At 39.2% G+C, this 72,089-nt stretch overlaps 2 protein-coding genes across 2 annotated transcripts; one reads left to right on the forward strand and one right to left on the reverse strand.

Annotated features, from left to right (window-relative positions):
* Positions 1 to 20,402: 20,402 nt before the first annotated feature.
* LOC142162641 (uncharacterized) lies at positions 20,403 to 20,834 on the forward strand. The gene has a single exon (XM_075219001.1). The coding sequence runs from the start codon at positions 20,403 to 20,405 to the stop codon at positions 20,832 to 20,834; it is 432 nt and encodes a 143-aa protein (XP_075075102.1).
* A 26,682-nt stretch (positions 20,835 to 47,516) lies between these two features.
* On the reverse strand, positions 47,517 to 47,819 carry LOC142162643 (uncharacterized). The gene has a single exon (XM_075219016.1). It carries the CDS (start codon positions 47,817 to 47,819, stop codon positions 47,517 to 47,519), a length of 303 nt encoding a protein of 100 aa, XP_075075117.1.
* Between the last annotated feature and the right edge of the window lie 24,270 nt (positions 47,820 to 72,089).

Consider the following 72,089-nt stretch of genomic DNA (forward strand, 5'->3'; position numbering starts at 1 on the left):
ATCCCGATATCAAAAAGTCAACTCCCCAGTCAAACTTTTCAAAAATCTTCTATTTTCCAACTTTCGCCAAAATGTGTTAAATTGACCTACGGACTTCCAAATCCAAATCCAAGCATACGCCGAAGTCCGAAATTACCATATGAAGCTATTGGAGTTATCAAAATTCTATTCCGGAGTCGTTTGCTCAAAAGTCAAAGTTCGGCCAACTCTTTTCATTTAATCTTCAAAAATGAGAGTTATTCTTGCATTTAAATTCCGAATCTTCAAAAAAAATCAAACGCGACCACACATGCGGGTCATAATGCATATTACGAAGCTTCTCGAGGTCTTAAGCCGTTGAACGAGATGCTAATTCTTAAAACGACAGGTTGGGTTGTTACAAAAATAAAGTATGGACTTTAGTTGAACCTTCAAAGGATATAAAACCTATAGGTTGTAAATGGGTTTTTAGAAAAAGATTGGAGCAGACGAAAAGGTAAAGACCAACAAAGCCCGTCTTGTTGCCAAGGGATATCATCAGAAAGAAGGAGTCGACTACGACGAGACGTTCTCTCCCGTGGCAATGCTCAAATCTATTCGGATTTTGCTTGCTATAGCATCATACTATGATTATGAAATATGGCAAATGGATGTGAAAACAGCTTTCCTTAATGGTGATCTAGAAGAGGATGTGTACATGACACAACCTGAAGGTTTCACATCTTCGTCTGATCATAATAAAATTTGCAAGCTATAAAGATCCATTTATGGACTAAAGCAAGTTTTCGAAGTTGGAATATTCGCTTTAACAAGACAATTGAAAAGTTCAATTTTGTTAGATGCGAAGAAGAACCTTGTGTGTACAAAAAGGTTAGTGGGAGCACAATTATATTCTTAGTGTTGTATGTTGATGATATATTGCTCATAGGGAATGACATACCGGTATTGCAAAGTACCAAGATTTGGCTATCTGAACAGTTCTCCATGAAAGACTTGGGAGAAGCAACTTATATATTAGGAATAAAGATCTATAGAGATAGATCTAGGAAGCTGCTTGGACTTTCCCAGTCTTTGTACATTGATACCATCTTAAAGAGGTATAATATGGATAATTCCAAAAGAGGTTATCTACCGATAGGCACTGGAATTACTCTCAGCAGGGAGGATTATCCTAAAACACCTGAAGAGAGAGAACGCATGAGTAGGATCCCATACGCTAGTGTAGTAGGAGCTATCATGTATACCATGACATGTACACGTCCTGATGTGGCTTATGCACTTGGAGTGACTAGTCGATATCAGGAAAATCCTGATGAGGAATATTGGAAGGTGGTGAAGACCGTTCTTAAGTACTTAAGAAGGACTAAAGACCAATTCTTCATCTATAGAGATTTTGAGTTGAAACTTGAAGGTTATACTGATGCAAGTTTCTCTTTAAATAGAGATGATAGCAAATCTATTTCTGGTTATGTATTCACCTTAAATGGTGGTGCTGTGAGTTGGAAAAGTTCCAAACAAGCTACAATAGCTAATTTAGTAACAAAAGTAGAATATATAGCAGCTAGTGAAGCTGCTAAGGAAGCTATATGGATGAAAAAGTTCTTAACTGAACTTGGTGTGGTTCCTTCAAAAGAAGGTGCGGTTCCACTGTTGTGTGACAATACTGGAGTCATTACTCAATCAAAAGAATCAAAATCACACCAAAAATCCAATCACGTTCTGCGAAGGTATCACTTGATAAGAGAGATCATTGAATGTGGAGACGTTGAGATTTAAAAGGTTGATGGAAAAGAAAATGTTGCAGACCCATTCACTAAAGCTCTTGGTGCAAAGGAGTTGACAAGCACAAATGGAAATTGGGAATGAAGTACAAGAGCGATTGGCTCTAGTGCAAGTGGGAGATTTTAGATATGTCCTAGATCCAATATCATATTTGATGATTTGAACATATTTTTGTGAACGTTATTTGATATAAAATATATATGGCATTTGATATTCTTTTATCATATTTATTATTAATTGTTTGATTAATTTGATAAGGTCCTTGATTAAATTTTGAGACTTGTCATCGTGATGGAGATCATGATAATGAGAGCAAAGTCTCTTACAATTTAATTTAAATTTTTTCTCGATCCTAGGATTATTAATTTGGACATTAGTAATCTGGTTAGAACAATATTTATGTGATCGTCTTTATGGGATAAAGATTAGTTGATCTCATTAACTAGATCACATAGATAGATGATGCATATAGAGATATGATCATTGAACCGATTCATTGGATAATTCCATAAACTGTCAATAGAATATTCTCTTGAAGAATGTGATGTAAGAATTTCCTTTGACCTGAGATTGTCATAGTAATTGACAAGTTATTTGTTGTGCTTTAATACTAGACACCTATGGCCCTAGGGAGATAGTTGAAAGGATATTGGGTACGATTGAATACTTGTAGAATTAGTGATTGATCAAGATGGAATCTATCAACTCTTGGTAATGAGTTTAAGCTTCATGCTGTCATAAATTATAAACGACCAAATTAAAACCTTGGTCAGGGCAATTGAATGAAAGAAGAAAAGAGTTTCTTAGATCATTCAATGGTCGATTATATTTGACATGAACACATAATTGGTCGCCTATCAGGATTTGATAGTTGAACCATATCCTAGGGTGATCCAGAGCTATAAGGACTGAAGGAATTACTACATTATTCTTCTACGGGTTCTTGAGAGTAAATTGTATACTTCATGTTATCCTGTCGTTAAGGAGTGTTGCTAGACGCCACCCTTGATTAGTATATTGATATGATCAATTTACTACCGGTTTAGTATTGAACCTATGGGGTCGCACACTAACGAGTGTTTTGATCTTTGCTAAAGGATTAATTAACTTATTATTTGATAATTGAATTAAAGAATTTAATTAGTCAAATAAATTTAGTTATTAGTCCAAATGAAATATTATTATATTCTTTGCTAGTACAGAGGATATAATTAATATTGTGAACAAATTGAAGTTTTCTATTTGGAATAGAAAATTAAATTATATCTCTTGGTTGAAATATATGCATATATATAATTAACATGGATTAAATATTAAGCTGCATATATAATATTAATTAGTTAGTTCTATAATCTAATTTAGAATTGGATTAGAAAGTGACGTGTGACTTTCATGAAACCCATTTGAAATGGGATTAAGTTTTCCTACAGGAAAATACTAATCCAATTATGAATTGGATTAGCAATTGAAAGTCCATAAGGACTAACCACGCCTGCCGTCAACCCTTTTGATTGGAATTGAAATTTTCCTACTGAAATTTAAGGTAAAGTTTATTATTGGAATAAACTTTTACTCAATAAATCATTACCCCAATCAAATAGGAATAAAGTTTATAGGTGATGCTATATAAAGGTTGACGGAGAAAAAAAATTGCTATTATTAATTTCTTGAGAAGAAAAACACTTTGTGAAAGTGAGAGTGCAATACAAAGCCAAGAGAGAAAATACAATTACAAGAAAAGTGTTTCGTGTTCTTTTATCTTTGAGTTGAGATTTTGAGAAAAATTTCAACACAATATTCTTCGTTCAATTTGTTCGCGGGTTTCATTGATCAAAGACTTGATAGCAAGGATCGGTCTCGGTGTGGATACGCATAGAGTCTTCGCACTATCGAAGAAAATTCTGAAACGAGGCTCTCTTCACCAGTTACGTCTTAGACCCGATCTTTGACATGTAAATAAATTTTAAACACGAAAAGATCTTCCTAGGATTGTTATTGTCTTCTGCTGCGTGTTATCAACACCTATACGTAATCCTTAAGGGAAAAGGTTTCCTCTTAATCACGATATTTCGAACCATTCTCTAGTAATATAAATAAAAATTGTGATTCATTAGTATCTCTTTTGTAGATCTTAGATGTATAAGGCTTTTAAAAAAAATTAATTAAGAATTAATATCTAAATTCATACTTAAGTATATGCTTTATTTCGTATTCTAACCCCCAAAAAATGGAGGAGAATACTATTTTCGGGGAGGAAATTAACAATATTGAACACCAAAGAATGTGGTGCAGTGGACTAGGTTGCTCCTCCCTTAATCAGAGGTCTCGAATTCGAGCCCTGGGTATAAAAAAATTCTTGATAGAAAATGTTACAATATTGACCATCAAATGATGTGATGCAGTGGATACATGTACCGGACATTGGATATGAAACAAAAAAAAGATAATATTAATTTTGGTGGATAATAGAGCCTGCAACTTTCTTTGGGGTGGGCAATCTAATACTATTTCCGATTAAGAAAAGCAAGTTGTGTCCCGGTAAGAGCAACAAAAACCTTAAATACAGTCATTGAATAGGCACGTGATGTGGAACAATTGTTGTTGGGTGAATTTTCATGCAAAAACGCTTTGCATGTGATATTGGGACCCACACAATTCTCTTACGTCATACAAACATTTGTTTCTCTATTTTCTTATTTCAGCTATAATATCTACCTTGGCATTGCTAGCCAACGACCGATTCTATTTTGTGTCTTATCTAATTGACACTAGTTGTGTGAGATTTTTTTTATTTTATGTATTTGTGAACCCATATCTTATACATTTGGATCCACAAAATTTTGGGACTCACACAGTTATGAGACAAAAAAAAAAATCTCACACGTGTGAGACACAGAAATAAAAATTTTCCTAGCCAACCTACCACGTTGCATTGTCCACGACTTCATTTTCTATTAAAAGGCAACTTTGGTGCATAAAAGTATTTTGTATTTCTACAGAATCGAGAAAAGAATTATACCTCTAAATATGTAATGTAGACGGTCTATTCTAATAACTATTGTCACCGTGACTTATGGGTAAGATGAATGTTCCATACGACTTCTTCTATTCCTATCGAAAAAACTTGACACGTTGGAGAGGGCTCCCATATGACTTGGCTTCCCATCTATCCAAGGTAAGTGATATATAATTTCTTTCGACGAAAATTTAGGATTAGTAGATTTTAAACGAGTATATTTTATACATGTATATGCAAGCATGAAAATTTTTCGGAATATATTTGCAAATTGAGATAAAAGTAATACTTTCAGTTGAACCATCTACTCTTACCCTGGAATTCTCCCTTAAGATTTGATTGCTTTCCATTTAGGCTAAGGTTTCAAACAAGATTATCACATAAAAATAAAATAAAATATTTAACGAAACAACAAATTAGCAAATAACTTGATCTTAGATAGATCATAAAATCTACTGTATTACCGATGAAATGGTTCTGAGTCACTTACGTAGAGAAAAAATCGAGAAATGAATATTGCTTCTATAGCTAAAAAATTTATAAGCAGCAACTCCTATATCTTTTTTTTGATAAAAATGTAAATAATACCATTAACTCACAAAACCATACACCTAAAGAGCACCCAACTTCCACATCCAAGAAGAGTAGGCCTACGACAAATCAAAACATCTAATTACAACGTATTCTGTGTATTATACTAAGGCGGCTTTTTGGCTTTCCTAGAGTTCTGTAATCTTTCTAGTCTATCTATGATCTCTCTTTTAATTTGCACCAACACTATCTCAGTATTTACAATTATTCCCTTAAAGATTTTCCAATTCCTTGCTCTCCATACATGGTATATCACTGCTTCTCAGATTGCTGTTATTAGTTCCTTTTGGAACTGTTTCCATTGCCTCCTCTTAATACCTTCAAGAACAACATGAATTTCTCCTTTACTTATAGTGATCCCTGTCCATTGTTGGATACCTTCTCGCACATTCCCTATCCAGTCACAATCCGCATATAAGTGCAGGGGAGTCTTCATAGTTTGTCTGTCATAGGGCAGTGTCTCAGCCTCGCTTCAGTGAGCGATCTGCCCTGTACAGCCAACCAAACCACAAACCTATGTTTTGGTAGAGCTAGTGATAACCTGATTAACTCAACCGTCTGCAATCTTTTGTATTGCCCCACCAGTGCATTGTAGGAGCTAGTAATCGAATATTGCCCATTTTGTGTCAAACTGTATCTGCCTTGTATGTACCAATCTTGCATGGCTTCCTTTAGTGCATTTATCTTCTTCCAATACCAGCAGTCTTAGGAGGTTTATGCGTCCAAGTGTTGGCGTTGGTGTCACGACCCAAACCTATGGGCCACGACGGGCACCTGGTACCTTACTCAACCGAGTACCAACGTAACGTATCTTTCTTATTACATCATCGTATACACGTGACATACGGGCCTAATAGGCCAACATGATCATTTATAAATTCAAAACATAGGCCGACAAGGTTGTACAAGCTTTCACGTACACGACATATGTCTACAAGCCTCTAAGAGTACATAAATGTCATAAAGGTCGGGACAGAGTCCCACCATACAGAACAATACACGTCTAAATCATACTAACCAAACACGCAACTCCGAAGCAAATGGAGCTCACCAACATCTTCCGCTGAGCTAATAGCTTACTTGGAGGGCTCTCGACCTATCTGTGTGGACCTGCGGGCATGAAACACAGCGTCCCCAGGCAAAAGGGACGTCAGTACGAAATAATGTACCGAGTATATAAGGCAATATACTAAAAGCTAAAAATGAACTGATAATATAATAACTGCAAGTAGCTGGAAGTCAAAGATAATCTGAAGATGTGCTTACATGCTGATACTGACTCAACTCTCTCAATATAGTAAGTAAAATAGATGTCCGGCCCTATAAGGCTCGGTATATATATATAACTGCTCTGCCATAGTAGGCTCACTCATAGGCGCTCGACCATACTAGGTTCTGTATCTCGACCAACTGGGCTCGCTCATAAGCGCTCAGCCATAGTAGGCTCGGTATATATATAATTCTCTGCCGTAGTAGGCACGCTCATAGGCGCTCGGCCATACTAGGCTCTGTATCTCGATCAACTGGGCTCGCTCATAAGCGCTCGGCCACAGTAGGCTCGGTATATAACTTACCATCTGATCAGAGGTTGCCCAATAGGGGCCTGCCCATCGATTATAGCTCGATGGTAATGAAAATACTTTTAATACTGTATATACGTAAACTCTCCGCTCTCTTAACTGGGAGAAGGAAATACTCAATTGAATATGAATTCCCCATTAGGAGAATATGGTAATTTACAAAACTAGAAAAATATACGTAACTTGCGAGACTAGCAAAATATACGCAAATTCCAGGATATGAATTTTCTTTATGCCTCGTTATCAACTTGTATAATGACGAGATCATGCCAAAATGAAGAAAGAGCTTAGCCTTAACATACCTGAACCGATTCTCTTGACAATCCCTCCAACACACATTGATTGTGACAAATATGTAAAGGCGAGATCGAAATAGAGGACAATCCGTATGATATTCTTGAGAAGGATTGCACAGGATTGCATTGTACTCCCTTAGAAGGGCAAAATCCCGTTGCTATTACGCAGTATAATTTCATATGAAATTGTGCTTAAGATCCATTACTTGCTAAATATAACCATCCTTAATTTATCATAGATACCTCACGTTACTATTAAAAACTTGAGCTAATCACGTTCTTGAGAATGAAGGTATGATTCTCCATTCTCATATTCTCATATTTATAATATTGACAAACCTTAACTAATAGCAATGCACACCAGGGGAGTCTGCATGTGATGACCCGGCCAGTTATCCCATGAGTTACCGCTCCGTTTCTCTTATTTCTGCTTTATTATGCTTCGTTATCCGTATTTTATATGATCGAGTTGAGTAGGTTGCGTTCGGAGTGGATTTGGTAAGAAATGAGACACTTAGTCTCTTTTGAGAAGGTTCAAGTTGAAAAAGTCAACCGGATATTGACTTGTATGTTAGATAGCTCGGATGAGAGTTCCGATAGTTCGGTTAGCTTCGGGAGGTGATTTATGACTTATGAGTGTGATTGGAATTGGTTTTGGAAGTCTGGTATAGAATTAGGCTTGAATTGGCGAAGTTAGTATTTTGGCGATTTCCGGTTGTTAGGCGAGATTTTGATCTGAGGATTGGAATGGAAATCCGAGAGTTGTTATAGCTTTTTTATGTCATTTGTGATGTGTGTGAAAAATTTCAGGTCATTCAGACATGGTTTGGTTGGATTTTTTATCGAAAGCGTATTTCGGAACTTTTTAGAAAACTTAACGTGAATCCGATGAATTTTGGGTAATTTGATGTTGTTTGAGGTGTTTTGATGATTGGAGCAAGTTTGAATAAGTTCTTAGGATATGTTGGTATTTTTGGTTGAGGTCCCGGGGGCTCGGGTGAGTTTCGGATGGTCAATCGGACCATTTTTAGCTTTGAGAGTTGCAGAATTGGCTGATTAGATGTTGCAGGTATTAAGCCTTCTCGATCGCGTAGGGTCCATCGCGATAGCGTAGAAGGATTTTGGGTTGGCCTGAGTTTAGCCTTCGCGTTCGCGTTTGAGGTCTTGCGTTTGCATAGGGCTTTGATCTTGTGTTTCGCATTCGCATGTAGTGTTTCGCATTCGCGTATAAGTATTTGGGGGTCTAGTGGTTTTGTTCTTCGCGTTCGCATGGGTCGCGTTCGCACAGGTCTAGGAAATCAAGCATCGCGTTCGTATAGTGTATTTTTGGAGTTGTGGAATTTTGCATTTCGCGATCGCAAGGCTTGGGCCGCGATTGCGATGAAGGAATACCAGAACTGGGCAGTAAGTTTATAAAATATTTCATTCGCGATTTTGAGCCATTTTTCCACCATAGTTGATCATTTTGAGGGAGATTGAAGAGGGATTCAAAAAGAAGTGATTGGAGGTAAGATTTATGAACCTAAAACGTAATTCTATTGTGAAATTAACCTAGAAATTCATGGAACCTAAGCTAAAAATGGAAGAACTAGGGCTTAGGATTTTGAACTTTCAAATTGGTATTTGAAAGACCATTTGAGGTCGGATTTGAGAACTTTTGATATGTATGAACTCGTGGGAGGATAAGGAACCCGTTGATGTAAAAATTTCTGAGTTTCGAGAAGTGGGCCCGGACTCGGGTTTTGCTAATTTCGGGATTTTTGATATTTTTTTATTGTTTTCGCTTGGGCTTTGTTCCCTTAGCATATTGTGACGTATTCATTCTGATTTTGGATAAATTCAACGCGCGTGGAGTCCGATTCGAGGGGCAAAGGCGTCGCGAACTAGAGTTATAGCCGGTTTGAGGTGAGTAATGATTGTAAATGATGTCCTGAGGGTTTGAAACCCCGGATTACACATCGTAGTGCTATATTGAGGTGAGACACGCGCTGGATGATGAGTAGGGCTTAGGATTTTGAACTTTCAAATTGGTATTTGAAAGACCATTTGAGGTCAGATTTGAGAACTTTTGATATGTATGAACTCGTGGGAGGATAAGGAACCCGTTGATGTAAAAATTTCTGAGTTTCGAGAAGTGGGCCCGGGCTCGGGTTTTGCTAATTTCGGGATTTTTGATATTTTTTTATTGTTTTCGCTTGGGCTTTGTTCCCTTAGCATATTGTGACGTATTCGTTCTGATTTTGGATAAATTCGACGCGCGTGGAGGCCGATTCGAGGGGCAAAGGCATCGCGAGCTAGAGTTATAGCCGGTTTGAGGTGAGTAATAATTGTAAATGATGTCCTGAGGGTTTGAAACCCCGGATTACACATTGTAGTGCTATATTGAGGTGATACACGCGCTGGATGATGAGCGTGGGGTCTTTTACTACTGGGGATTGAGACTTGGTCCGTCCCGACTGATGATTTTATCGCGTATTTGACTTAAACTTATTTGTTATCATCATGATTTGGGCTAATTGCCATACTTGGGCTTCGTGCCAACTATTTGAACCCTTCGGGAATTTTGACTGATTTTCCTCACTATACTTGTTAAAAATCATATCCTCGGTCATGTTTCTATCTGTTTTAAATGATTCGAGCCGGTTTTATCATACTATTCCTAAATGAGAGGAATTTGTGGGCTGAGATCCCTATCTTCTATTATTGTGCCCGAGAGGATGTGAGGTTAATGACTGAGAGGGGTTGAGAACCCAATAGTGAGGATATTATATATGTTATGGATCAGGCTGCACGCCGCAGCAATACTTATATGGATCGGGCTGCACGCTGCAGCAATATAGCGCTTGGGCTGTAGGAGCCCCTCCGGAGTCTGCACACCCCCAGTGAGCACAGTCGACTATCTATATGGATCGGGTTGCATGCCGCAGCGATGTACGGATCGGGCTGCATGCCTCAACGCTTATTCTAGAGCTAAGAATGAGCACAAAGTGATGAGAGTGAGCCTGAGGAGCTGATACTGTTCTGAGTGATTGACACTGTGCCCGAGGGGCGGATTTTTACTTGTTATTTACCTGCTAAATTACCTATTTTACCTGATTTAAAGAGATTTCACTTGACTTTTTCACTGATTTACTGCTTTACGTTATTTTTACTGCTTTGATATAGAATTACTTTGTGCCTTTACGTGTTTTCATGCTTTCAGCCATTATTTATAATTATTACTCACTGGGTTGGAGTACTCACATTACTCTCTGCACCGTGTGTGTAAATTCAGGCATCGCAGAGTCCGCTCCTGAGTGCTGATCTTTCCGTCCATGCAGTGTTTCAGAGATCACGAGGTAGTTGTTGGCGTCCGCAGCCCCCGTGTCTTCCTTATCTTATCATTTTCATATTCTTAAAACTATTGTATCGGGTTTAGTGATTAGTAGACTGTATCAGGATTTCTCTTAGTTGCTCATGGCTTATGACACCCCGGTTTGGGCTGTGTCAGGATGGCTTTTACTGTTGTTATCGTTAATTCCGCAAATTATGGATATTATATCATGCTTTAGAACTGTTTATGATATTTAACTGTTTAAAAAAGGTATTCTATTTTGGTCTGACTGGTCTTGTCTTCACGAGAAGCGTCATCACGACCGAGTTCGGAAATTTGGTCGTGACACCGCACCAACTACTGCTGAGATAAATGAGCCCCTACACAATTCAAGCTTCTTTTTAACCTCTGCCAATAAACAATTAGCTTGTCGGCAACAGAGAGTAATCAAGTGCACCCTAAATATCTAAGACATATAATAATCCATTAGTATATATTTTCAAATTTTGAAGCTTAAAAGCCCCTTTAATTTGTGCTTCTCTTAAAAGCTCTTTCAGTTGTTGACGAACTGTAGATTACCAATATAGACTACAAGCATTCTTAAGACTAACTAAAGTTTATATACGGTTGTCACCTATTTAAAATGTTCCTAAAACATTCCTAAGACACCCACTTGTCTTTAAGACTTGCCACTTATTTACAAAATGACTCTTAGTCATGTCATACGGTTGGTATAGTGGTTTGATGCCACGTGGAATTTTGGTCTTATCCAACAATTAATTAATTTGATGACGAAAACTCACTTTTTTCGATTCGCTTATCCTCTCACCTTCACGAATTTACTTATCACCTGTTATAAATAAAATACAGGTTTATAACCTCAAAAATAGCCTTGTCCTCATCCTAAAGTACTACTATTAAAATATTAATAAATCATGGTACCCTATAAAATTAATGCATAAACTATTATTTCATTAAAACCTCCATGTAAAAATACATATATTTTCTCAACTTCTAATTTTCATAATCTCATATAAAGAGTACAAATTTTCGTACGCTAAATTCTTAAAATGGTAAAAAGATAAACTTCTTTTCTTGTGAAAAAATGATTTCTATCTTTACAATACAGAAAATCTCATAAACTTTCTCATATTATGTGTATAATTTAAAACATATTCGAAAGTAGTAATATTAATAACTATATAAAATCATATTTTTCAAACCTTTTTTTCTTTTTACAAAAATGTTCCACTCAAAATACCATATCAAAATGTATCTAACGGTATCAAGATTGTTAAACTTACGGGGTGTAACAGTTGGTCTCCATATAGATGCCATGCACCCACTTCACCCACAATAAATCTTTTTTCTCTGCTAATTGCCATAACAATTTACCAACTGATGCCATATTCCAGCTTCGACAATTTTTTATATTCAGTCCACCATATTTCCTTGGCCTGCATACTTTCTCCCACGCAACTAAAGAAATTTTCTTAGTCTCTTCTCTACCACCCTACAAATATTCCTTGCACTCCCTATTCACTTTTTAAAGAATGCTTTGAGGCAAGATAAAGGCAGACCCCCATAAGCTATGAATATAAAATAAGACTGCAAGTATGACTTGTAGTCTCCCGGCGTTGGATAGCTTTTTTGAATAAACAGTAGTGATCCTATTAGTGATTTTATCCACTAATTGTTGTCATTCCAACTTGTTCCATTTCTTGGAAGATAGAGGAAAACCAAGATAGCTGAGTGGAAAAGTGCCCTGTGTAAATTGAGTTATGTCTAGCAATTGATCCCTAGTTTGGTCATCAATCCCAGCCATAAAGATACTTGATTAATCCATGTTAGCAACCAGCCCAGAAACATCACCAAAATGATCTAAGGCTTCCATAATTCTTTTAACAGAGCTATTATTTGCATTGCAGAAAATCATAAGATCATCTACAAGTATTAAATGTGAGAGCTTTACTTGTTTGCACATAAAATGGAAGGCAAAGTGTGGAAGAGCACACATACATTTTAAAACTCTTGACAAGTATTGCATAACAAGAACAAACAGGAGGGCAGACATAGGGTCCCCCTGCCTAAGTCCTCTTTTTCCTTCAAAATAGCGATGACCTTCCCCATTTACTTTGATAATAAATGTAGGAGAAGTCACACAGGTCATCACTGTATGTATAAATCTTTCGGAAAAACCATAACCCTTTAGGACTTTCTCTAAGAATTCCCAACTTACCATGTCGTAGGCTTTTCTGAGGTCAATTTTCATCAAACATCTTGGTGTGGTCTTCCTACCATAGTGCCTCAATAAGTCATGAAAAATCAGAATATTGTGTACCATGGATCTCCCTTGTACAAAGGCAGACTGGTTGTCAGCCACAATTACACTAATTGCCTCTTTAAGTCACTACAAATCATCTTTGATATGCCCTTATATAGGACATTGCAACAAGTTATAGGCCTGTATTAACTTGCATTTTCTGGTACTACAATCTTTGGGATCAAAACTATATTTGCAGAGTTTATCTGTTTCAATAGTTTTCCACTGGGAAAAAATTTCAAAATAGTATCAGTGATGTCTTTGCCTACAATATCTCATGATGCCTTAAAAAAAGCCACTGCCATGGCCACTAGACTCTTATTTTGATCAATATGGAACATGACCTGTTTGACCTCCTTTTCAATGTATGATTCCAATAATTTTAATTGATGTGTGGTATACAACACTGGCCTATTTCTCACCATACTAGACAATACCTTAATTTTGTGATTGCTCGCCCTTCCTAATAGTTCCCTGTAATAGTCCATAAGGATAGTAGCTATGATATCAGGGTCAGTCTGCTAGTTGCCTGTCGCATCCTTCAATTGAGTGGTTTCCTGCTTCAATCTTCTATGTTTGATCATTGAGTAGAAGTACTTGGTGTTATCATCACCAAGTTTCACACATGTGGCCTTGCTTTTCTAGTGCAAGTGCATCTCAACCATAAAAGAAGATTGCCTGAAGTTATTATACTTCTCCTTCTCCAATTCCTGATAAACTGCATTCAAAGGATCAGAGTGCAGTAGCTCCTGGACTTGCCTTAGAGCCTTCCTATCTATTTCTGAGTCACTAAGAATATTTCTAAAGGCCTTAGTGTCCTTTATCTCTCTTTTCAGAAGCTTCAGTCTTCTAACCACTTGCAACATGTTGCACCTTTGAATCTGTACATTCTACCATGCTTCTACCTTGTCTCTAAATTGAGGATATGTGGCCCAGACATTGCATACTTGAAATGATCTCTTGAACCTACGCTTCTCATCTAGGTAAGTGATCTTTACTGGGCTATACCTTCAGTGAGGACATTTGCTTTGCTTAGTGGCATAATGTCTAACCACTCATTGTTGATGAAAACCCAATCAAATTTTGAAAAATTCCTCTGCCTACTGCTGCTTCTGTCATTCCATGTGTATCTCTGCCCCACATGAGGAAGCTCAATCAACCCACAAGTGTCTAGACAGTGGTGGACGTCTACAATTTCTGACCAAGTTATTGGATTTTCTCCCACTCGATCTTCTGCATTCAATACTGAATTGAAGTCCCCTACAATTATCCATGATTGTTTGCATGTCTTGCTATAGTTCATTAATATTTTCCATACCTCCTTTCTATCATCTCGTGTGTTAAATGCATACACAAAAGACATAATAAAGTCTAGTTTCAAAGGAATATTGCGCACAACACATGTGAGAATCTGAGTAGTTGTTTCTAATGGTACTACAGTGTAGTAATCTGGTCTCCATGTAATCTATATTCTCCCGTTATGCTACATTGGTGATATAAGGCCATCCTTCAAACATTTTTACTGCCATAGTTTCAATCTTGTTACTCTTTATTTTTGTTTCTAGTAATTCTACTAATCCCACTCTCTCATTATTGCAAAGGAATTTGACTTCCTTTTGCTTATTTGGGTTGTTAAGCCCTCTTACATTCCAGATAAGACAATTAACCATTCCCTTGATTGGGAACCTTTTGACTATGTACATTGACATCATTTCTTAGTTGTTTATCACCGTTGTTCATACTACCTACACTGCTATCCGCACTGATGGTACTCTCCCTATTAAGTACCTGAAATGTATTTGAACTGACCACCTTTTGTTGCTGCTGATTTCCTACTTGTTGTTTCTCCTTGCCTTGGTTATGCCCAATTCTCTGAGGGATAATCCATGCATTCTCTTTGGTTTCCTTGTTCTACCACATTTTCCTCATTTGCATTTGTTCGGCTGAGTTGTATTCTCACCATTTGTGGCTTTCCATTCTTCTGTGTTGACCCTTCTTCTTCCTACAGTTGACCTCATCATTCCTATATGTGTTACAATACTTATATAAAGTAAGCTTCCAATCATACACCACCTTCTGCTACACTAAATTCACTCTTTCATTCCTGAAAGTAATAAAGTTTCGCAGATTAGCACACATTTCTACATCGACTAAGAGTCTAGAAAATTCAATCCGGACTTCCTATCTATATTTTGATCAATCATTAGTGGTTTTCCAACCAAACTTCCTATATTGCTCAAACCCTTAGGACTCCAATATTTGAAATCGAGCTCGGGAAATTTAATCTAAATTGGTACTGTGTACAAGTCATCTCTTATAAACTCCATATCAGAGTTCCAAGCTTTCACAATGAAGGGTTTATTATCAAAATGATAGATCCCACCCTGAATTACATCATTTTCCCCACCTCAGAATCAAATCGGACTAAGACAATTTTATTTTTTAGCATGGCAATTTTGTTGATTCCATGCCTTGTCCACATCCTTTGGATATACCCCTGTAACACAGTAAATGGTGGGTGTGTACCTAGAACATAACACACCACTGCTATCTTCCAATACTCAATTTTAGAGCTAATATCTTCCAATTCAATATCAATGATGGGCGACTTACCATGCGGGGAAGAAGCAACATACTCCAATTCGACATTTGATACCTTCGAGATGTCAAAATTATCCTAAATAGATGGCTTCCTCACTGGTTTTGCCCTTTATCCTTCATCCACCATATATGCATATGATTTTCGCCCACTACTTGTTGGGGATTGAATCCCAGTACTTGTTTAATCTTGCACGACATTGTTCTACTATTTCTGAGCTTGTACGTGGGACATCTGGTCACTCTCATTTTGATGAGTTACTGTTTCATTGATTTCTAATCCAATTTGAATCTCTTCCTGAATGGCGATAGTTCCTTGTTCTTCTGCCCTCGAAGGGCATTACCTTGTGTAGTCATAGCCTGAGCTTGAAGAGCTTTCTGTGATGGCATGCGTACCCTCTTCCCCATGGCCGACACAGATTAGCAAACGTGCGCCGAGAGAGAATACATGCCTTTCTTTTCCGTTTTTTGTGGCAACTCCTATATTGATAATTCTTTTATTGAGATTAATGGATTTGATCAATTTTGTCATGTAATGTAGAGAAATAGGCAACAGGTCTTCGGGATGATAAGATGTTATGACCCGTCAAGCTAGTTATACCAGAATTACAAATACCCAAATGAAGGGCCCAGATTAGAAATAGTTTAATGAGAAGCAACGACCCAGATCAATTCAATTGAAGATATAAGTCATCTAAGATAGAGAGAGGGGCATAACAGAATTCGGGTAAATTCCCTTCCTTCCTTATCGATTCATCTAAACCTCGTGTTCCCCTCCCTTCTTCTTCTTCTTCTAAATTCTGATCCAAACCTCTCTCTTCTGCAGGTATTCATTCCCATGGAGAGTCACTAGTTTCTATTTCCTTAATTAGTAGAGTTAGTTTGTAATTCAGTAGCCAATTTTCCATTTATATAAACAGAAAATCATCCCAAAACAATTGTTCTTCATTTAATTTATCAAAATGCTTAATTCGATAACCAGAACTTGACAATTGGTATCAGAGCGGCAATTCTGCGACCACATTATTGAGCAATGGCAGAGGGTAGTAGATTGAAACTTATGGATGACATGCTAGCTAAGCACGATGAAGTATTGGAGGGCTTAACTAGTGGACAACAAGCTTGGGTGAAACTCAACTAGGTATTCAAGGAACACTGTAGTTGATACTTGAACGACTGGATAACATGGAGAGAATACCTGATCGAGGACAGGAAACAGGTCGAGGTGATGGGATCTTACCCATACCAGAAGTGAGACAAATCAAACCACAAGGAGCTAATGTTCCTACTCCTAAATGGAAACTTCCCGGTTTTGAAGGTCAGGATCCTAAAGTATGGATTAGAAAATGTGAAAGGTATTTTAATTTGTATAGAGTACATGATAATCAAAAGGTGGAAGGAGCTGCACTTTATTTGAATGGTGATGCTGAGATTTGGTATAACTCCTTAATATTGAGTCGAGGAGTACTTACTTGAGCTGAATTTAAATTTGAAATATGCAATAGATTTGGGGATGTAGCGATGGATGATGTAGTGGAGGAGTTTAACAAGCTCTCGCAATTGGGCAGTGTGGATGAGTTTTTGAGTAGATTTGAAGATTTGAAAGCTCAAATGATAATCAGAAATCCTGCTCTAAATGAAGACCATTTCCTATCGAGTTTTGTTGGTGCTCTCAAGGAGGAAATCAGATTCTCTGTTAAACTGTTTAAGCCAAGAACTCTTAGTTTTGCTATTCAACAAGCAAGGATGCAAGAGAAGGCCATTGAGGCAGCCCAGAAGAAGCAAAAGCAGTTGTACAAGAGCAGTGCAAATTCTAGCAGTTCAGGACTAACTAGAAATGCAACAACAACCAATTTCAAGCCAACTGACTTCAGACTCAGTCCGGAAGTGTATGAATATATGAAGAATAATTACTTATGCTTCAGATGTGGTGAAAAATATGGCCCTAGGCATCAATGCAAAACCAAGCAACTCCAGTGCATAGTGGGTGAAAGTGAACCAGTGTCCTCATAGTTAGCATCTGAGCATGAGATTGTTATTGAAGGTGATATTGAGGCTTAGTTACAAGAAGTCATTTGTTTGAGTGCATTGTCTTGTAACACTGTTGAAGTAAATACTATATTAGTAAGTGGAATTATCAAGAATAGAAAGTTGAGTGTGCTAGTTGACTCTGGTAGTGCCCATAGTTTCATAGATGAGCAGACAGTGAAAGAAACTGGATATCATCCAGTGTACTCTACTCCAATTAGAGTGACTGTTGCGGATGGCAATTATATGTATTGTAGTTCTACTTGTCCTGAGTTCACTTGGAATATGACTGGTAAAACCTTCAAGGAGGACTTGAGGATCATCAAGTTGGGAGTGTGTGACATAGTGTTGGGCAATGACTGGATGAAGAAGTTTAACCCCACTACATTTGACCATGAGCAGCAAACTGTTACCATTGGGAAGAAGGGCAATAGAGTGGTCTTACAGACCATTCCTGAAAAGGGAATACTTAGTATGATAAGTGGCAGCACCATGGGCAAAATCTTGAGGAAAGGACAGGTGATGATGGCACATTTATTTCTACTCAAAGTGGAACAAAATTAGGAGCAATAAGTGGTGGATTCTGCTATTCAAGAGTTGTTGGTCAAAAATGAAGAAGTGTTTGCGGAGCCTACAACACTACCCCCCCACTAGACAATTCGACCATACTATTCCTTTGAAGAGTGGGGCCTCACCAGTAAGTTTAAGGCCATACAGATACAACTTCTTCTAGAAAGAAGAGCTAGAGAAACAAGTTAAAGATATGATGAGCCATGGGATTATAGAGCCTAGTCAATCTCCCTTTTCTTCTCCAGCCTTATTAGTAAAGAAAAGGGATGGAACATGGAGATTCTGTGTAGACTACATGCACTTGAACGAGATTACAATTAAAGATAAATATCCAATTCCTATAGTGGATGATTTGTTGGATGAGCTACAAGGGTCTGGGATTTTCTCAAAAATTGATCAGAGAGCCGAGTATCACCAGATCAGAATGAGACCAGCTGATGTGCACAAAACAACATTCAGGACTCACCAAGGCCATTATGAGTTCAGAGTGATGCCTTTTGGGCTCACCAACGCACCTGCTACATTTCAAGCTTTGATGAACCAGGTATTTCAAGACCATCTTAGGAAGTTTGTTTTGGTTTTCTTTGATGACATACTAGTCTATAGCAAGTCACTAAACGAACACCTCAGTCACTTGGTTATAGTTTTTGAGATATTGAAGGACCACTCGTTGTTTGCCAAAAGGTTTAAGTGTTCTTTTGGACAACCCATGATAGAATATTTTGGCCATGTGATAACTGCTGCAGGAGTGTCTACTGATCCAGAGAAGATTCAGGCAATGATAGAGTGGCCTAAAACATCTAGTGTAAGAGCTCTGAGAGGTTTCCTTGGGCTCACAGGGTATTATAGGAAATATGTCCAGAACTATGGCATAATCTGTAGGCCCTTGACTGAATTACTCAGGAAGGATGCATTCAAATGGACTGAAGAAGTTGGGACATCATTTGAGACCTTAAAAGTGACTATGACTAATACACCTGTACTTGCTTTACCAGATTATAGTCAGGAATTTATTGGAGACACAATCAGGGACAGGGGTTGTATTGATGTAGAAGGGTAAATCTATAGCCTATTTCAGCAAGATATTTGCTCCAAGGCACAGAGGTAGATCAATCTATAAAAAGGAATACATGGCATTACTCAGTGCTATTGACAAATGGAGGCACTATCTACAATATAGGCATTTTATAGTGAGGACTGATCACCACAGCCTCAAGTACTTGTTGGAACAGAAGGTTACCACGACAATTAAACAAAAAGGCTTGATGAATTTACTTGGACTAGACTATGAAGTCCAGTACAAGAAGGGAGCAGAGAATCGAGTTGCAGATGCATTGTCCCGGAAGTATGAGGGCATCGAAGAAGTTGGTGCTAGCCATCCAACAACTACTCTACAGGCCATTAGCACTACAGTGCCAAGATGGATGTTAGACATCAACAACAACTATGAAGGAGATTTCCAAGTAGCTGAACTCATTGTTGAGCTATCGATAGCTCTTGTTGGACCTCACCTCAGCTGGCATCCTCAGAAGAAAAGGAAAAATATATGTTGGAGCTTCTGGTGATCTCAGACGGCAATTATTGACTACCTTCCTTGGTTCACCCTTAGGTGGGCACTCTGGCCAGCTGGGAACCTTCAAAAGATTATCTCAAATATTCTATTGGCCTCTCATGAAACAGATGGTTATTCAACATGTAGTTGTTTATGATGTTTGTCAACGGAACAAAGATGAGACTGCTCCTTATCCAGGCCTCCTTCAACCACTCCCCATACTAGATCAATCTTGGAGACACATAAGCATGGACTTCATTGAAGGATTACCCAAGTCTAAGGATAAGGAAGTTATCTTGGTAGTTGTCGACAGAAGATCCAAATTTGCTCATTTCATGGCAGTGGCACATCCCTATAGCCCTCACTATTGCTAACAAATTCTTTAAGAAGATTCACACTCTACATGGACTACCCGAGTCCATAGTCACTGACAGAGATAAGATATTTCTCAGCAACTTCTGGCAAGCTCTTTTCAGATTATTGGGTACTCAACTACATTTTAGTACATCATATCACCCTCAGAGTGATGGCCAGACAGAAAGGGTGAACAAATGTATTGAGAACTACTTGCGGTGTATGACCTCTCACAGACCAATCCAATGGAAGCAATGGTTACCACTAGCAGAGTGGTGGTACAATTCTAACTTCCATACCAGCTTGCAGCGCACCCTATTTGAAGCCTTATATGGCTATTGTCCTCCTCAACTTTCTCTAGTCCCCTTGATTGACAACACTGTTCCTGTTGCCGATGACTTGGTTATGAGAAGATAACAGATGCAACAACTCCTACAAGATAATTTGAGCAAGCCTCAAGAGAGAATGAAACTTTATGCAGATGCTAGGAGGACCAAAAGGATTTTTCAGGTGGGAGACATGGTTTATTTGAAGTTGCAACCATACAGACAAGTCTCATTGGCTTTGAGGAGAAATTTGAAGCTTAGGTCCAAGTTCTATGGTCCCTATAAAGTGATTGCGAAGATAGGTCAAGTGGCATACAAGCTTGAGCTTCCTGCTGATTCTAAGGTCCATCCAGGTTTTCATGTTTCCTTGTTGAAAAAGAAGGTGGGCACTGGTGTGGTGGTGCAGACTTTATTGACTATGACCGGTGAAGATGGACAATTTCTAGTCAGGCCTGTTCACATATTGCAAAGACAAATGGTGAAACAAGATAATTGTTGCTGCCAAGGTCCTCGTCCAGTGGTCTAATTTGGCTCCAGAGGATGCAACTTGGGAAGACTATCAGTTTCTCAAATCCAAGTTCCCTGATTTTGATTCTCATCCTTGAGGACAAAGATGTTTTTAAGAGGAGGGGTATGTCATGACCCATCAAGCTAGTTATACCAGAATTACAAATACCCAAATGAAGGGCCCAGATTAGAAGTAGTTTAATGAGTAGCAATGGCCTAGATCAATTCAATTGAAGATATAAGCCAGCTAAGAGAGAGAGGGGAGTATAACAGAATTCGGGTAAATTCCTTTCCTTCCTTCTCGATTCATCTAAACCTCGTGTTCCCTTCCCTTCTTCTTCTTCTTCTAAATTCTGATCCAAACCTCTCTCTTCTGCAGGTATCCATTTCCATGGAGAGTTACTTGTTTCTATTTACTTAATTAATAGAGTTAGTTAGTAATTCAGTTGCCAATTTTCCATTTATATAAACAGAAAATCTTCCCAAAACAATTGTTCTTCATTTAGTTTATCAAAATGCTTAATTCAATAACCAGAACTTGACATGAGAATCCTAATTCAGCCTAACGATGTTAGATTCCAGCTCAATTAATCAGTAATATCAGTAAACGATAATTGAAATAAATGAGGTTTTTTGCGGAAAAAAAAACATGGGTAAAAAATGAAAACGTCGTTCTAAGTGATTGTTGAGCGTTTTGTTGTTCGTGCTTGTATGAAGTGATTGCTCTTCGAGTTTTGGTTGGACCTAGACATTTTCAGAAGTCCCTCCATGATCGGGCAGTGCCAGGAATAGTGGCTTTTGCAAGTGCGCTTAGACGGAGTCAAGATTTGAACTTTAAGTGGGTTCTATACTCATGAGTTCTGGACGTATTTTTTATATATATTTAGTAAATTTTTCCACTTAGTTCATTTATTACTGTCTTGGAACTAAACTTTAATCCCCTAAAAAACCTTCCTCGATTAGCCATTGCGGGCCAATTAGTATTTAATTATCACTTAGGTTTTGGTGGCTAGAATGTAAAAACTATTTTCACTGGTAGTTTCACAAGCGTTTTTAGAGAATAGGCAAATTGGTGACAATACATGTGTTAGCCCATAATTTCATGCATTGACTAAAAATAAGAGGAGAAGACGACAGAAATGGTCATCAAGTAATTCAAGTTTGATATGTCAAAAGGTTATGATAAAGTTGAGTGAAGCTTTATGCAAAAATGCTATTAAAATGGGGTCCAATGGGATTTTTCTAAGATAGAAACAACTGTGACGTATAGATTTAAAATAACGAACATAAATCGGCAGATAACTGAATCTCAAGTCAAGCCCTCCGGGGTTTGAGACAAGGTGATTTATCACTCAATTTATTTATAATTTGTGCATAAATGAGACCTTTAAAATAAATCAAGATAAAAGATGGCGAAAAACATAGAGCTTATGTCACGTGTGTTAAGCGTTCGCCCTTCCGCAAATTTGAAGCGGGAGAAAAGGCGTGATTCCAGAATTTCATAGGTTATCTTTCTATCTTCAATTCTTAAGCAAGCCTTCTACTATTTCCTATTTACGTTATGCGCAACGCATAATGAGGTGGCTAAAGCAATTTACACGTCACATGCTCCGTCCAAAAACAATGGAACGGTATAAAGGTTGACGATCAACTAATTAATCTAAATTTTCTTTATTTAGAGATTAACTAATTTCTTAAACAAATTCTAAAACAAGATGAGAGTATTATAAACTACAATTTTCTATAGTTAGAAATATTCATAAAAATATTTGAAAACTTTGAAAGGTTGTATGGTGTGCTTCAGACAACTGACATTAGTTGTAAGATGCCTCTTTTTATCTTACAAATTTGTGAACTCATATCCTACACTTTTGGGTCTATAAAATTCTGGGTACACAAAATAGTCACACAAAAACTAATGTCAGTTGTGTGAACTGTGAAGCACAAAATAAAAAAAAAATCGAAAACTTTGTAGTCAAAGGAAAAATTATTAACCTTCTAATTGAATGTTGTCAACAAGTAAAGGGCTGCCTTCCAGAGACTTATGTGCCGATATATTTTGTATTCCTTAAGCAATTGACGGGCTTTTCTTCTATGGAACATGCTCAGTTCCAAACTGTGTTGCTTTTTTAACCGGGAAAGTAAAACAGAAAGGGAATCCAACAACAATACCGATGCTTCATTCTCAAATAAATTGGGATCGAATATATGAATCACCAATTTTCTACTTACAAGATCAACTCATATAACTATCATATTAAATAAAATAAAACCAGGAAAAAATTTAAATATAATAATAATAATAATATTAGAAGTTTTCTAACAAGACTAAAACATATACCCAATTAGTATATATCACTTATGTGGATATGTTTCTTCTATTATATCCGTCTTTAGCTAACTCTACATTAATTTCAAGAATTTGTAGGTATTTCAAATCAATTTCCTTTCATATAGTGTCATGACCCAAAATCTAACCATGTCGTGATGGCGCCTATCGTGATACTAGGTCAGCCACTTATTTCCAAACACTCCATTTTTCAAATAAGAACTTAAGGAAAATCAGAATTTTAACAAAAATTCAATAAGATAAAAGTATAAATCCAAATCCAGTGGAAAGAAACATAATCCCGGCCTCGGGTGTCACTAAGTCATGAGCCAAAAACTACTACAACTATTCGAAATAACATGACCAACACGGTCTGAGAATATCCAAACAAATAAACTAAAGGAAGATAAGGAAGGAGAAAGCGGAACTACGGTTGCCAAGCAGCTACCTCGAAATCTCCACAGAAGGCCTCCAACCGGCAAGATCAGCAACCGCTATTGTTCCCCGAGATACCTGGATCTGCACACAGGGGTGCAGGGGGTAACGTGAGCACACCAACTCAATAAGTAACAAGTCCAAACTATGGACTGACGGTAGTGACGAACCAAACCTCAACAGGTTGCAACAGTTAATTATACTGAAAAGTAGACATGCTTACAGTTCATGTAATATCTCAGCAGTAATTAAACACAGTATGAACGATACAGAGTATAAAGCTCAGGAAGCTCTAAGTAACAATGCACAGATATCATGATCAATGTTACATATGCTACTTCCACTCACAGTGTTCAACCACTCAGTACTGTATATGGCCCACCCGGCCCAGGGAAGATCCATCCCGGAATATATATGCATCACAGACTATAAGTCACCACCGAGGAATAGGTCAATCCAACCTCATAGAGAAGATCCATCTCCATACCAATACTTCGGACAAGATCCATGTCCAGGGAAGATCCATCTATCAATATTATCAACTGCACTCACTAGGGTGTAAAGACTCCGGAGGGGCTTCTCTGAGACCAAGCGCTATATCAATGACAGCGAAGGCATGATCAATATCTTGTTGCGGCGTGCAGCCCGATCCCATACTATCAATCAATATCAGGCTCTCGGCCTCACTCAGTCAATGCTCTCTAGTCTCACACGCATGGGCTTAGATGTCATGATACAAGCCCGAACAATGATATGATATGTCAAAATAGCAATAATCGAGACTAAGGCATGATATAATATGCATGAATAGGACTGAATGTAGAATATAAATGAAAATAATGACATGACAGCAAGAAACGACCTCTCGGGTCTCAACAGTATTGGTGTGAAGCCATGACATGATATTTAGCATAATTTGCAATTCATTGACTTAATCACATAGATACATCACAGATATCAGCAAGAAAGAGTCACTAAGCAGTGCTCTGGAATGACCCAAGCCGTATTTCTCACGGTGCACGCCCACACGCCCGTCACTTGGCATTTGCATCACTTCAATAGTAATCATAGAACACATAGTTCGGGGTTTCGAGCCCTCATAATCAAGTTTGGAAGCGTTACTTACCTCAAGACAAGCCAAACTCTAGCTCGCGACGCCTTTTCCTCTCGATTCGGCCTCCAAATGCCCCGAATCTAACCAAAATCAATATATAACCATCAAAATATGCTAAGGGAATAAAGCCCACTCGGAAATAATCAAATTACATCAAAATCCCGAAATTGGTCAAAACCCGACCCCCGGGCCCACACCTCGGATTCCGATAAAAATCACAAAATTAGAATTCTTACACTCTCACGAGTTTATACATACCAAGAATACCAAAATCTGACCACAAATGACCCCTCAAATCCCTATATTAAGGTCTCCAATTTTCAAGCCCTAACTCCCCAATTTTAGGCTTCAAATCCCCCAAATTTCATGTTTAATTAGGTAGAAATCACAATAGGATCGAGTATTAAGTCCATAAATCTTACCTCCAAGTTCTCTTGAATTCCCTCTTCAATCTCCCTCAAGAAGCTCCAAATCTGACTCAAAAATGGTGAACTATGGCCAAAAATTACGAAAATGGCCTTTTAAACCTTCTGCCCAGCGATTTAAAATCCTTCTTCGCGAACGCGGTCAAAGCCTCGCGTTTGAGAAGCACAAAAATTCCATTGACCAAAAATCCTCTTACGCAAATGCAAAAAACCTCTCGCGAACGCGATGCTTCAGCGGACCACACCTTCGCAAATGCAGCTACACCTACGCGAACGCGAAGCACAAAGCTCTCGGAATCCCGACTACTCCAAATACTCTACGCGAACTGGGAAATACATCGCGTTCGCCATGAACAATGAACCCAATCCTTCGCGAACGCGGGACCCATATACCAAACGCGAAGGCCAAACTTCCTGCCTCACCCCACATCCCTTCGTGAACGTGAGAGCCCACTCGTGAACGCGAAGGCCAATTGTCTGCAACACCAACTGCAAAAATCTGCAACTTCTCCAACATGAATTTGATCCGTTCAACCACCCGAAACTCACCCAAGGCCCTCATGACCTCAACCAAACATGTCAACATATCCCATAACATCATTCTAACTTGTTACAACGCTCGGAATTCTCAAAGCAACATCAAAACACCAAATCATCATCGGATTCAAGCCTAAGAATTCCAAAAACTTCAAAATTCTGCTTTCGATCAAAAAGACTATCAAACCTCGTTTGAATGACCTAAAATTTTGTACACACGTTACAAATTACACAACGGACCTACTCCAACTTCCGGAATTCCATTCCGACCCCTATATCAAAATCTCACCTATCAATCGGAACACGGCAAAATTCCAATTTCGCCAATTCAAGCCTAAATCTACTCCGGACTTCCAAAAGCCATTATGATCATGCTCCTAAGTCCCAAATCACCTCTCTAAGCTATTCGAACCCTTGGAATTCACATCCGAGCCCTTTTCACATAAGTCAACATCCGGTTGACTTTTCCAACCTAAGCTTACTCAAAAGAGACTAAGTGTCTCATTCCTTTCCAAAACCTCTCCGAACCCAAACCAACCAACCTGATAACACATAATACAGCTGAACAAGACAATAAGAAGCAAAAATAGGAGAAACCGAGTGGTAACTCATGAAACAATCAGTCGGGTCGTTACATATAGTTACAGGTATACTTGGTCTTTTTATACCTCTACCAACCATAGATCACACTTGCAACCTATAAAAATTGAGGCATAATATGACCAAACCATCTCAAGCAACCTTATTTCAGCAACCTTATTTCATTTTGTTAGCAAGAGAACCCAAAAAACACTAACTACTCTCAAGGAAACTTGATGGACTGAATCAAATATAAAGCCACTTTCCCTTTCAACTTCGTAGTCTCTATGAAGAATCAGAAGGAAAAGCAGAATAGAACAAGAAGAGAATGAGCATATGCAGAAAATTCCTTTATATGGTAATATAGTGGCGTTAGAGAAATGAAAAAGATATAACAGCCCATTACTATATTAGTTTTATATGTAGTTCTATATTTAATGACACGAAATTTTAGCACGGATATATATTCCTCTGTATGAAAAGGAAGAAACATATCTATTTTCTCGTCTAGTGGTCAATAATATGGCTTGGACAACTTCTGGAAAAAAATTCTGGAAAAAAAATTGCGAAAAAGAAGACTTCTTGAATTGTTGTTTAGTTTGAAAATTTGTGAATACTTTATGAGTGAAGGTAGAACAACAACAACAATCAACTTAGTAAAATCTCATAAGGTAAGGTCTAGGAAGGGGTATAGTATACGCAGTCCTTACTCCTACTTTACGAAGGTAGAGAAGCCATTTTTGATAGACCTCCGACTCAAGAGGAAAAAAACTAAAAAAGAAAGAGAAACAAGAAGTAGTAACCATAGCAAGCAAAGGTGATATAATAAACGAGCGAAAGAAATGACATACAGTAAAAGAAATATGCAGATACGAGAAATGAAAGTACCATATTTACACTAATAGTACCATCATAAAAATAAGACACTCCCACTTAACCACTACCCTTCTACCCTAATTCTCAACCTTCATACCTTCCTATCAAGGGTCATATCCTCAGTAAGCTGAAGTAGCGTCATGTCATGCCTAATCACTTCTCCCCAATACTTCTCAGGTCTACCTCTACTTCTCCTCAGTCTCCCCATTGCCAATCTCACACCTCCTCACTGGGTATTTATGCACCTCCTATTCACATGCCCCTACCATCTCAATCTAGCTTCCCTCATATTGTCCTCTATGGGTGACACTCCCAACCATTCCCAAATATCAATATTTCATATCTTATTTAACCTGGTATACCCACATATCCATCTCAACATCCTCATTTCTCCCACTTTCATTTTCTGGACAGGATGTTCTTGACAGGCCAACACTCTGCCCCATATAACATATTAGGTCTAACCACCACTCTATAGAACTTACCTTAAGTCTTGGTGGCATTTTCTTATCACACAAAACCCCTGAAGTGAGCCTCCATTTCATCTATCTCGCTCTAATATGATGTGTGACATCTTCGTCTATCTCACTATTACCTTGGATAATAGATTCGGGGTACTTGCATTCCAAATATTTTGTTTTAGTCCTACTTATCTTGAAATCTTTTGACTTCAGGGTTTGTCTCCAAACCTCCAGTCTCGCGTCTCGTCAATTAGTATTATATCACCTGCAAATAACATACATCATGGCACCTACTTTTGAATGTTCCGCATCAGAACATCCATCACAAGGGCAAATAAAAACGAGCTAAGCGCATATTCCTAATTCAAGCCCATCCCGAAAGGGAGTGTTCCGAGTTACTTCCCACCTTCCTAACTCGGGTCTTAACGCCATAATATATATCCTAGATCGCCCTAGTATAAGCTACGAGCACACCTCTAACCTCCAAACACCTCCAAAGGACCTCCCTCGGAACTTTGTCATAAGCTTTCTCTAGGACAATAAACACTATGCGCAAATCTTTCTTCCTATCCCTATTCTGCTCCACCAGTCTCCTAATAAGGTGAATGGCTTCGATAGATGATCGCCCTACCATGAATACGAACTGATTTTTGAAAATAGACACACTACTCTACACCCTAACTTCTACCACTCTCTCCCAAACTTTCATGGTGTGACTTAGCAGCTTGATGCCCCTATAATTATTGCAATTTTGGATATCCTCCTTATTCTTGGACACTGAAATTATCATGCTCCACCTCCATTCATCAGGCATCTTCGTCAAATGACAATTAACAACCTAGTAATCCACTCCAAGCCTACTCTGTCTGCGGTCTTCCAAAATTCCACAAGGATCTCATCTGGCCCGATCGCTCTACCTCTACTCATCTTGCGCATACATGTTGCTCTCAAACACACATGCAAGTATACGTGGTCGTACAAGTAATAAAATAATAAGTCGAGTGTCGAACCCACGGAGACTTGCATTAACTACCCGTTAAATTCACCAAGACTGTTATTCAGTCGAGCCAATCCAAGTTCAAAAGTGTGATTATACTAAACAATAATTATAACTAGTAACTAAATTATCAAGCAGCAAAATGGTTGTTGTGTATTCAGTTGAGACAAATATTCCAGGGTTGTGATCGATTCACCAATCCTATTGTGTTCTAGTTACTTTTCCCTTTCATACAATTCACTCATAGTTGCTAATTAATCGAACAATTGCTCTCGTAGCCTTCTCCCAAAGTACTTCTCGCCTATTCAAAATAGATCAACGCCTATATTCCTATGAAATCAATCTATTAAAAATGCATTAAGATTACGATATTTAATAAGCACAGTGACTAGGTATATTTCTATCCTAACCACAAATCCGCCCTCCCCTCCCCCCCCCCTCCTAGAGTTAAGATCATGATCTCTTCAATTCTTTTCTAGTCTAAATATGACTTTCCCAAGCATAGCTTAGATAGTAAATAGAACCTAACTACGACAGACAATTAAGCAATTAATTACAGAATTGAAGAAACAACCATATATTGGTGAATTATAATTAAGGTTAAGTCAACACTAAACAACAATATTCATGGCTAAATCAGGCAAAATACATAAGTTGGCACCCGAACAATGGACCAAATCCCTATTACACACTTTCTGTGGACACAAATAATATTACACACTCAACCTTTTAAAAGTGTGTCTAATACACCCCACTTTTTTCTTGACCACTTTACCTAAATATGGGTAATGTCACGCACCAATAAGGTCGTGACACGTGTCATTAACATAAATAAATAAAACAAAAAAATATAAAATTACACATATACCCTCATCTTCTCCAACCCCATCTCTTCCACCTCCATGGACCACCCGAAAAACTAGAACACACAATTCAACCCAAAAATTAGGAGCCCAAGTGATTTAATCCCAGAAAGAAATAAAAACATCAAAAGCCAATAATTCATGGCTCACACCACCGTACATCACCACAACAAGGCCATTGTTCAAAAAAAAATATAACAATTGCAAAGGTAGATCGAAAATTACAACTGCTTGGGTACCATATCTATTGAAGCTTATCTACATCAACAAAGACATAAACGGACTATTTTCATTTATAGCTCTCTTCCAAAATTTTGTTTGTCATTTTCATGGCTATCATCGCCACCACCAACTTTCAGAATAAAAAGTTCAATCTCCTCTTCAACATGAGAAGCTAAGAATCTTAAATCTGAGATAGATAACCGCAAAATTTAAGGAAAAGGCAGATGCACGCGATAGATGTAGCCGAAATTACTCACAAGGAAAAAAATGCTATATTAATTGAAAAATTGGCGATGATGACAAAATTTTATTAAATGTGAATGAAATCAAACATATAAAAAAGTTGGCTAGAGACGGAAATAGATTGGAAGCTTGAGATTAATGCAAAATATGTATATTTAAGAGGAAATCAGAAAGAAAAAGAAAAAGAAGGGATTTGGTGGGGGAGGTGTTGGCTGGCGGAAGAGAGAGATAGAGGAAGGGTGGGGAAGATGAGGAAATTGCAGACACATGGCATTAAATAAATAATTAGACAGTATTTTTATTAGTAGACGCGCTTCTATCGTGGTGTTTTACACATGCTGAGTCCTGGTCAAAAGCGGTGTGTATTAGACACACTTTTAAAAGGTTGAGTGTATAATATTATTTGTGTCCACAGAAAGTGTGTAACGGGGATTTGGTCCATTATTCGAGTGCCAACTTATGTATTTTGCCGCTAAATAACAACCCCAGAACTATGGGTTTTAGCCACTCATGATAATATCAAACAATTTTACAAGTGTTAGATAATTGAAAATACTAAGAAAAGATGAAAAAACTGAGATCTCCTCGCTTTCGAATATTTCTCGTGTGTATTCCTTCAAAGTGGCATCTCCCCTCTAGAAATAAGCTTAGTCTTGCTTTTATACGTGTTGAGTAGGTCTAGGGTCGAAATAACCTTGTCCTGGGCAAACTTAGATAAATTCCCGTCACCAGCGTCCACGGCAGCGTGGGGCGCTGACTTGCAGAAGATTCTGCCCGTAGTGCCACAGGTGGCGTGGGGCACTGAAATTCCACATTTTCCATTTTTCCTATGTTTTGGCTCTAATCTCGCACATTTCACCTCCAATTGCTTCCGTATGATTCCTACTCATGAAAATACCACAAACACACACACACACACACACACACACACACACACACACACACACACACACACACACACACACACACACACACACACACACACACACACACACACACACACACACATATATATATATATATATATATATATATATATATATATATATATATATATATATATATATATATATATATATATATATATATATATATATATATATGTATATATATATATGTATGTATGTATGTATGTATGTATGTATGTATGTATGTATATATATATATATATATATATATATATATATATATATATATATATATATATATATATGTATGTATGTATACTTTAAGCTAAATATCAACACCCCACACTTAGACTCTTGCTCGTCCTCGAGCAATGGGACTACCAAATATACCCCAACTACGTAAAAATCTCAACTAGAGAGGACACTTCAATTTTTAACCATACACTCTACCCTTGACGATGATCGATACCGGCAACCAAGCATGAACATACAAAATTCACATTCCTCCCGTTTTAAAAATGCTCAAATATATCCATTTCAATTCAACCAATTCAAACAACCTATCTGTAACCACCCTACCTTAAACATGCCCAAATATATCCATTTCAACTTAATCAATTCAAACAATATATCTATGACCACCCTACCTCAAAAGACAACTCGTTACAACTAAGCACTCTCAACTCGCGCACCCACCCAACAAGAGACGTTTATAACATTACCAATCCTTCATGATATCATATCCTCTCACCAACAAATAAAAGAGTGAATATAGAATAGTCCACACATTCAAGTATTCCTTTGAACATAATTTAAGGACATCACACAATTTGAACAAGAAAATCGCTCACTCTCACAAAGAATTCATGTGCATCCCGTGGTCGTACCTTAAGCTTGCCCATAGTGTACATCTACACTAATCTAAGCTAGCCAAATCTAGGATCAATTAGGACTTTAAGGTTGTAATGTAGGCTAAGGAACGGGTAGGATACATTTAGAAGTAGTGACTAACCCTCCTACGCACTTTAATACGCTATATTACATAATCTTCTCAACCAATTTTCTCGCAATAAATCATATACAGCATAGCCCTCTTTTTCATTAACCATTTCTATACTCCCACTAGTACAAATTAGTAAGATTAGGAGGTGTGTGTTTTTCTACATTATTTGAACTATCATTTTTTTCTTGCAATTTTTTTCTCTTTTTTTTCTTTCTTTCTACCCACACTCCATACATTAAGTTTCATCGGCTAGTGAACTTTTTTCAACTTTAGTGCACCAAAGGTCCCTTCCATGGTTCCACTTAAAAGACACTCCCCAATCTCTCACCTTACTTCTTTTAGCGACTAAGTGCCTTAGGAGGTTAAGGTTCAACAATCTCAAATTAAGAACAAAATAGGGGTACGGCTTGTAATGTAAGTGCCAAAGAAAAGGTCTATAGGCTCAAAGGGGCTAGCAATGGAAAATTTTATTTTTATGTGACAAGCACATCTATGATCAAGCAAGAAAAGCCTACGTCATCTCCTAGATTAGCCCAACTTTAATAATTTCGCTTTGATTAAAACACGGGGCAAGTTCTAGACTACACAAGATAGAACAGAGAATCACAATTCTTCACATACACATTGCACATGACTCAATCAAGACGGTTCTGTTCAACTCTCAAGTCAAGCAAGCACACATAATTGAGAAGTTTAATCAATAATGCACTATGTAGCATACAAGTCGAACAACTGAGAAAAGGAGTCACAAAGTATGCTATTTATTTTACTCAAACATCAACAATTCAAATCAAATGTACGGGAATATATAATGCAATGTCATAGCCTAATGTGCCAGCACCAAACATGCCACTAGGTATCTCAGAGCAACTCAGTTTCTTCCTAATCTACTCCTAAAAAAAATACCTGGTTCGAGCTACACCCTCGAAAAAGAATCGGCGCCCAAAGAAAAACCAAGGGATACTTCCTAACTATCCTAAAAAAAATTGGCGTTTTAATCGAACTTTATCCCTCAAGAAAATTGTCCACCAGATCCATCGTCGGGAAAAGTCCGAACTTTCTATTTTTTTTTTTTGTATTTTGTATTTTTTTCTTGTTTTTTTTTCTAAAACAAACTAGACTAAAAACTAGACTAAGTAAAAACTAATAAAAGAAACAAATTGATACAATTTATACAATGTGCATCATAAGCAGTAGTTCTCCTACCCCACACTTAGCATATGCATAGTCCCTGATGCATGTAAAAATATAAAACAGAGTAGGGTAAAAAGAAAAATCCCTGCTAGTTGGAGTCCTCCTTCTCAGCATGCCCGCCATCAGGTCCTAGAGTCACCAAAGCCATGGGCCTCGTGACATCATCATCAATCTCCTCCTCCGCATCGGAGCCTTTATGAGTGTTCTCGTCCTCCGATGGGTGAACGGGGCTGCCAAATGCAATCCCCAACATTTTTTTGGAAGAACTCGACAAATCATTGTGTAAATGCATACGCTCTTCGTCTGATACACCCATCCTGCTCATTAGTACATTTAAAGAGTTATAGAGACACTTGTTGAAGTTCCCGTCTCTTTCTTTTCGTGTTGCCTGAGTGAGCTTAGACGTAGTCTCCAACAAAGAAGTTATGTCCAACCGCCCTTTAGGAGCCTCCACCACCTCATCATACCCTGGGTATTTTGGCACCTCCTAGGAGAACATATATTGCGTGAGCACGTTGCCAAAGAAAAACCTCTTAATATGCCGCCCAAATCGTGTGTGGGTCATCTTCTCCAACATGATCTCACCCATATTAATAGGTCTCCCAGACATCAAAAAGTCGATCACACACACTTGAGCTCGAGTGCATTTGTTCTTGTGTTCAACTCCCATGAGTCTAGCTTGTACGAAATTCTGCCACACTTTGGCGGTCTTGTTGAAATCAGAGCGAACCATCTAAATATGGATATCACCTTGCTTTCTGGTCCACTTGGTATTTGAATCGACACCACAAAGAGTGTGGCGTATCGCCGTGTAGCTTGGGTTTTCGACAAAGATCTTTAGCCTCCTCGAATCGGCGTTCTCAACCCCCAAAGAGGCACATAAGGATCGCCTATCCAGTGGCACGTCCTTCTCACGTACATGTGACCTGAACAAGTCTACATTCCGGTTGGCGTGAAGTTCCCACACCATGCTCAAATTTTGCATGGCCGGGGCATTCTATGAGTTTGTCCACGTTTAATGCTCGCAACTAGCCAAGCACGTCTGGGAAGTTCCTTTCTAAAGTTGTTACATTAATGCACATCTCGGAGACATAGCGCCCATACGGCACGAAGTCCCTATGCCATGCGATAGCAGCATCAGTGACTAATTTCAAGCGACGCCTCGGTTGCAATGGTGCCTGCTTTGATCCATCGGCAACTTGTTTCCCTTTAGCTTGCCTCAATGATCCTTCTCTTTGCTTGCGCTTTTTGGGCGTGAGGCCAGTGGTGGAGGACTTTCCCATTCCCTTACCTTTGTTTGCATTGTAACGAGTCATAGCAATTTACAAAACAAATAAGCACGAATCTGAGTACGAATCAAGAAATCCGCCTAAGGTTGTCGCGCGAGTCAAAAATGACCCCACACTTAAAATCGAAGGCTCAATGTATTATACTCACAATCGTAGTCTAAAACACACAAGTGTTTCACCTCAAGGAAATGAGTACTCAAGACTTTCCCATGGCACACAATAGCTAAAAGGCACTAACGATGCCACACAAACAAGTGATTGATCAAGGCGAAGTGAATTAACCTCAATGCAAGCAAGCGGCATATGGTAGTTAATTTTTACAACTACTACAACTACACTTAATTACTTAATTCTACAAGATGCTACAACATACATAATATAGGATACATGGTGCGGGCGACATGTGTGCATTTAAAACCAGGCTCTCAAGCATGTAAAATCATCCCTACACTTAGCCCATTATCATATATAAATACACTCGGTTACTCAGACTTCACCGGTGCACAAAATATTCATTCAAACATTTTAACAAACAATTTGTAGGCATGAAGTATGTGCACTTTAGTTTAATAATGGTGGAACATAGTGGCCCTCCTAAATTTCAACGAAGTAGAGGGAATTCTAGTTTGCTACTTTGTATACAATACAACCATAAACTAATTTCGTCCCACAATCGGGCCACCTACCATAGAACACGTCTTAAGAAGAAACTTAGGTGAAAAATTTGGGGATTAGGGTATTTGGGAGATGGGATGTTCCTTGTCATCTACCTATTAAAAGGAGAAGAAGAAGAAGAAAAAAAAAAAGACATACCTGTAGGATTTAGGATGAGAGCAAGAGAGGAGCTTGAGAAATTTTGAGAGAGAGAGGGAAGAAGAAACGCGGTAGAAGAGGTTTTTTTAGAGAGAGTGCTTTTTTACAGGTGAGATGGGGAGGGAGGTGTATAATTGAGTTATGTTTTAATTTGAGTTGGGGATGGGTATGGGTTATAAGGTGAGTTATCATGTTAGTATAAATGGGTATATGAGTCGGGTTTATATAGGTATGGGTATTAATTTAAAAACCAAAAAGAAAAAAAATGGAAAAAAATTAAATAACTTACATGCACCCCCCCATCCCAACGCCCCACACTAGGCTTGGCGCTAGGGGCTTCGAACACACTGGAAATGGTGCCCCAGGAAGCGTGGGGTGCTGGACTGGGCGCTGTTTCGATAATTTTTCTATTTTTTTTATATAAAATCCCGATCCCCCGAGCACTTTATATATCCAATTTACATGTCCCACACTATTCTACCTATAAGTTATATGTCTACAAAGAAAATGCAAATTCTAGTCTACTCTAACTAAACAAAAATTAAAAACTAAGCTAGGAAAGCAATAAAATTGAATTGTCTCCCAACAAACGCCTAATTTAATGTCGTCGCACGATGCAAGGCCTCACTTACTCATCAGCGAGTACTACTTTGGTTTTCTCATGATCAACGTTCCACCCCAGTAGTGCTTGACTCTGTGTCCATTCACTAAAAAATTTCTTTTACCATGATAAGCGCGCAGCTCAATTGCACCATAAGAAGTGACTCTTACCACCTCAAATGGACCTGACCATCTCGATTTTAACTTCCCCGGAAAAAACTTGAACCTAAAATTGAACAATAGTACATGTTGGCCTAGTTCGAGGTTTTCACGACCCCAGTTCGCCATCTGTGAACTATCGTGACGGCACCTACTCTCTACGACTAGGTAAGCCTAACAAATGCGGAAAAGAAAACAATTGCGAAAAGAAAATAATTAAAAACTAAGATAACAAAATGAAACAACGTTTAAGATGCCGCCTGGCATACAACAGTACAAAATCTCAACCTAACACTCCCAAAATCTGGAACCCCATGAATCACAAGCTAAGAGTTTACATAAAAATCTCTAACCATATAAATATCTATCAACAAGGAAAATACATAAGGGATATACTAGTACAGAAAATAGAAAGGGACTCCTCGGTCTGCGAACGCCGCAGATATACCTCAAAGTCTTTACAAAAGTGCCTCACCTCAAGGATGATAAGACTGAATGGAAATACCTGGATCTGCACATGAAAAACATGCGCAGAAAGGGCATGAGTACACCACAGCGGTACTTAGTAAGTGCCAAGTCTAACCTCGGTTGGGTAGTGATGAGGAAAATCAGGGCCCTACTGACAGTAAATGAAATATAAGGTATAACATTATAGAATAAGACAGTAAAATTAAGTGCAACCGTAAGAAATAACATAGAATAGAAAGAACAACAACAACTATAACAGAGACAAAATAATCACGGAAAGGAGTAAAACTCAACACAGAGATAACAACTCGGGATCTCTCAGTATCCCTATGAACTCTTAGTATCCTCATATGTCAGGGATCTCTCAATATCCCGAGGATCTCTTAGTATCCTCAATATGTATGTTGGGGATCTCTCGATATCCCAAGGATCTCTTAGTATCCTCAATATGTATGTTGGGGATCTCTCGGTATTCCAAGGATCTCTTAGTATCCTCAATATGTGCTGGGGATCTCTTGGTATCCCGCACTACAGTCAAAATCGATATATATGTGTAGGGGATCTTCCGAGATACCGTCTCGTAGTCCCAAAGTAAACACGCAGCAATAACACGAAGAATACTCAATTAAATTCAATTTCACACCAAGGTAAAACAGGTATTTCTAACCTAGCATGTTTCACATAGTCCAAATAAGGCGGTTTGAGCAAATAAAACAATTAAGGCAATTAGTCATGATTCCTTAAGCTAACAGCAGGCTTGATTGCAAGTAGAATAAACAAGAAGGGAAAACACAATTAAAGTTACTTAATGAAAATAGGATTTTCAACAATTAACACAAGTATGCACTCGTCACCTCACATACAAGGCATTTCAAATATCAACAATACTAAATCCTAAGGGGAGTTCCCCTACACAAGGTTAGGCAATCCACTTACCTCGAACCGACTCAAAATCAATCCGAAACTACGCTTTTGCCACGAGTACTCGACTTCAAATGGCCTAAATCTATTCAAATCAATTGCATAATATAAATATAACTTCAAGTAACTGATTCCACTAATTAATTCTAAGCTAAAACGCGAAATTAGGTAAAATGACCAAAATGCCCCTTGGACCCACATCTCAGAATCAGGTAAAATTTACAAATTCAGAATCCTCATACTCCCACGTAGGGGTGTGCATTCGAATCGATTTATCGATAAATCGAATCGATTATTCGATATCGATTTATCGATTTCGATTTCAAAATTTTCCGTATCGAATTATCGATTTCGATTTCGATTTTGTCCCTTTCGGTTATCGGTTTATCGATAAACCGATAAGATATACTAAAAAGACAAAAAAAAAAAATTTACCCTTATTCTATAATACCCTTTCCTTTACCCTAAGTCTCTAACCCTATTATTTCCTCTACCACATTTAAGGAATGATCATATTTAAAGATCAAGGGAATGAAGTTCAAATTAATGGAAAACAGAATTAGCTGTGATAATGTATTTTGTTTTTTTTATATTGTTGGAGTATTGGCGGCATACATTTGATCCCTTACTTTACTTTTGTTGCATGTGCTTGTTGACACAATTTTTATGTTATAAATGGTGTTCGTCTTATTTTAGCTTCTTTTTGTCCATATTAGCTGGGGATGTTTATAGCGATATACTTTCTGTGGAATCCCGCAAATTTTTTTATTGGTGTGATCGATAAACGAATCGATAAGCCCCTAAAATCGATAAATCGAAATTGAAAAAATCGAAACCTTATTGAAACGATAATGATAAGCATATGTACAAATCGATAATCGATAAGTAATTATCGATAAGGGTCAAAATCGAATCGATAAATCGAATGCAGACCCCTACTCTCACGAGTTCATTTATACCAAAATTATCCAAATCCAATGTCAAATCCCCAATCAAAACTCGAAAATTAGGTCTAAGAACTTTTTCAAATTTTTCCCAATTTCTTACCCCAAATCCGAAATTACATAACGATTTCACGTTTGAATTATTGAGTTATAAGCAAAAAGGAGTTAAGAATCATTACCTGCAAACTCCCTCCGAAAATCTTCCCAAAATTTGTCTCTCACCGAGCTCCCCAATTCAATTTTGTGCTATGAACTCAAAACCCTCGATTTTGAAATTTAAGTTCTGTCTAGACGCGTTCTTCTTCACGAACGTGAGACTACTACCGCGAACGCGATGCACAAAAATTCTACTGGCCAACTTCCTCTTTCACGAACACGAGGGTCCACTCATGAATGCGTAGCTTCAGCTCCAGGACCTTCGCGAATGCGACCCAATACTCGCAAACACGTAGAGAAATTTCATGGGGTCCCCAACTGCTCTGCCTTTCCTCTTCGCGAACGCGCTTTGCTCCTCGCATCCGCGATACTTCCCTTGGCCAGCCTTCGCGAACGCAATCTCCCCTTCGCGAACGCGAATGCTAAAAGTCTACAACAGAAAAACCAGCAAATCTGTTGTACACCTAAGTCCAAAATGACCCGTTAAGCATCTGAAACACACCCGAGGCTCCCGGGACCTCAACCAAACATGCCAACCAATCCTAAAACATCATTCAAACTTGTTCCAACCTTTGGAACACTCAAAACAACATCAAAAACCAATTTAACATCGGATTCAAGCCTAAGAACTCCATAAACTCTCAAATTACGCTTTCGATCAAAAAGTCTATCAAACCTCGTCCGAATGACCTAAAATTTTGCAAGCACGTCACATTCAACACTACGAAGCTACTCCAACTTCCGAAATTCCATTCCGATCCCGGTATCAAAATCTCACTATCAAACCGGAATCTTCAAAAATTCAACTTTCGGTATTTCAAGCCTAAATAAGCTACGGACCTCCAAAACACAATCTGAACACGCCCCTAAGCCTGAAATCACCCGACAGAGCTAACAAAACTGACAGAATTCCATTCCGATGTTGTCTTCACACTGCTCCGACTGTGGTCCAAATTTTAAAGCTTAAGCTCTCTTTTAGGGAATAAATGTCCCAAAACACTCCGAAACTCAAAACCAAACATCCCGGCAAATCAAAATAGCGGAAACAAACACGGGAAAAGCAATTAACAAGGGATCACGGCGTTAATTCTTAAAACGACTAGTCGGGTTGTTACATTCTCCTACACTGAAACATTCGTTCGTCCTCGAACGAGCATAGAGACATACCTGAAGTAGTGAAAAGATGAGGGTAGCAGCTGTGCATATCCTGCTCGGTCTCCTAGATCGCCTCCTCAACCGGCTAACCCCGCTACTGAACCTTTACTGATGTAATGTTCTTCGACCTCAACTTTCGAACCTACCTGTCCAATATTGCCACTGTCTCCTCAATATAAGATAGATCCTTGTCCAACTGGACTGAACTGAAATCCAACATGTGCGACGGATCACCGTGATACTTCCGGAGCATCGAAATATAAAATATTGGATGAACTCCTGCCAAGTCGGGAGGTAAGGCAAGCTCATAAGCAACCTCTCCAACACGCCGCAATATCTCAAAGGGACCAATAAACCTCGGACTTAATTTCCCTTTCTTCCCAAATCTCATAACACCCTTCATAGGCGAAACCCAAAGCAGAACCCGCTCTCCAACCATATAGGAATATCACGAACCTTCCGGTCCGCGTAACTCTTCTTTTTGGACTGGGTTGTACGGAGTCTATCCTGAATCACCTTAACCTTCTCTAAAGCATCCTGAACCAAGTAAGTTCCAAATAATCTAGACTCACTCGGCTCAAACCAACCCACCAGGGATCTACGTCGCCTACCATATAAAACCTCGTACGATGCCATCTGAATGTTGGAATGATAGCTGTTGTTGTAGGCAAACTCCGCCAACGGCAAGAACTGATCCCAAGACCCTCAAAACTCAATCACACACCCATGGAGCATATCCTCAAGAATCTGAATAGTGTGTTTGGCCTGTCCGTCCGTCTAAGGGTGAAATGTTGTACTCAACTCCACTCGAGTACCCAACTCATGATATACGGCCCTCCAGAACCGTGATGTGAACTGAGTACCTCTATTTGAAATGAGAGAAACTGGAATACCATGCAGGCGAACAACCTCCTGGATATAAATCTCTGCCAATAGCTCCGAAGAATAGGTAGTACACACAGGAATGATGTGCGCGGACTTGGTCGGCCGATCCATAATCACCCAAATGGCATCGAATTTCCTCAAAGTCTGTGGGAGCCCAACTACAAAGTCCATGGTGATCCGCTCCCACTCCCACTATGGAATCTCCATCTACTGAAGCAACTCACCCAGTCTCTGGTGCTCATACTTTACCTGCTGACAATTGAGACACCGAGCTACAAACCCAACTATATCTTTCTTCATCCGCATCCACCAATAGTGTTGCCTCAAATCCTGGTACATCTTCACGGCACCCAGATGAATGGAATACAGCGAACTATGGGCCTCCTCTAGAATCAACTCCCGAAGTCCATCAACATTGGGTACACAAATCCGACCTTGCATCCTCAATACCCCATCATCACCAATAGTCACATCTCTGGCATCACCGTGATGAACCTTGTCCTTGAGGACAAGCAAATGAGGGTCATCAAACTGACGCTCCCTGATACGATCAAATAATGAAGACCGAGAAACCACATAAGTTAGAACCCGACTGGGCTCCGAAAGATCCAATCTCACAAACTGGCTGGCTAAGGCCTAAACATCCATCGCCATAGGTCTCTCTGCTGCTGGAAAATAGGCCAAACTTCCCAAACTCTCTGCCCGGCGACTCAAAGCATCGGTCACCACATTGGCCTTGCCCGGGTGATACAAAATAGTAATATCATAGTCCTTCAGCAACTCTAACCACCTCCTCTAACGCAAATTAATATCCTTCTGCTTGAATAGATGCTGCAAACTCCGGTGGTCAGTATAAATCTCACAAGGCACACCGTACAAATAATAACGCCAGATCTTCAAGGCGTGAACAATAGCAGCTAACTCGAGGTCAGGGACAGGATAATTCTTCTCATGTACCTTCAACTATCTGTATGCGTAGGCAATCACCCTACCATCCTGCATCAATACCGCTTCAAGGACAATCCTTGGGGCATCACAATAGACAATATAAGACCCCGAACCTATAGGTAATATCAAAACTAGGGTTGTAGTCAAAGCTGTCTTGAGCTTCTGAAAACTCGCCTCACACTCTTCCGTCCACTGGAATAGAGCACCCTTCTGGGTCATCCTGGTCATAGGGGCTGCAATAGATGAAAACCCTTCAACAAATCGATGTTAATAACCCGCCAAGCCAAGAAAACTGCAGATCTCTATAGCTGGGGATGTCTGGCCAACTCTGCACTGCTTTCACTTTCTTCGGATCCACCTAAATACCCTCACTCAATACCACATGGCCCAAGAATGCCACGAAATCCAACCAAAACTCACATTTCGAGAACTTTGCATATAGCTTCTTTTCCCTCAAAGTCTGAAGCACAGTCCTCAGGTGCTGCTCATAATCTTCCCGACTCCGAGAATACACCAGAATATCATCAATAAAAACAATAACGAACGAGTCAAGATATGGTCAAAACACATTGTAAATCAAATGCATAAAGGCTGATGGGGCATTGGTCAGCCTAAATGACATAACAAGGAACTCGTAATGATCATACCGAGTCCTAAAAGAAGTTTTCGGGATATCTAACTCCCGAATCTTCAACTGATCGTAACCTGAACGCAAGTCAATCTTAGAAAACACTCGTGCGCCCTGAATCTTGTCAAACAGATCATCAATACGTGGAAAGGGATAACGGTTCTTCACTGTAACTTTGTTCAACTAGAGATAATCAACGCACATACGCATAGAACCATCCTTTTTCTTCACAAACAAGACAGGAGCACCCCAAAGTGATACTCTAGGCCGAATGAAACCCTTATCAAGCAATTCATATAACTTATCCTTCAACTACTTCAACTCAGGAGGCGCCATACGATATGGAGGAATAGAAATGGGCTGAGTTCCCAGCAATAGATCAATGCCAAAATCAATATCTCTATCGGGCGGCAAGCCTGGAAGATCAGTTGGAAACATATTAGGAAAATCTCGTACTAATGGGACTGAATCAACTGTAGGGGTATCAATATTGACATCTCTCACATAAGCTATATACGCATCACACCCCTTCTTAACCATACGTTGAGCCTTAAGGAAAGAAATAACTCTACTGGAAGTATGATCTAAGGTACCTCTCCACTCTACTCGCGGTACACCTGGCATAGCCAGTGTTACAGTTTTGGCGTGACAATCAAGAATAGCATAATGGGGCGACAACCAGTCCATGTCCAAGATAACATCAAAATCTACCATGTTGAGCAATAATAAATCGACTCTGGTCTCAAAACCACTAAGAGCAACCACACACGACCGATAAACGCAGTCCACAACAAGAGAATCTCCCAGGAGTAGAAACATAAACAGGGAACTCAAAAGAATACCGAGATATACCCAAATGCGGAGCAAAATAAGAAGACACATAAGAATAGATGGAGCCTGGATTGAATAAAACTGATGCATCTCTATGACAAACCAGGACAATACCTATGATGACAGAATCAGAGGCGACAGCCTCAGTACGAGCAGGAAGGGCATAATATCTGGCCTGGCCTGGCCTCCCCCTCTAAGGAGACCTCTACCTCCCTGACCTCCACTTCTAGCTGGCTGAGTAGGTGGGGTAGCGACTGGAGCTGTAACCATTGCCTGAGAACTCTACGGGGCACGTTGTGGCTGAGAAGTCTATGGAGGTGCACTCCTCCCAAGTCTAGGGCAATACCTCACCACATGGCGTGTGTCACCACACTCAAAACAACCTCACAGCTGATGTGGCAGTGGGAACTATACTGTACGGGTACCTTGGGACCCCTGAACACCTGAAACACTGTGTGAAGCCTGAGATGCAAACTGAGCTGGCTAACCCACAAAACCTATACCATGCTGTAGTCTTCCTCCAAAATAAGGACCAGTGGGTCTCTCCAGTCTACGAGGTCTCCTCACTTCTCTATACTCTCCCTCTTGACCTCGTCTGTCCTCTCTCTCCTGGACCCACTTGTCCTCTACTCGGCGAGAGATCCTCACCACCCACTAAACTGGGACCATAGGTTGTGTCGCCATAACACCTGGAACATGACCAATGTGAACTCGCTGATCTAAAGTGGGGGAGGCAGGAGTCTGGGTCCCTCCCCTGACTTGTGAAGTACTTGGCACAACCTGAATCAACCCCGCCTGAACTAATGTACCAAACATGCTTAGGAACTATGCTAATGTCTCCTGAAGTGCTGGAGTAGTAGTAGCAGTAGGCGTATCAGGTGCCTGGACTCCGGTTGGAACTGCTGGTGGCACCTCGGTGGCAGCTCGCGCGGGTGCTCTAGCTGCACTACATACACGTCCCCGGCCTCTACCCCGGCCCTGACCTCTGATGGCTCTAGTAGGGGGTGCGGGTGCCTGGTCATCTCCGGTGGCACGTGTCCTCACCATCTGTGAGAGAATGAAAGACAGAGTTTTAGAATTGGTAATGTCAAGAATCTCGCACGACAAGAAAGTCAAAAGAATTGGAATTTTCCTAACAGTTACATAGCCTCTCGTATACAAGTACAGACGTCTCCGTTCCGATCCACGAGACTCTAATAAACCGGCTTGTGATTCATGACTCCTATGAACCTAGTGCTTTGGTACCAACTTGTTACGACCCTAGTTCGCCCTCCGTGAACTATTATGACGGCACCTAGTCTTTACGTCTAGGTAAGCCTAACAAATGCGGAAAAGAAAATAATTGCAGAAAGAAAATAATTAAAAACTAAGATAACAAAATAAAATAGTGTTTAAGATGTCGTCTGGCATATAACACTACAAAATCTCAACCTAACACTCCCAAAATCCGAAACCCCATGAATCACAAGCTAAGAGTTTACATAAAAAGCTCTAACTCTAGAAATATCTATCAACAAGGAAAATACAAAAGGGCTTACTAGTACAGAAAATAGAAAAGGGCTCCTCGGTCTGCGTACGCGGCAGATATACCTCGAAGTTTCTACAAAAGCACCTCACCTCAAGGATGATAAGACTGCGTGGAAGTACCTGGATCTGCACATGAAAAATATGCGCAGAAAGGGCATGAGTACACCACAGCGGTACTTAGTAAGTGCCAAGTCTAACCTTGATTGGGTATAACGAGGAAAGTCAGGGCCCTACAGAGATTAAATGAAATATAAGGTATAATAGTATAGAATAAGACAGTAAAATTAAGTGCAACCGTAAGAAATAACATAGAATAGAAAGAACAACAGCAACTATAATAGAGACAACATAATCACGGAAAGGAGTACAACTCAACACAGAGATAACAACCCGGGATCTCTCAGTATCCCAAGGATCTCTTAGTATCCTCAATATGTGTGTCGGGGATCTCTCAGTATCCTGAGGATCTCTTAGTATCCTCAATATGTATCTCAGGGATCACTTAGTATCCTCAATATGTGCTGGGGATCTCTTGGTATCCCGCACTACAGTCCAAATCAATATATATGTGCAGGGGATCTCTTGGGATACCATCTCATAGTCCCAAAGTAAACTCGCAGCAACAACACGAAGAATACTCAATTAAATTCAATTTCACACCAAGGTAAAACAGGTATTTCTACCCTAGCATGTTTCACATAGTCCAAATAAGGCAGTTTGAGAAAATAAAACAATTAAGGCAATTAGACATGATTCCCTAAGCTAACAACAGGCTTGATTTAAAGTAGAATAAACAGGAAGGGAAAACACAATTAAAGTTACTTAATGAAAACAAGATTTTCAATAATTAGCACAAGCACGCACTCGTCACCTCACGTACAACGCATTTCAAATATCAACAATACCAAATCCTAAGGGAGTTCCCCCACACAAGGTTAGGCAAGCCACTTCCCTCGAACTGACTCAAAATCAACCCGAAACTACACTTTTGCCACGAGTACTCGACTCTAAATGGCCCAAATCTATTCAAATCAATTGCATAATGTAAATATAACTTCAAGTAACTAATTCCACTAATTATTTCTAAGCTAACACGTGAAATTAGGTAAAATGACTAAAATGCCCCTCGGGCCCACATCTCGGAATCAGGTAAAATTTACAAACTCAGAAACCCCATACTTTCATGAGTTTATTTATACCAAAATTATCCAAATCCAATGTCAAATCCCCAATTAAAACTCAAAAATTAGTTCTAAGAACTTTTCCAAAATTTTCCCCAATTTCTCATCCCAAATCCGAAATTAGATGATGAATTCACGTTTGTATTAATTGGTTATAAGGAAAAAGGATTTAAGAATCATTACCTGCAAACTCCCTCCAAAAATCTTCCCAAAATTTGTCTCCCGCCGAGCTCCCCAATTCAATTTTGTGATATGAACTCAAAACCCTCGATTTTAAAATTTAAGTTCTGTCCAGACGTGTTTTGCTTCGCGAATGCGAAACTACTAACGCGAACGCGATGCACAAAAATCCTACTGGCCAACTTCCTCTTTCGCGAATGCGAGGTTTCACTCGCGAATGCGTAGCTTCAGCTTCAGGACCTTCGCGAATGCGACCCAATACTCGCGAACGCGTAGAGAAATTTCATGGGGTCCCCAACTGCTCCGCCTTTCCTCTTCACGAACGCGCTCTGCTCCTTGCATCCGCAATACTTCCCCTGGCCAGCCTTCGCAAACGTGATCTCCCCTTCGCGAACGCGAAGGCCAAAAGTCTGCAATAGAAAAACCAGCAAATTTGTTGTACACCTAAGTCCAAAAATGACCCGTTGAGCATCTGAAACATACCCAAGGCCCCTGGGACCTCATTCAAATATGCCAACCAATTCTAAAACATCATTCAAACTTATTTCAACTTTCGAAACACTCAAAACAACATTAAAACACTAATTTAACATCGGATTCAAGCCTAAGAACTCCAAAAACTCTCAAATTACACTTTCGATCAAAAAATCTATCAAACCTCGTCCAAATGACCTAAAATTTTGCAAGCATGTCAAATTCAACACTACGGAGCTACTCCAACTTCCGGAATTTCATTCCGACCCTAATATCAAAATCTCACTATCAAACCGGAAACTTCATAAATTCAACTTTCGGCATTTCAAGCCTAAATAAGCTATGGACCTCCAAAACACAATTCGAACACTCTCCAAAGCCCTAAATCACCCAACAGAGCTAATAGAACTAACGGAATTCCATTCCGAGGCTGTCTTCATACTGCTCCAATTACGGTCCAAATTTTAAAGCTTAACTCTCTTTTAGGGACTAAGTCTCCCAAAACACTTCGAAACTTAAAACCAAAGATCCCAGCAAATCAAAATAGCGAAAACAAATATGGAAAAAGCAGTTAACAGGGGATCGGGGCATTAATTCTTAAAACAACCGGGCGGGTCGTTACAGAGGTGATGTGACTTGATACGCTTGTCATGCCATCTTTTCGTTTTCTCTTTGTAAAGCTTAGCATTTTGATAAGAGTGCAGGCTGAACTCATCTAACTTATTCAACTGCAAGAGTTTTTTCTCTCCCGCATCTTCAAGGTCCATAATTAAACTTTTTAATGGCCCAGTATGTTTTGTGTTCAAGTTCAACAAGCAAGTGACATGCCTTCCCATAGACAAGCTTATACCGCGACGCCCTAATTGGCGTTTTGTATGCAGTTCTATATGCCCATAAAGCATCATCTAAGTTTGCATCCCAATCGTTCCTATTCACACTCACCATCTTCTCTAATATTTTCTTTATTTCTCTATTAGACACCTCAGCTTGTCCACTTGTTTGAGTATGATATGTCGTAGCAACTCTATGGCAGACTCCATATTTAGCTAGAAGGTTATTCAACAACCAATTGCAAAATTGTTTCCCTTCATCGCTAATCAAGGCACGTGGAGTCCCAAACCTCGAAAATATGTTCTTCTTCACAAATGCAGCTATCACCATGGCATCATTTGTTGGCAATACGACCGCCTCTACCCATTTTGACACGTAGTGAACTGCTAGCAAGATGTATTTGTTTCCTCTGGACAATGGGAATGGTCCCATAAAATCTATCCCCCAAATATCAAAAATCTCAACTTCCAAGATGTTATTCAAAGGCGTCTCATTACTCTTTGTGATTGTTTCTGTTCTTTGACACTAGTCACACTTCTTAACAAATGCACGTGCATCCTTGAGTAATGTTGTCCAAAAGAACCCGGATTGTAATACCTTTGCAGATGTTTTATCGCCTCCATGATAGCCCTCATAAGGTGATGCATGACAGTCATACATCACTATTTCTGCCTCCTTTTTTGGAATGCATCTCCTCATCAACTGATCAGCACACTTCTTGTACAAGTTTGGCTCATCCCAGTAGTAGAAGTTCACATCATGTAAAAACCTCGTTCTAGCTTTAGATTCAATTTTAGGAGGAAGTACTCCATTCACAAGATAATTCATATAGTCCGCGTACCATGGGGATGGTCTTGGGTGATAGAAAAAAGTTGCTCATCAGGAAATGCCTCTTTAATTTGTCCACCCTCCTCCACGTGGTCATGATTTTCCAGCCTTGATAGATGGTCAGCTACTTGGTTCTCTGTGCCCTTTCGATCTCGTATTTCTACATCAAATTCCTGCAACAACAAAATCCAGCACATCAATCTAGCCTTTGATTCCTTTTTTTTGTAAATAGATACCTGATTGCTACATGATCGGTATGGACTATGACTTTTGTTCCCACCAAGTATGCCCGAAATTTCTCAAAGGCCCACATAACGGCCAACAACTCCTTTTCAGTGGTGGTGTAATTCATTTGTGCATCATCAAGAGTCTTACTCGCATAGTAGATGTAATAAAACATCTTGTCCTTCATCTGTCCTAGCACTGCCCCAATAGCATGGTCACTTGCATCACACATTAGTTCAAATAGTAAGGACCAATCTGTTTGCCGCAATAATAGAGGCAGCCACCAACTACTTTTTAAGCTCTTATGCCTTCAGACAGGCTTCATCAAAATTGAAAGTTATATCCTTTTCAAGCAATCCGCACAAAAGAGTAGAAAGTTTTGAAAAATCCTTAATAAAGCGTTAATAGAATCTCGCATGTCCCAAGAAACTCCGAACACCCTCCACAGAAATGGGTGGAGGCAATTTTTCAACCGCCTCCACCTTCGCTTTATCAACTTCAATGCCGCTCCTTGACACTTTGTAACCCAATACGATGCCTTCTTGTACCATAAAATGACACTTTTTTCCAATTCAACACTAGATTTGTTTCTTCACAACGGGCTAACACCTTGCTCAAATTCTTCAAACAACCATCATAAGAAGACCCATAAAGACTTCCACAAATTTTTCCACCATATCGGTAAAATAACCATCATGCATCTCTGAAAAATGGTTGGTGTATTACAAAGATCAAACGACATTCGCTTGAAGGCAAAAGTGCCATAAGGACAAGTAAAAGTGGTCTTCTCCTGATCATATGGGCATATGACAATCTGGTTGTACCCTGAATAACCATCAATGAAGTAATAATATTCATGTCGGATGTTCAGTCTCAGTGGCAGAAAACCAATACTGTTTGGAACTTCACTTCTAGAGCTCCATCTCCCAGAATCAAAAACTTCTTCCCTGCCAACCTATCCAATATTTGGTCAATGAATGGAAGTGGGAAGTGGTCCTTGCAGGTTGCTTTGTTGAACCTTCTGTAATCAATGCAAACTCTCTACCCCATCATGGTGCGAGTAGGAATTAGTTCATTTTTCCCATTCTCTTCCACAGTCATCCTTCCCTTTTTAGGCACACATTGCACAGGGTTTACCCAGTTGTTGTCAGAGATAGGAAAGATGATACCTGCATCAAGCCACTTAATTACTTCCTTCTTCATAGCTTCTTTCATAATGGGACTTAATATTGTTTGATGCTCAACATTGAGGCAGTGTCCATCTTCTAGAAAGATTTATGCATGTAAAACGATGGACTGATTCCCTTGATGTCAGCAATTGTCCACTCAATATTCTTTTTATGCTCGCGAAGTCCTCTAAGCAACTTTTCTTCTTGTACATTAGTCAAGCTGGATGAGATATTCACTGGAAATATCTCAGAGTTTCCCAAATAATCATAGCGCAGATGTGTTGGAAGGGACTAAGTTCTAACTTTGGATCTTCTTCAATAGATGGCTTAAGAGGGGTCAGAGTGACAGGCCTGTCCAACTCCTCAAATCTCTCAAACCCATGGACATAACTGCAAGACATGTTAAGTACTTGTTCAATTTTTCTCATCATCTCGTCTTCATTGTCTTCTTCATCCCCAATTAAAGCTCATTCAAGAGAATCTATGGGGCTCATATACGGTAAAAAATGACGTAGCATCGCTTACCACCATAGAAATCATGGATAGCTTTTCATAGTGGGCTGACAATCTGAGTGTTTTATACACATTGAATACCTCCACTCGTAGTCCAAGATAATAAAATCAGCAGGGAATATGAAAGAACCCACTTGAACTAACACATCTTCCATCACTCCTTCAGGATGAGCAAGTGAGCGATCAGCCAACTATAAGATTACTGTTGTTGGGCGCAGCTCACCCAACCCCAACTATCTGAACACAGATAGCGGTATTAAATTGATGCTCGCTCCAAGATCACACAAAGCTCGCGCGACTGCATGCTTACCAATCGAGATTTGGATACTGAAACTACCTGGATCCTTCAATTTCTGAGGTAGCTTGCCTTGAATTTTTGACAGTGAGTGTCACAGTTTTGAACTCGGTCAACCTCCTTTTATTTTCCACTATGTCCTTGATGTATTTGCAGGATGTCTACCAATGGAATATTTATTTGCACTTGCTTTAAAATATCAAGAAATTTTTTATATGCGGCATTGTCCTTTACTTTCTACAATAATTGAGGAAACGGAAGTGGTGGCCTCGCAACTAATGGTGGGAGTTGCTTAGCCACCGCCTCTTCAGCTAGCTTCTCTGACTCTTTTGATTTTTCGGATTTTTCCTCTATAGTGGTTGACTCTCATTAAAGGTCACTTATTTTCTCTTTTTCGACTGGACTTCTTCTAACTGTCTTACATTCCTCAATGATACGGCATTAATAGATGCCTTAGGATTTACCTCAGTATCGCTTGGAAGAGCTCCAACTAGTCGAGTATTTTGGGTACTGGCAAGTTGTCCCATTTGTCGCTCCAAATTTCTCATTGCTGCTGCTTGGTCCTGCTGGTCAGACACTACTTTCTTAATTATCTATGTTGTTTGGGAATGTTGGTCAACTATAAATTTCTTCATCATTTCCTCAAGGTGACTCATCGAGTTTGCATGTTGTTCAGCCTGAGGTGGTCTATATTGTTGTTGAGGCACTTGAGGCATGTATTGATTTTGAGCACCTTGGTTTCCACCCCCAGAGAAGTTTGGGTGGTTCCTCCAGTTAGGATTGTAAGTGTTCCCAAACTGGTTTGTCTGGCCCCTATTTGTATTACCCACAAAACAAACAGACTCTGGATTAACTGGGCATAAGTCGCTCTTATGACCCTCTCCACATACTTCACAAAACAGTTAAACCTATTGCATTGGCTGGGCTTGTTGCTTGTTAATAACCAAGGTCATCTGATTGACTTGGTTGGTCAATGTGTAAATCTGCGCTGATAATGTAGAGGCAACATCTAACTCGAGAACCCCTGCAGATTTTTGCACTGTGTTTGCCCATCTCTCCTTGCCAATCAGGATTGCTTTTGGAGAATTTGTTCAATAATGCATATATCTCATCAAAGCTTTTCTCCAACACTTGACCTCCAGCTGCAGCATCTACCACAATCTTTGTCTTAGGATGTAGCCCATCTATGAAAGTGTGAGCTAACACTTTGTTTGTCTAATTGTGATGACAATAGTCTCTGAGTATCCTCTTGAACCTCTCCCAAGCTAAGTATAAAGACTCTCCCGCTTTCTGTTTGAAGGCGACTATCTCACTTCTGATCTTTGCAATTTTGCCTAAAGGGAAGAACCTTGCCAAAAATTTCCTTACTTGATTATTCCATGATGTGATAGAATTAGTTGGTTTTGCCTTTAGCTATCGCTTTGCTTCGCCCAACAGAGATAACGGAAAAAGTGTGAGCCTCACATAGTCTGGAGTGACTCCGTTAGTTATATAAGTATCACTAATCTCCAAGAAGTTCAGGATATTTTATTGTGGATCCTCGTGTGGAAGACCCATAAATTGCCCATATGCATGTAGCAGCTGGATCATACTCTGTTTCAGCTCAAAGTGCCCATTGATTCTAGGCTTCACAATGCTGGAGGTGACATTAGCAATGCTGGGCATCGCCACCTCCTGAACAACCATATGTTGCTCCTCTGGATGTTCACAGGGATTTGAACAAGTGCCTGAAGATTATTTGTGTCCCTTGCTTCCCTCAACCTCCTATAAAATATTCTCTCAGGTTCGGGGTCAAAGCCTTGAAGTCTTTCCTGGCTTCTGACCATTCGCATTCAATCAAAGTTCCTGAGAGCAGAGAAACAATCAAGTAATGTTAGACTTGACGAAATAAACAATTAAAGTATAAACTAGAAAGTAGTCAATATTCAAGTCCCCGGCAACAGTGTCAAAAGCTTGTTGCTCCAAAATGCACACGCAAGTATACATGGTCGTACAATTAATAAAATGATAAGTTCGAGTGTCGAATTAATATAAAATGGAACAAAATTATTCCTACCCCTAAAAACACCACGAATTAATATAAATCAATACATTTCACATCTTAAATCCACTAAACACGAGTAAAACATGAGGTGATATAATATAAATATATATGCTTTAAGCTAAATATCAATACACACTAAAACCACTTTTTCAACAAGCAAAATATCTGCGAAAGTTTATTTTAAGAAATGGAACAAAAATGTGAAATTCTTTTTCTGCAAAATTTTAAAAAATTATCTAAAAACAAACAACATTTTTAAAATGTCCAAATTTGGGTCAAAGACTATTTGCGTTAGGACTTAAGAATTCATAAAAATACATACATGGTAATATGACCAAATACAATAAGATTTTAATTTTAAATTTGATTTACAAGTTTTTGTCCTAATTTGAGTCAAAGCTAGAAAAGATTGTACATAACAATATAAAAGGACCTTTAAACAATCAATTAAAATTTAGCCGCGTTATATTATTTTATTGAAGTTAAACAATAAGTTGATGTAAATATACATATTAATCAATTATAATCGGGAGAAATTCAAAAATAGCCAGATTTACAACTGATCGTTCAAAAATAGCCCAGTTTCAAAAGTAATCACAATTTAGCCACTTTTCGTGTAAAGATAAATCTGAGCGAAAACACTGTTTAAAATTCGAAAAGTATGCCAGTATATTATGCTGGAGTTCCAGCATAAGTATACTTGGAACTCCAGCATATTATACTGGAGTTCCAGGATAAGTATGTTGGAACTCCAGCATAATATGATGGAGTTCCAGCATAAGTACACTAGAACTCCAGCATAATATACTGGAGTTCCAGCAAGTATACTGGTCCAGCATAATATACGGGAGTTTGGAACACCGGTGCTTCAGTCTCCAGTATATTATACTGGAGCCAGCAAAGTATACCAGTCCAACATAATATGCTGGAGTTCATACACAGGTGCACCGAACTCCAGTATATTATACTGGACCGGTCTGTGTTGCGGCAAAATAGTGGCTATTTTTCATTGACTTGGTAAATACTTGCTATTTTTGAATGACCAATCCGAAAACTGACTATACCGTGCTATTTTTACATTATAAGGCCATCTCCAACCTTACCTCCCATCCCCCGTAATGGGGGCAATTTTTGGGGTAATTTAGCTCCAACCATCCCTCATTTTTGTCCCCAAAATGGGGGTGAATAGTGTTCCCTCAAATATGGGGTACACTATTCATCTCCCCCATTACTATTCATCACTTTTTTATTATTATTTTATTATTTAATATTTTAATTTATCTCTTTATATATACCTAATTATGTTTATGTAATGTCTTTATAATATTAAGAGAAAATGCATAAGTACCCCTCTGACCTATACCTAGATTCCCAACTACACATTTTTTCTTTGCGGGAATCCTATTACCCCCCCCTAAACGAATTTTAAATGGAATTATTTGCACCCTAAAACTAGACAACCAAACTTTTGGCTAGTGGTGAGCTACACGCGCCTCCACATGTATTTTTAGTACTTTTTTTATTCTTTCTTCTTTTTCTTATCCTTTTTTCTTATTTCTTATTATTCTCATTTTTTTGGTTATTTCATTCTATTTCTTTTTGTTTTGGTCACCGGCGGCATAAAATAGTGATCGTCGGAATTTCACAAATACTATTTTTCCGGTGATTTTTTTCTCCGGTGACAGATTTTTATTCCAATCTAAATGTGTTTTGTTTTATATATATATAATTTTTTCTTGAAAGTGTAATTTATGAGTGGGAGGAAGAGCAAAAGAAATAAAAACGAATATAAGCTAAGAAAACTTTTTCCTGTTAAAATTTTAATACATCATTTTTTTCCGGCATGGGAAGGTTTTTCGATGATGAATATTTTTCCCCAAATCTGAGTGCATTTGCTTTGCTTATGAATAGATCTTTTTGAGAGTTTAATTTGTATAAAAAGAAAAACTGGAAGAAAAACGGTTAGACAAAGTCGCTAGTGAATGAGTATCCGCCGGAATTAGAGAAGAAACGAAAAAAGTAAAAGAAAAAAGGAAAAGGAAAAGGAAAAAAAGTAAGAAAAATAGTAAAAAAGAATAAAAAAAATAATCTGAAAATCGTTTTTTCACACACTGTCACGTCAGCGTTAAGGGTGCAAATAATTTCATTTAAAATAAGTTTAAGGGGTAATAGAATTCCCGCAAAGAAAAAGTATGTAGTTGAGAATCCGGGTATAGGTTAGGGGGTACTTATGCATTTTCCCATTGATATTAACAATGGCTTTTATTCAAAATATTTAATTTTACCCATTAAATTAATTTTCGTGCATTTATTATTTTTATGTAAAATTGTAAGTTAATTTTATTAGAGGTTGAAGTTGAATATTTATGTAGTATTTCGAATGAATTTTATCGTTATGTAATATGTATTTAATTAATCTTGTATCGCAATGATTTCACTTTTATTTGAATTATTAGTTAATCTATAATGATTGTTTACAAATTATATTATTTAAAATTTTATGGAATTTTTTTAATTGAAAATTATAAATTAATAAAAATAAAAGATGAAATTTATTTAATGGAATTAAAAAAATAAAATTGAAATGAAAGATAATTATATAATATAGAAGAGAGGGAAGAATATAAAAAAATTTGGAGAATGGTTGGAGTAAGTTATCCCCAAAATAAAAAAATTCTTATTTTGGGGAACAAAAATGGGATAAAGGTTGAAGATGTCCTAATCGAGCATAAAAGCATGTGCAAAAGACATGTATCAAGTTATTAAATACTTATTCACCTCCGTTCTCGGAAAAGAAGTGCTTTTAATTTTGATAATTAAATTTAATTAATTTTTATTTTATTCTTAAAAGGATGACTTTCTCACACTAATATTCATGCTTGTTTTATATTATAAATTATTATTAATATTATTATTATATTTCGTATTTATTATTGAACGGAAATAGTAGTAGAAACTCGAAAAAGTTTAATTAGTCATTTGATCATCTGCAACTTGCAATTGCAATTGACGTCCGTGTCTCCTTTCTAAAGCCAAGTGGCAAAAGCACTGTTTGACAGCAACTATGTTTCACTGTAAGGAGCATTCTCTTAACAAAGGGGACACTTTATAGGATTAAAATATGCTTATAATTCAGCCCCTACACCTAAATTATAGTATCAAAATACTAAAAACAAAAGGCACAATTGAAATGATGGAATTGATACGAATTTGACAGTTTTAAGAACGAAACTACTCCATCCTTATTCAGATTTTATTATTATCATAAAGATAAGACATACTTTAATCTTATCTTTACTTTATTCTGAATTTCTGTTTGCTCATGAAAAACAGCCAGGAAAGAGTGAGAGTAACTTTGAAAAGGACTTTGTTGATAAGACATGGACGTTAACGGCGTTAGCTTCCGTTAAATAGTGGTGCTATATGACAGGCTTTTTTAAATAGTGGGGCCTAACTGTATAATTACCTTTCTTTACTTTTTTTATTGTCAGAAAGACGAGACAGATGACCTTCCCGAGGTGAGAAAAGTGACCGGTAAATTTTTCTGACGGCAGGTTAAAAGTGTGGGTTTTTTACTTTTTACAACGACAGGGAGAAGTACAGCTAGTGGGCCTTTTATGGGCTTCACTTTTTCATCTTTCTTGACCCATTAACGCCTACTTCCTATTTTAGTGTGAAAATAGCGCGGGCTAATCATGACGAGTATTCGGAAAATAACTAGTATTTATAATGTTATTGAAAAATAATTATTATTTTGTAAAAAATACAAAAAAATCAGCATAATATATGAGATTATGGATTTTCTGTGTGTAAATTTCAGTTTATTATATTCTAACTGCAGCATACGAAAAGTTTCAGCATAATATGCGGGATACTAGAGCTCATGCGTATAAACGTCCACCATATTATTTACTAACTCCAGCACACGAAAAGTTCCAGCATAATATGCGGGATTATGGAGCTCATGCGTATAAACTTCCAGCATATTATGTTGGAACTCCAACACACGAAAAATCCAGCACATTATGCTGGAATCTCATATGTAAAAAAAATTGAACTTCAGCATATTATGCTGTAATTTTTTCGTATTTTTAAGGATATTTTTGTTTAGATTTTATCTTTACATGAAAAAGTGGCTAAAATTTGATTACTTTTCAAATTGTGACTATTTTTCTATTATCAGTTATAATCTAACTACTTTCTATATTTTCCCCAATTTTAATTACTCATTTCTTTAATCTTTAGTGGTCAAATTGAGGAATTTTTATAAAGAACTACAGTTAAGAGCCTAATTAGCTTACTTAAATATAGTTTACTTAGTTATCATTCGTAGCTAGTATTCAATGGTTACTAGCTTATATCATATATATTCAAACGCGCAACGAATAAACATGTATCTACTATATCCGTTCGTATAAAAATACAACAAGGGTTTATACAAATGATATAACCTATATCGATTGTATTTGTTCGCGCACCAGATATAACTAAGGTGAAATATTAAAATACTAAAAAATAGAATAATCACATTAAGAGTCAAACTCAAGACCTCCGCTTACTAATTGTCACTTTAAGCCTTTGACCAACTGAGCTACAAGAGCTTATTGCTCGCTTGTTTTTGTTCAAAATAATTGATCTCTTATTTCAGTATTACATGTGAATTGCTATAAAATGTAAATGTAAGTACGAATGATAATTTTCTTAAAAAATAATTACAAATAATAAATACAATATATATATTTATTGTGTCACATAATTTTCTCATTTAAATTTGCCATTCGTTTATTATGAGGTCCAATTTACTCCTATCGTAGATTGCTCTTATTGACTAATAGCAAAAACTTAATCTCTAATGATAATATTTTGCATGATACCACATGTTCAATACGTGGTTTTTCATAATAGGGTGAAGGAAAAAATTTTATTGTGTCTTATACAATTTATATTAGTTGTATAAAGTATTTTTTTGTCTCACAGTTTTGTGGACCCAGAATTATAAGATTGGGGTCCACAAATTTATAAGACAAAAAGGAGTCTCACACAACTAATATCGGTTACGCGAGACACACAATAAAACTTCACTAAGGTGAAGGGTCAAAATTGCCCTTGAACTTCGAAGAACATGACTATTTTAGCGGCGCTGACACCGTCTTCGTCGACACTCGAAACTTCTTATTTATAGATATTTATTCATAAACTCAAAATAATCACTCTAAAGCCTCAAATCATAACAACTGAAACTCAAACAATGATAAATTGCACCACCAAATTGGATTTTAACATTTGCGAGAACTTAATCAATACAACTCGTATGGGTCCAAATTTGAACAAGCATGACCATCGACGAGTACGACGAAATGGCGAGTTCCCCATAACCTGACGCTCTGCGGAGGACGACCTTAAGACAAACGAGAGATTATACGACCCTTATAATAATATAGGCCCGTTAGGGGATACTGAGAATATTCTTTCGAATATTCCTTATAATCTGTCTTTTACAGCTTGGAGGGGACTCACTCCCTATATATATAGCGAACAATAACTTTGTATATAAAAATGAACTTTTATGCTATAATTCTATTTTGAATGAAAAGTTTTCTTGAAAGGATTTTACTAATTTAGATCGATAAAGAAGTCTTATTATCCTAAAGATTATTATACTTAGTTAAGATTTACCCCTTCATTTTTGATTGATTTGTTCAAAAAGGTTTCGATATCTTTTGAGTCAAACAATTTGGCGCCGTCTGTGTGGGATTTCTATAGCTGAAATCGTAGTTTTCATCTAGATTCTTGAAAGAAATAATCACCACCCTTTAGCTTCATAAAGGCCAACAATGGCAGAAAAGGGAGAAGCAAGGCTAAAGGCAATAGTAGGTGTCACGAACAATCTTCTGAATTCCCTCAACGAAGCCAGTGGAGAAGACAACGAAAACGCAACACCAAGTGCTACACCTGATGGAGAGATCCCACCTCCCCCGCACGAGGATCTAACGATCTTGCGCGAGAGGGAAGCCTCAACATCCATAGCAGGAGAAACACCATCAGCCGTAAAAAAAAAACTATTAGAAGAATGGTTGACAAACACCTTGAGCAACATGCTCGAGAAATCCGTTCAGAGAGATATCGAAGACACATTACCCGCAGCTGCTACCAATGAGCCAGACACTACACGAACAGGTAACACCCGTACTGTTGCTGATGCATGCAACAATGCACTTACGACCATCTTAAAGAAAATGGAAGAGATGGAAAATGAGAACAAAACACTCCACGGTCAGATGAAGGAACATCAGGAAAGGGTTGATAAAATACCAGGTGCTCCAAAGTTGTTACCAAAACGCGATGTGGGCCGATTCGTCGAACAGCCATATAACGAAGGGGCAGCTCCCCATTTTATTCCGAAAACCTTCAAAATGATGTCATATTTGAAAATATATGATGGCACCACAGACCCGGATGATCACTTAATCTATTACATTACCGCAGTAAAAAGTAATGATTTATCAAAGGAACAGGTGCCATCTGTACTGTTGAAAAAGTTCAGCGGAACTCTGATAGGGGGAGCATTGACATGGTATTCCAAACTACTGGCGCGATCAATATCAACATTCGAAGAGATGGTAGATAAGTTCGTCAACGCTCACGCGGGAGCGAAAAAGGTAGAGGCTAGGGTTAATGATATCTTCGCCGTCAGGCAAACGACGGGCGATGAGAGACTTCGGGATTTCCTAATCCGATTCAACAGGGTAATGATGAGCCTACCGAACGTGTCAGAAGGGATAGCAGTAACAGCCTTTCAAAATGGGCTGAACAGAAATGGGTCAAAAGAAACTAAAAAGCTACTAAGTAGACTCATGAAATACCCCCTACCACGTGGGAAGAGATCCATAATGCCTATTGTGCCGAAGTGAGGGCTGACGATGATGACCTGAACGGTTCACTCCAGCGATTAACATCAGTCTAAACCGAGACAAGAAGAGATCGCCATAATGACGGTCGAAGGGATCAACTACCATATTTCAACCGAGATAGGCACTAGCCATATATCCGAATACTCAATCCATCTCCTCCTCGACATGCAGACGTCGCGCTTCGACACATCGTATCTCCCCGAAATGAAAGAGGTATGCCTCCACTGTTATCTGCTCATAACTTTTGTGTTTCTCCTTTAGAAATAGTTTATGCACTGGAATAGCTCGCCACGAAGGTGCAGTGGCCGCAAAAGATGAAGTCGGATCCGAGCACCAGGAGGTCGAACATCCTGTGTGAATTCCCCCAGGAAAGAGGACACAAGACCAAAGACTGCATCGGTTTGCGATAAGAAGTGGTAAGAATGTTAAACCAGGGATACCTGAAAGAACTGTTGAGCAACCGAGGACGGGCCAACTTCGCTTGCGGACACGATCGACCTCAAGGACCTCCAAAACTACCCTCACCAGCGCGTACCATACAAATGATCATTGGCGGCAGCGACGATACGATAATCAACCATATGAAATTCACCACCACACATAAACTCAAACGGACGGTTGCCCACGAATGGTATGATGAACTCGAAGACAGTATCATCTTCGATAAGTCGGATACCGATGGTTTGTCTTTCCTTTAATATGATGCTTTGGTTATAACTTTACGCATCGTAGATACCGATGTAAAAAGAATAATGGTAGATGATGGAAGTGGCGCATGTATTGTTCACCTACGAGTTCTCGTGTAGATGAGGCTTGAGGATAAAATAATACCGCGTTGCATAACACTAACGGGTTTTAATAATGTAGTGGAACGAACCTCTAGGGAAATAGTGTTGCACGTCCTAGCATGAGGAGTCACCCTGGAAACGACATTCCACGTCATGAACTAGGAAACAACCTACAATGCCATCATAGGACATCCATGGATACACGCCATGCGAGCTGCCCCGTCAAACTTCTATCAAGTAATCAAAATTCCCACCCTATGGGGGATATTCAGCATCCAATGCGATCCACGCACAGCCCAAGAATGCTACCGGATCTCCCAAGACTGCACACACACCAAACAACTCAAAAGGGAAAGTGCAGAGGCATAGCAATCAGTCGTGTCGGGAACCAAACCTGACGTACAAGTATAGGCCATCGGAGACCCAGACGTCGTAAAAACCTGCAAAGCAACCGTAGAAGATCTTGATCTCGTCTAACTGGATGACATCGATAGCAGGAAAAAGGCATATGTCGGACACAACCTCTCGGAACCAGGTAAATATCATAAGTTTTTAACTAACAACGCCGATTTGTTTGCCTTCTCCCACTCAGATATGCTAGGAATCCCAAGGGACATCGCCACACACAGGCTGAATGTCGATCCTCTTTACTTGTCGGTACGACAAATGAGAAGAAAGTTGAATGCCGCCATCAATGAGGCAGTCAGTGAGGAGGTTGATAAATTACTCGCTAATGGTTCCATCAGAGAGTCGAACTACCCCCAATGGGTCGCCAATGTGGTCATGGTCAAAAAGAAGAATGGAAAATGGCGGATATGTGTCGACTTCACCGACCTGAACAAAGCATTCCCGAAAGATTCCTTTTCGTTACCACACATCGATCAGCTCATCGATGCAACAGCGGGGCACGAACTACTGAGCTTCTTGGATGCCTACTCCGACTACAACCAAATTCTAATGGCTGAAGAGGATCAAGAAAAGACCACTTTCATCAGTCACCGAGGAACGTACTGCTATAAGGTAATGTCGTTCGGAATCAAGAACGTAGGGGCGACATATCAAAGTTTAGTCACCAAGATGTTCAAAGAACAACTCGGTAAGACCATGGAGGTGTACATCGACGACATGCTAGTAAAATCGACAAAAAAAAGGATCACATTGGCCATCTGAAGGAAGCCTTCGAGATCTTGAGGCAATAGGGGATGAAGTTGAATCCCAAAAAATGCGCCTTCGGCATAACTTAAGGAAAGTTCCTCATTTTCTAGTGTTACAAATGGGTATCGAGGTCAACTCGGACCAGATCAGAGCCATCGAAGGAATACCGGAGATACTGACCAGCAAAAAGCAGGTGCAGAAATTAACAGGACGAATAGCCACCCTATCAAGGTTCATTTCACGATCATCGGATAGATGCCATAAATTCTTCAATGTGCTAAGGAAAGACCACGGACTACAATGGAGTGCAGAATGCGTCGATACCCTGAGAAAACGGAAAGCGTATCTATCGTCGCCACCACTACTCATCAAGGCAGACCTAGGTGAATGTCTACTTGTGTATCTAGTAGTGTTCATAGTCGCGGTAAGCGCAGTCTTGATCCGCGAAAATAAAGGTACGCAATCTCCAATTTACTATATTAGCAAAACCTTAATAGATGTCGAAACAAGGTACCCTCACCTTGAAAAACTAGCTTTGGTGTTAGTCGTAGCTTCACGAAAGCTTAGATCATATTTTCAATGTTACCCCATAAAGGTGGTGACAACCTCCCCCCCTAAGAGGTATCCTACACAAACCCGAGTTATCGGGTAAATTGGCCAAATGGGCCATAGAACTAAGCGAGCATGACATAGCATACCAATCGCGAACTGCCATTAAGTCGCAGGTACTCGCCGATTTCGTCGCTGATTTTAGCGCGAAAATATTGCCTGAAGTAGAGCACATGCCGACCTCTAGGTCCTCTATACCGATGACACTTCTAATGCCTCGGGATCGGGATCGGAACTCGTCCTCGAAGTTCCTATGGGCAAAGTAATTTGCCAGTCCATATGATGCCACAAGATGACTAACAACGAGGCCGAGTATGAAGATGTGATTGCGGGATTTAAATTAGCCCTCAAATATGGCGCCCGACGACTCGTCCTCCATTGGGACTCTCAACTCGTGGTGAACCAAGTCACCGGGACTTTCCAAATCAAAGAACAAAGACTATAAAAGTATCAGTCGAAAATTCACAAACTACTGCCAGAATTCGATGAATGTCGCTTCGACAAATACTTAGGGCGCAGAATATCAAAGCAGACGGCTTCGCCAAGCTAGCGGCAACCACCAAAAATATCAACAAGGAAAACATGGTCACCCTTCTCCATTCCGCAATAGACCACATCGAGGTACATTTTGTAAGCCTGACTTGGGACTGGCACAACCGCCTCGTAGCATATTTGCAAGACGGAGCGCTCATGCAAGATAAGAAAGAAGCCAAAAAGCTCCGGATACAGGCCGCCAGATACAGCCTTGTAAATGGTGATCTCTACAAAAGAACGTTCGGCGTCCCCCTGGCCAAATGCCTTGGGCCAAACCAAATAAGACGAGTACTGGAAAAAGTGCATGAAGGGCACTGCAGCACCCACACGGGAAATCGCACCCTCGTCTGATGCCTCATCTACGCCAGATACTACTGGCCCACTATGAAAAAATAAGTTGCGAACTACATCAGGAGATGTGAACAGTGTCAGAAGTATGCCCATATAATACATCAAGCCAGGGAACTCCTTCATTCCGTCACTTCACCATAGCCATTCATAAAGTAGGGGATGGATATAGTCGGACCCCTCCCAGCCGGACGAGGTAAGGTACATTTCCTTTTAATTTTAACTGATTACTTTTCTAAATGGGTGGAAGCAGGTGCATACACTTAGATACGTGAGCAAGAGGTCATCACGTTCATATGGAAAAACATAATATGCCATTTCGGCATCCCCAAAGAAATTAGTTGCGACAACGGACCTCAGTTTGTCGGAAAGAAAATGACCGAGTTTTCCGAGAAATGGCACATCAAACGAATACTCTCCACGCCATATCATCCCGCCGGTAATGGTCAAGCCGAATCCTCCAATAAAGTAATACTGAATATATTGAAAAAGACGCTTGAAGACGCCAAAGGGCTATGGCCTGAGCCACTACCGGATGTATTATGAGCATACCGCACCACACCAAAAACCATTATAGGTGCGATGCCATATTCACTAGTCTACGAGACTGACGCAGTTATACTCGTCGAGGTCGGAGAGCCTAGTTTGAGATACTCCAACGAGAGCGGACCAAGCGACGACGAAAGTAGGCTACAAGATCTGGATGAAGTCGAAGAACGGAGAGACATGGCCCACATAAGAATGATAGCCCAAAAGTAACAAGTAGAAAGGTACTACAACAAGAAGGCCAAAGTGCGACCGCTCAAAGTCGGAGATTACGTTCTCAAGGCTAAAACACAAGTAGCGAAAGACCCTAACGAGGGAAAACTGGGAACAAACTAGGACGGACCATACAAAATTACGGCCACAGCAAACAAATGAGCATTCCAGTTAGAGACAATGGAGGGAAAACTACTCCAAAACAACTGGAGTGTCGCCCATCTCAAATACTTCCACTTCTGAAAGAAGGCGCCACCTAAGTCGTAATCTTTTTTCCTCATCCAGGTTTTGTCCCATTCTGGTTTTCTCGGTGAGGTTTTTAATGAGGCGGCAAGGGAGACGTCTCGAGGTTCGACGTATTGTTCATTACCCCGCCCATCGACATGATCTCCGAGGCAAAGGAATGAAGGGATTGGATATAGATAATCAAATCTCCATTGTATGTACAGAGTCGACATGTGATTCTTACAAGAATATAATCAAATCTCCATCGTATGTACAGAGTCGACATGTGATTCTTACAAGAATATAGTCAAATCTCCATTGTATGTATAGAGTCGACATATGATTCTTACAAGAATATAGTTATATCTCCATTGCATGAATAAAGTTGACATGCGTCTTCTTATGGGAATACGATCAAACCTCCAACGAGAAATGGCCAAGGCCATCGACGAAAACATTAGTTCGACCTTGTTCGAACTACGTCGGGATACTACTTCGACGACAGTTCGAAGCAACATCCCAATGGCCAAGGCCATCGAATAAAATATTAGTTCGACCACGTTCGAACTACGACGAGATCCTACTTCGACGACAATTCGAAGCAACATCCCAATGGCCAAGGCCATCGACTAAAACATTAGCTCGGCCTCGTTCGAACTACGACGGGATACTACTTCGATGACAGTTCGAAGCAACATCCCAATGGCCAAGGCCATCGACTAAAACATTAGTTCGACCTCGTTCGAACTACGACGGGATACTACTTCGATGACAGTTCGAAGCAAAATCCTAATGGCCAAGGCCATCGACTAAAACATTAGTGCGACCTCATTCGAACTACGACGGGATCCTACTTCGACGACAGTTCGAAGCAACATCCCAATGGCCAAGGCCATCGACTAAAACATTAGTTCAACCTCGTTCAAACTACGACAGGATCCTACTTCGATGACAGTTCGAAGCAACATCCCAATGGCCAAGGCCATCGACTGAAACATGAGTTCGACCTCGTTCGAACTAAGACGGGATCCTACTTCGACGATAGTTCGAAGCAACATCCCAATGGCCAAGGCCATCGATGAAAAAGGGGATCGACCTCGTCCAAAAGCTAAATCGAGTTAACAACTCGACAGATATCTCGGATACCATAGAAATTGCAGAAGATACCAACAAATCGACAAAATATATTCTATATTACATCAAAATGTTATGTACACCTATTTTTACAAACGGGCTAAAGCACCCCCCTACAAAAGCCCTAAAATAAAAGTAAGTACAAATAAAAGACTACACGTCATCCCCGGTAGGGTAAGCATCCTCGTACCAAGAGTCCGAAGTAAGACGGTTCGCATCATCAGAGTTGATGTCATCCCCGTCAGGTGTAAGGGTCATACCTGCATGCCTCATGAGCTGCACGAGCTTCGGTGTGCACGGCCTAAAGTTCCACTTCAGTTGCCCTCCCCTCGGCGTGAAAAGCTTTGTACACATCAAGTCGAGCCTCAGCAAGGACCTACAACTCATACAAATAACAAGGCACGATCGGATCGGCTGAAGCACGGGATGTAAAAGGCTGAGAGCGTCGACTTCCATCCTCCGCCCTCAGCGAGGCCACTTGTCCATTTAATGCAGAAAGCTCCACCTCCAGTTCTTTAACACGCCCTTCAAGCCCCGTGGCCTTACGATTAAAGGCCTCTTTCTCTTCAGTCAGCTCCGACCTACAAACACGGAGGGCATTCTCCAAAGATGCAGTTCCAGAAATAGCTGCCGCCAACTTATCAGCACCAACGTTCAGCTCGACCTTAATCCCCTCAACCTCCACCGCTTTCGCACTCAATTCAGCGGTCAAACTGGACACCTTTGCTTGAAACTCGGCATTCTCGGCCATCACCCCATACTCAAGCTCGTCCTCCTTCACCTTAAGGGAAGCCTCGAGTTCACTGTTACGGGCGACAACCTTCATGAGCTCCTCATCCCTCTCCCTCAGCTTTTCAATCTTATGCTCCAGTTAGTCCTTCCTCTATTTGAGCCCCTTGCGAAACAACTGAAATTTAGGGTCCTAATTATAAATGTCGGCCATCGCGCGGTGCTTAGCACGATACCGTTGATACTTGGACGACATCTTCTCATATATGGTTGTCCTTTTCCTTTCCCGACGCTCTCGCTGGGTCTCCATGATAAGGGTCTGACACAAAGGAAAAGGAGAAGTTAGAAACAAAATATAGGTCGACGGTCACCACACAAACCCAATGACGAAAAGGAAAGTAAAGGCACCTACCCGCAAGGCCATATTAGCGACGTTCTGAGACAACTCCATGTCGCTCATCGCCCTAAGTACCTCATTTTCAGGAGCAGCACATAGATGAGCTAAAACAGATGCCACTTGCTCACAGTTCAGCAACAAGTTATAGTTCCCCGGGACGACTATGTGACGATCACTCCCTTCCGCTCTGACCTAAACGTGAGTATGGCGACCTACGAACTCGTTAACATCCTTCGGGTGGACATCAGAAACTCTTTCCGCTTGGGGAGATCTCCCCAATGGCGTCAGCCATAAATGTGGGTACGGGTGCCGCCTGCGATGCCCTGCTTCTATCAGCGTCCACGGCCATGCCCTTCCCGAGCTCCATTCTTCTCTTTTTATCGATAACGGCTCGTCCCCATTGGAGGATTCATCCAAGAAGTGTGGGGTCGGCATTTAAGAAGCCTCCTTCCTCATGACCACGACCCGAGAGGGACCTTCTAATTAAATAGGTTAAGGAAGATTCTCTCGAACAAATTCACTCAAAATAAACTGCGTGTCTATGGCAGCAATAGCCTGTCGGAACGCAGGGACTGGCGCCCTCCGCCTGGAAGCTCCTTGACCTGCCGTCACAAAGAGTCGTATTAATAAACAATGCCAAATAGCCAACGCAGTGGTAGGGAAAACATTTACCAGTTGGAACTTTAGGGCCATAATGCTTTACGAAGGCGAGCCAATCCTGGGTTTCCGTTGCATGGGGCAATAGACGGGCTACCCAATCCCTTATGCCCGCAATAGGGCGAGGTGGACGTCCCATTGCTGCAAACGAGAAGCAAATAAACTTTATAATGAATACAGACGAAGGAAGAGTAAAATGAGTGGCAACACTTACGAGTGTCGTTCCATACCTCCGGGAACCTGGCGGAGTCAGAAACAATGTGTTCAGTTTTGACAAAGAAGTACTTGTGCCAAAACTTGCGACTTGCCCGGTCATCTGTTCCGACCACCAACCCTTCTGTACCACGGTGCCTCAAATGCACCATGGTACCTCTGTGGAAGCTAGGCGAGAACAGATGCAAAAGGTGATGGATGGAAACGTCACATTCCTCCAACTCCGCATATTTGGTCAACAACAGGAGTATCTTAAGCGTGTACAGTGAAAGTTGTGCCGGACAAACCTGGTAGAATCTACAGAATTCTTCCGCTAATGGAAAGAGAGGAAAAGTATAGCCAATCACGAAAGGGTATTCATAGAAAGCGCAGTACCCAGGTCTGTGGACCTCTACAAAATCTCTCCCCACCGGAACTATATCTACATGAGCGGGAATGTCATACTTTACACGAAGAGCGTCAATGTGAACTTGCTCTGTCTCAGAGAGTACGGGGTCAGGAGTAGGAGGGGGATCTTTGAGGAAGTCACTTTGAGACATGAGGTGTCTCGGCAGTAACTCTTCCACTGTAGGAAGGTTGTCACCCTCTTCTACCACCGTATCTTCACCGCCCGAAGGGGACACCATGGACAATGGGGCAGCTTCAAGAATCCCTTCGCGAGATCGGTGTTGCCTTGGCATGCTTTCGTTAAAAGAGAAAAGAGGTGTTGATACCGCAGAAACAAGGGAGAAAGATGAAGTTGTGAACGAAGAATATGAGAAGAAGAAGCGGAAGATTGTCAGTGCTAGCTCGGAGAGATAAGGAAGGGTATTCAGAAGTGAATGGCCAAGAACTTTTGAAAAAACAAATCCTCTCCCTATTTATAGGATTGGGTGGTGCCAGAATAGAAGCGGAAGATCACAGAGTGGCACCAGAATCAAAGCAGCAAGCCATCAACTCCTGCCTCGAAAACACGCGTAATAATGACGCACGTGAAGATGACATCATATCCCGGTAAAATGTATAACTCGGTGTCTTGCCAAGCACACCGACCGCCCACCATTGGCCGATGTCGTAACGCTTCGAAGGGTCAAATTTTCCCGTAGAAATGCGTGGTCATCGAGGACGCACCATGTTGCAACCTCGACAAGCGGAGGGACTAATTGTATGAGTCCAAATTTGAACAAGCACGACCATCGACGAGTACGACGAAATGGCGAGTTCCCCATAACCTGACGCCCTGCGGAGGACGACCTTAAGACAAACGAGAGATTGTATGACCCTTATAATAATATAGGCCCGTTAGGGGATACTGAGAATATTCCTTATAATATGTCTTTTACAACTTAGAGGGGACTCACTTCCTATATATATAGCGAACATTAACTTTGTATAAAAAAAGAACTTTTATGCTATAATTCTACTTATGAATGAAAAAATTTCTTGAAAGGATTTTACTGATTTAGATCGATAAAGAAGTCTTATTATCCGTCTTCTCCTTACCCATCTTTCAATCTAGAAATTATTATACTTAGTTAAGATTTACCCCTTCATTTTTGATTGATTTGTTCAAAAAAAAATTCGATATTTTTTGAGTCAAACACTAATTTTTCTGAGATCACATTGCGATATTAGAACTCTTCTTACCTTCTAATGCTAAAATATACTAGGCACATATAATTCAACTCTTAAATCGTTTTATAGCAATATATGGGTCGGTGATCTTCTGGCGGAGATAAAATTATGATCGAGGAAAGTGGTACAAATAAACTGAGAGATCATCTAAGTGAAGTGGTTCAATACTATCAGTCTATCATATAGATTTAATTTCAACTATATAGTTTAGGGGTAATTTTGGAAAATTTTCCTTTCTTTTCCCCTCTTTGTAATTTTTTAGGATTTGTTTTTTCATTGTTTTTGTACTATTTTGTGGAATAATCCTAAGGGTCGTTTGGTTTGTATAACAAAGAGATTCAATCTCCATATAAATTAAACATTTCACTTTAACAACTACAAACGTCAAATTTGGTTAGTTTTAGCTCCCAAAAAAACATCTATAACCAAGAAGTGTTATCAAAGGTTTTCCAACCACCTATGTTTTTTTGACATATGTACGTGTATGCATAAATGTAAATATTCTGCAAGTACATATACCAATTCCATTAATTAACAACATTATTATGATTCCTGCTTACCCTTTGATAATTTAATGTTCAATTAATTATGTCCAAGAATATCCTTTTAAGATCGAGCAACTTGTTACCTTTGTCTCCAATAATAGTAACTCCTACCTCCTCATGTAACGTTTTTTTTTGTGTGTGTATAATCCACACTACTTTTCTACACGTAATAGTTAAATGGAAGGATGAGATGTAACCATAAAGTACATAAACATATATGTACAAAGTAGTTTTTGCTATCAAAGTGACCATATTTAGAAACAAAATGTTGGGACCCCCAAGTAATAGTACAATATTATTGTTGCACAGGCATCTTCACCAACAAAACATGATAATTATCTGTTAATAGGGTAGTGATATTTCTATGATAAATTTTTATCTAGAACAACTGTTCCACTATAAGAAATGCAACCATGTGCATGAATAATTGTAGTTTACTACACCATAATGAAAATTTCTCTAACATTATCATTTCCCCTCTCTATTATCATAATTTGCAGGGGTTAACATGTGGTTTGGTGCATGTGAATTGTTATTTAATGTTTCTTATACTACTATTTGGTTTGACATGTGAAAGAAAATGAGATTGCCTATAATCAAATAAAGCAATTTAAACCAAGTCCCAAGACCTGAATTATCCTTATTCATGATAACATACAATGAGTACCACCTTCCACACTTGGAACTTGGAAGGTTCCCCTCTCTTAAGTGATCATTCCATGATAATACATAAACTCAGGAATAAATTAACTTTTTACCTAATTTAATTTTAACGTGGAATGAGATTCCCCGTGACTAGACCACTTTGTGATATGTTGATTAAAGATTGCCAACAAGACAATAATGGTTGCACTTTTTTGATAACTTATACCAGCATTATATTATTGTGTTTTGTGTCAGTTCTATATTTTTTTCCAAAATACCTCACAAGTCACACCATTAGTGGTATTCATGTATTTTATATATAGCTTTCTTTTCTTTTTAGCCGTCAATATGAGATTTTGTTCACAAGCCCAACAATCTTCCTCTCGAGCTAAGTGCAACAAGTGCCTACAATAATTTGTTTTATCAACAAGTCCCTTGATGTAACGATTCAACCGGTCATTTTGACCATTAATATTTCTGGTCGATTGTTCGAGGTTGCGAATAACTTCGTATGATGTATTATGACTTGTGTGTATGGTCAGTTTCGATTTTCGAGCGATTCGGGATTAATTTGAAAAAACGATTCTTATTTTAGAAGCTTTAAGTTGGAAGAGTTGAGCAAGTTTGATTTTTTCGTATTTAATCTCGGATCAGAGTTTTGACGGTTCCGTTAAGTTCGTATGGTGATTTTGGATTTAGGTGTGTATCCGGATGTGGATTTGGAGGCTCCTAGGTTATTTTGGCTTGAATTTGCGAAAGTTAGATAGTTTAAGCTTTGGAAGGTTTCTAGATTTGACCGAGAGTTTACTTTGTGGATATCGAATTCGGATTGCAGTTTCGAGAGTTGGTATACGTCCGTTGTGTCATTTGGGACTTGCATGCAAATTTGAGGTCACTCTGAGTTGATTTGATATGGTTCGACGTGAGTTTTGAAAATTGAAAGTTCGTTATTTCATTAGGCTTGAATTGAGGTATGATTCGTAGTATTGATGTTGTTTGGTGTGATTTGAGACCTCGATAAATCCGCTTTATATTTTGGGTTTGATTGGTGTGATTTGATGGGGTCCTAGGGGCCTCGGGTATTTCGGATGAGTTTCAGACCATTTAGCCATATTTGGAAATGTTGTTTTTTCTGGTATTCTACAGTTCATCGTGATCGCGCAAGGTCTACCGCGATTTGCGGAGTGTATTTTTGGTGGCTGTCATTTTGCTCATCGCGTTCGGGAGGTGGTTGTCGCGCTCGCAGAGCCTAGAGGGGAGATGTTCATCGTGTTCGCATCCTGTGTATCGCGATCACGTAGAGGATGAGCTGGAAGGGGCGCTAGTGGTTGGCCTTCGCGTTCGCGTTCGGGAGGTCGCGTTCGTGTAGGCTAGTTGAGTTAAGGGCTCATGTTTGCCGGCTACACACCACGTTTGCGAAGAAGATTTTTGGCAGCTTATGATTTGTTCTTTGCGATCACTAAGTAGGTCCTGCAAACGCAAAGAAGACCCCTCGGTAGACTTATATAATACTCTATTTTGAGAGTTTTCATTATTTTATCACATTTTGAGTTAGAGAGCTCGGATTTGGACGATTTTAGAGGGGAATTTCACGAAATTTAGTATGTTTGACTAGGATTTGGTTATATTTCATGGTTACATTATTGTTTTTAGCATTTATTTGGTGAGAAGTCTTTGTTTTATGTGATTTCACTTTGGTCGTTCACTTGAGTTTATATTCCATGCTATAGATCTTGTTTTAGGATTTTAATTCCTTATTTGGTAAAGTTGGGCGTTTGTGGGATTCTTGCTAATTTAAGTTAGCTTTATGTTGAACATCTCATGCACTTCTGTATTATTGACCTGTCCTTGTACACTTTGTTGATTTAAGTTGTGAGCTTATATCGTGATAAATCTCTAATACTATTGTCTTATGATATTTTGGCATATGTGAACATGTGTTGATACCCAATTTTTCCCTCATATATTTTAAAATATTCATACACACTTTCAACAGATTATACGTGCATTTACAAACATGCACAAGTATTTTACAATTTTTTTATAATTTTTTAAAAGGCCTTAAATCAATTTAGTTCTGCATTTTTAATTATATAAATATTCAATAATTATACCTCATATTACTTTACGATGATTTAATCATCTAAATTCATCATTTATGCTCATATAAGTGTTCAAATATCTCATTTGCATTTTTACAATTACATTTGTATTTTTAAGACTACAATTGCATATTTTGCAAAAATAGCCCATACATATGTATCACTATATTATCTATACAGAAAATAATTTTTTATATTTTTATAATGTTAAGTAATTATTTTAAATCATCTTCATACATAAAAATCATTTTTATCACTTAATTAACTATTTTTACAAATTATTTTATCAATTAATTAGGTATTTAACAAATAGCCTCTTTTTAATTTGTTTTAATTTCGGACCAAGTCAAATTCCAATTCAAACCCCCAGCCCACTTAAACCTAACCCAAACCTTAGCCCAATTAAATCCGACCCGCCCCAACCTGGAACCAATCGTGACTGTTGATCTCTAAGATCAACGGCCCACACTACCCCTTTCCTTTTTTAACCCAAATGACCCCCAAACCCTACTCATTCTTCAGAGAACGCCGCCCTTGAATCCCCCTCCTTCTCCGTTCTCTCTGAAACTATCCCTAACCCTAGTTCCGTCACCCCTAAATCTCCCAAACCTTTTCGATCCCCGACCAGATATGGGGTTATTCGGTGTTTTGCTACCCTA

This window comes from Nicotiana tabacum, chromosome 1 (assembly GCF_000715075.1).
Source record: "Nicotiana tabacum cultivar K326 chromosome 1, ASM71507v2, whole genome shotgun sequence".
In the NCBI taxonomy this organism is placed as follows: Eukaryota; Viridiplantae; Streptophyta; class Magnoliopsida; order Solanales; family Solanaceae; genus Nicotiana; species Nicotiana tabacum.

Bases quoted from the DNA above. Each gene is read 5' to 3' on its own strand.
- LOC142162643 (XM_075219016.1), bottom strand. From the start codon at position 47,819: ATGAATTATCTTGTGAATGGAGTACTTCCTCCTAAAATTGAATCTAAA.
- LOC142162641 (XM_075219001.1), top strand. From the start codon at position 20,403: ATGCAACAACTCCTACAAGATAATTTGAGCAAGCCTCAAGAGAGAATG.